The sequence below is a fragment of the Ptychodera flava genome, chromosome 18 (genome assembly GCF_041260155.1).
Source record: "Ptychodera flava strain L36383 chromosome 18, AS_Pfla_20210202, whole genome shotgun sequence".
Classification (NCBI taxonomy): Eukaryota; Metazoa; Hemichordata; class Enteropneusta; family Ptychoderidae; genus Ptychodera; species Ptychodera flava.
Window position 1 is genome coordinate 18,803,449 of NC_091945.1, and position 60,948 is coordinate 18,864,396.

The 60,948-nt window shown below is 39.1% G+C and overlaps 4 protein-coding genes and 2 long non-coding RNA genes across 6 annotated transcripts; 2 read left to right on the plus strand and 4 right to left on the minus strand.

Annotated features, from left to right (window-relative positions):
- Nucleotides 1-10,112: 10,112 nt before the first annotated feature.
- LOC139117068 (uncharacterized) lies at nucleotides 10,113-15,094 on the plus strand. The gene is made up of 2 exons (XR_011548449.1): nucleotides 10,113-10,321; nucleotides 12,452-15,094. It is a non-coding gene; the product is annotated as an uncharacterized lncRNA (long non-coding RNA).
- A 2,861-nt stretch (nucleotides 15,095-17,955) lies between these two features.
- LOC139117069 (uncharacterized) lies at nucleotides 17,956-22,375 on the minus strand. The gene is made up of 4 exons (XR_011548450.1): nucleotides 22,189-22,375; nucleotides 19,764-19,795; nucleotides 18,806-18,959; nucleotides 17,956-18,094 (listed from the first exon to the last, which is right to left on the minus strand). It is a non-coding gene; the product is annotated as an uncharacterized lncRNA (long non-coding RNA).
- Nucleotides 22,376-31,947: 9,572 nt separating this feature from the next.
- On the minus strand, nucleotides 31,948-33,648 carry LOC139117637 (uncharacterized). Its single transcript, XM_070680879.1, has one exon. It carries the CDS (start codon nucleotides 33,646-33,648, stop codon nucleotides 31,948-31,950), a length of 1,701 nt encoding a protein of 566 aa, XP_070536980.1.
- A 118-nt stretch (nucleotides 33,649-33,766) lies between these two features.
- On the minus strand, nucleotides 33,767-34,966 carry LOC139117639 (uncharacterized). The gene has a single exon (XM_070680880.1). It carries the CDS (start codon nucleotides 34,964-34,966, stop codon nucleotides 33,767-33,769), a length of 1,200 nt encoding a protein of 399 aa, XP_070536981.1.
- Nucleotides 34,967-36,181: 1,215 nt separating this feature from the next.
- On the minus strand, nucleotides 36,182-37,306 carry LOC139117640 (uncharacterized). The gene has a single exon (XM_070680881.1). The coding sequence runs from the start codon at nucleotides 37,304-37,306 to the stop codon at nucleotides 36,182-36,184; it is 1,125 nt and encodes a 374-aa protein (XP_070536982.1).
- A 2,815-nt stretch (nucleotides 37,307-40,121) lies between these two features.
- Nucleotides 40,122-59,772, plus strand: LOC139117070 (5'-3' exonuclease PLD3-like). The gene is made up of 9 exons (XM_070679901.1): nucleotides 40,122-40,390; nucleotides 43,846-44,075; nucleotides 45,894-46,074; nucleotides 47,432-47,695; nucleotides 49,548-49,748; nucleotides 50,936-51,075; nucleotides 52,090-52,252; nucleotides 52,718-52,820; nucleotides 58,113-59,772. The coding sequence occupies exons 1-9, from the start codon at nucleotides 40,367-40,369 to the stop codon at nucleotides 58,283-58,285; spliced, it is 1,479 nt and encodes a 492-aa protein (XP_070536002.1). The 5' UTR covers nucleotides 40,122-40,366; the 3' UTR covers nucleotides 58,286-59,772.
- The last annotated feature ends 1,176 nt before the right edge of the window (nucleotides 59,773-60,948 follow it).

The window sequence follows — 60,948 nt, forward strand, 5'->3', positions numbered from 1 at the left end:
CACTAGTAGGATACGCTTACCCGTTCTGGACACCTGGTACCACCACTAACTTTCAGTGGTTCCGGATGGTCCTACTTAAATTTCTAAACATAGAAGTATGATGGGCCTGGTAATTTATTACCTTGAATGGAAATGTTTATTGGACCAATTAAATGTCATATTGCCTGATCAGTGTCTTTTGACAAAAGTGACACCATTATGACAAGGGTAAAAGCATGGCTACTTGTAAAGTGTAAATGAGCTATCAGAACTGGCTGAAAAAGGACACTTGAAAAATGTTGATTATAGGTGTGATGTTCAGAGTTTAATCACCCGACGCTGAGGCATAAATACAAGAAGCAACATATCCAATGTGCTAGTGTCATAGCAAGGACCTCAGAAATAAGCTGATGTAACGAGTATGTGACTACACGCAGTAACAAGTTTGACCTGTTTACTGTATAACATTTTGCCGAATTTTGTCTGCAGTGCTCTACCAGGCAAAGCGCTGGAAGAAGAATATTTTATATTCCATTATACATCTTAGCATAACAGTGAATGAAGTCACAGTCAACTTTTAAATTTTGTGTTCTGGCCCTCAGCTAGATTTTTCTTCTCCATGCAGCCAGTTGACATACTAAGTGACTTTTGTTTGGATCGAAAATTTGAATTTGCATAAAAAAACTATATCCTGTGTTTGATTAAAAATGAAACTTCGTCCTATACGTTATCAATTGTCAACTTACGCTTAACTTTTTCATTTTCAACAGGCCATAGTCCTTTCATTTTTGGTAAAATAAAAATGTTTTGGTGTTTTCTCAGGCCCTGTCATGGTAGACAATTTTCATGTCGTCGCAATTTATTGACATTAAAATATATGTATCTATAGAATAACATCGCCTTTAGTGTAATATAATAGTCACAGCTGATTGGAATATACGCTGCAGATAAGTACAAGGTAAAGCTACTTTGCATTCGGTTGTACACGGGTCAGAATTTGAAAGGAGCGTGTTTATACGCTTGCGTCATTACTCTCGTAAAACTAGGCGTGGCCGATTCCTTCAAATATCTCTGACATATTAATCTGAGTTCTTGCTAGTTTGTTCGAGACAACACAAGCTGCAGTACATATTCAGCTAACGTACAATCACGAAAAGAATGCTAAGTATGAAGTTGTGTACTGTGATGTGAATCTTGGTGCTATCCATGGTGGTTCAAGATATTATGATTGTCCAGGCGCGGCCACAGAAGAGTGTCGTTGATCGTAGCCTTATATCAGGTCAGAATGCAGTCGATGGGCGAGGTATGAAGGAGATGGCGCTAGTCAGCAATGAGAAAGCAAATGCACACGGACCTTTATATCAAAATTCAAAATATTCATTTTGTCCGCCTTGCTGTCCTCCTGTTTGCCATGGAAAAAGAAGCATGGTAGAATGGTTAAAGGGATCTGATTGACAGCATTAACGTGTTCCGTGTGACCGATTTCGCAATAAAAATGTATCATGACTGTTCACCATGCTCGAAACCGATTACATTTGGCGTTCGTATTTTATAAATATCACCATGATGTGAAAATATCCAGGAGTAATGAGCATATCAGATCCAGTTGACAAGCTGTTTTCTGAACTTACCCGTGCTACTTCACTACCTGTTGCAACAACCGAACACCACTTTTTATCATTCCTGCTGTTGATGTGTCGTTGTGGCAAGGATCACTGCTAACTGTCACCTTCTTCCATTAAGGTAGAACGCACCTCGGGGACAGAAATTCGGGCCTTCAAATTTTATCAATTTTCTTCTGACCTACCACTTGTGGGGGCTCATTTTGAAGCTCTTGGTAAAAGAAAAGTTTTCACCGTTTTTCGAAAATCGAAAATTTTATTTTTCCCATAGAGTTAACACAGGGATGGCGGCCATTTTGGATTTCAAATATCGAGAAATCGCATGTTATTTGTCTCTCTAGTACAAAAGTTTGCCGGTGACCCCTGATTTTTATTCTTGCTTTGGTAAGAGACTGGTTGAAAGTTTCACTGAGGAAAGTTTGAGCAAAAGTTTAAGTCTTTTACTTTCGAGGTGCATATTACCTTAAGCCAAGCTGCATGCTTGAAACATGTGATGTCTATATTACTTTATAAATGTCAACGTGATGTGACATAATCAATGACTAACATTCAAAGGATGAACCATTTCATCTGATCTTTTCTGAACTTACCCATGCCAACATATTGCCAACGGTGTCATCTGAGCATCACTTTCCACTCTCCCAGCTATGATGTACGTCAAAAGCAAGGATCAGTATTATTCAAGAACCGTTTGTTACGTGTAACAGAGACTGTAGCCTTACCATTATTCCGTGATAGGCGTAAATTTCAATTATGTTATAATGCCATTATACCTACATTCAGTGAATGAAGACATTATACATAGGCCACTGTCATAATGGCTTAACACAATAAGGTTACAACTTTTGTCTTTGTCGACGTACTATGAGTATCAGTATCATCTTCAACAACTAAGCTTATAGGAATGGTGTACAGCTAGTATTGAGAAAAACTGCCTTTTTTGGAAACCATGATTTTGCTAATGAAAAACATACCTTTGATTCGAAAACCTGCGAGAGAAAGGAAAATAAATGCATCAATGAGAGAACGAAACATATCTTGTCATTTTCTCTTGGTGGACTTGTTTCAGACTACTTTAACTAATCTAGTGCCATATATTCACATCGCTTTGGTTGAAATTGCGTCCGATGTTTGCTACTTTGAATGTTAGTATATAGTACTTTATTGGAGACCGGTGTATCGAGGAGTCGTGGTGATAATTGTAGCAACGTAGCTTGAGCTGCAATTACAATAAAATTAGGCTCATCATGATAGGCCTGGTATGGGTCAAAAAATTGTCTGTGCATGCCTCCGTCAAAATTAGTGGTGCCCCATCCACCTTCCGAAGTTGATGAATCTTTTCGACATCTCTCACCTGGTATTGCAGAAGGGAAAACTATGTTAAAGGAATGGTTTTCAAATATTAATGTTTCTAGACATGATAAACTAATTCCCAGATTTTTAAATTATGTTGCTGATTAGCTGACAATCAAATAACAATATCTGGTGAGGTCTCAGCTCACGAGGGAAAGTCAATATGCGTCCGATGTTGAAGAAAGGAAAGAAACGCAGCCTTGAGCACTGCAAACCAATTAACATTATATTAAATGTCGATAAAGGTATCAAAAGCGACCAGTAGTCATAAAATAGTGAGCCATTTGGAAACCACAATTTGATATGAAATACTTAATTATGGGTTTCGTCAGTGGAGCTCAAAACCATTCGACGTCTTAGGCTGCATACACAAACACCTCTAGAAGGGGAATCCAAAACAAGTTCTCAGATTTTCCAGAGAACCCCTAACAAACTAAAAAGACATTCAAGTACCCCCTTCTGATTTGCTATAGTTTTGAAATTCAGTCAAAATAAAACTGGCCATTTTTTGAAATTTACTGAATTTTCCGGTGTGTATATAGGAGTGTTTTTCTTCCAGGGAAGGATTGTCTCTATACATGAAAACTTTATCTTTACCGGAAAACTTTATATTGTAAAACACAGAACCACCGATCACAAAAAAGATAGACTTTGAAACGGAGTGACTTCCCTCACCTATCAGGAAAAGTGAACAGAATTAACAAAATTGTGTAAAAAGGACATAAGTCGTTCCTTTTGGCCAATTTGTCAGTGCGTTTTGTTTTGTGTATCAACTGTAGTTGTTGTTTTGCTCCGCACAGAATGCTAGAATAAAAAATATTCTGTTTAGCAAAGTTTCTAGCTTATTTCTCGTAACTTTTGTACCTGTGTTTGAAAAACCAGAGTCTTATATGATATACTTAATATGTTTTTCATCAATGGAGCTCATGTCTGACAAACCTATTCGACGTCTTAGATATATTTATTCAGTATGTGGACGATATTATGCCGGAAAGGATTGACAAGGCTTCACATACTTTACTTATTAAAGCCATATATTTTTATGACATAAGTGGCACCACTATTGCCATGGTAAAAGTATGGCTGCTTCGTAAGGTCTCAGTGAGCTGTATGAACTGGCAGTTAAAGGGCACTAGAAAAATGTTGTGTAGTTCAGAGTTTAATCACCTGACACTGAGGCATAAATACGAGATGCAACATCGCGAATGTGCAAATGTGACCATACAAAGGACTTCAGAAATAAGCTGGTTTAACAAGTAATTCATCGAACCAAGTAACAAGGTTGACCTGTATATCACAATTTGCAGAATTTTGTCTACACTGCTCCACAAGGCAAAGTGCTGGGAAAAGATCATTATATAGTATATTGAATAATAGTGAAGGAAGTGACACACAACTTAAAATTTGTGTCCTGGCCCTCAGCTAGATTTTTCTCCTCCATGAAGCCTGTCGAAATACTGAGTGACTTTTGTTTCGAACTTTAATTTAAATTTGCATAAAGAATATGTCCTGTGTTTGGTTAAAAAAATTAAATTTCGTCCTGTACGTTATCAATTATCAACTTGCGCTAAACTTTTTATTACAAACGGGGCCATCGAACTCAAATGTTTGTTTTGTAAAATTTGTGGCGCCATAGCAGATGATTTCCATCGCGTCGAAATTTATTGACATTAAAATATATGTACCTATTGAATAACATTGCCTTTAGTGCAAAATAGATACAGCTGATTGGAATATACGCTGCAGATAAGTACTGTATAAGGTCAAGCTACTTTGCACTCGGTTGTACACGGGTCAGCATTTGAAAGTTTTGTGTTTGATGCGCTTGCGTGATTACTCTCATAAAGCTAAGTGTGGTCGACTCCTTCAAGTTACATTGACGTAACTCTGAGTTCTTGATAGTTTGTTCGAGACAACACAAGCTGCAGTACAGATTCAACTAACGTACAATCACGAAAAGAATGCTAAGTATGAAGTCGTGTACTGTGATGTGCATCTTGGTGGTATCCATGATGGTTCAAGCCTTTGTGATTATCCAGGCGCGGCCACAGAATAGTGTCGTTGATCGTAGCCTTAGATCAGGTCAGAATGCAGTCGATGGGCGAGGTATGAAGGAGATGGAGCTAATCAGCAATGAGAAGGCAAATGCACATGGACCTTATCAAAATTCAAAATATCCATTTTGTCCACCTTGCTGTCTCCTTTTTGCCCTTGAAATTGGAGAATGGTAGAAATGTTAAAGGGATCTGATTGAGAACATAAACGACTTCCGTGTGACCGATTTCGCAATCAAGATGTATAATGACTGTTGACTGTGGCCACTTCGATTAAACCAGGCCCGATACCGATTACTTGTGGCGTTTGTAATGATATAAATGTCAACATTATGTGAAAATATCCAGGAGTAATGAGCATATTAGATCAATATGACCTGCTGTTTTCTGAACGTACCTATGCCACTACACTACCTGCTGTAACAACCGAACGCCACTTTTCATCATTCCTGCTGTTGATGTGGCGTTACGGCAAGGATCACTGCTAACTGTCACCTTCTTCCTTTCAGCCAAGCTGGATTCTTGAAACATGCGATGTCAATCTGTTGTTTTATAACTGTCAACATGATGTGACCAAATCAATGACTAATGTTCATAAGAGAAACAATTTCACCTGATCTTTTCTTAATTTCGCGCTTTGCAACATACTGCCAACTGCGTCTACTGAACATCACTTTCCACTCTCCCTGCTATGATCTACGTCCATAGCAAGGATCAGTAAAGCCTAGATTCTATTCGTACGATTGCCTCCGTACCCCCGGAGTGGGTCGGAGGTAAGGAAGCAAGCGTACGAATATAATCTAGGCTAGGACCAGTATCATTCATGATCTTTTTTGTTACATGTAACAGTAACTGTAGCCTTAGAACTGTGTTGTGATAGGCGTTAATTTCAAATTATGTTATAGTTATATTATACCTATATTCAGTGAATGAAAAATTTAGCCACGGTCATAATGCCTTTGGCTTTGTCGATTTGCTATGAATATCAGTATCACCTTTAATAACTAAAGGAATGGTCTACAGCTAGTAATGACAAAACAGCTTTTTGTTAACCGTCATTCTGAATTGACATAGAGAAAACAGAAAAGTATAAAATTTGTCTTGCTTTTAATATGAGCCGCAGATTTGTTGTACCAATGACACTTAGTAAACTTTGTAAATCAGCTTTTCTATTTTCAAGCAACCAGATATCTCCGATATATATCGCTGGTATATTAAAGCCCATGGGCTATGCACTTAAAAAGCTTCGAATTCTGTGACTGAATGATGCAATTTGTGACTGGTTTGACCACTTATTCTGAAATATTTTTCTTCATGAAACGAAGGAAAATACAAGTAATGTCACGAGCATTTTGGAAGATGTTTAAAGTAAATGTTTGGACGTAAAACATAGCATGCACAAGCAAATAATTCGGTGTAAATGTTTGCGAAACAAAGCAACTGTCCTTGATGATTCTGCGTTTGAACTTTTACACTACTTGGGATATGAAAGTCAGTGTTTTCAATGCCATTTTCGTCAGCTTACGGTTCAAAGACATTGCATGTTCATTTATGGATCGAAACCAATGTAAAATTAACTCAAATTCGGTGTTGAAGAAGCCTTGGGAACGCTCTCTGGAAGGAACTGCAACAGTTTTCAAATATTTAATTTATAGAACTGATAAACTAATCCACAGATAATTTTAACATGCTGTTGCTGATCATCTGACAAGGAATAAATAATTTCTGACGAGGTCTCAGGTTAAGGGGGAGGCGAATATGACTCCGATCCTGACGAAAGGAACGAAATCTAATCTTGCAGATTATACATACAGATACACCTGACATCAATTTGAAGAAAGGAACCGGAAGCTAGCAGATGAAATAAAATTACTTGGAAAACCAGTCTGACGTGCAATACCCAACATGAGGTTCGTCAATGGAGGTCATGATTGACAAATCTAATCGACGACCTGGACAGATTTGTGCACAGGTGCGTGCAGAGTTGGGATCAAAGTGTGAGGCCGAAGCCCGAGTGTCGGTACTAGTGTAACGAAGGGTACAAGGACCCAGGTTCGGCCTTCGACCTCACACTTCGCATCGCGGGGCAAGTTTTGATCGACTGTCCAATCAATGCTGCACGCATTTTGGGATTCATGCACTACATCGATGTCGCGGTGCTTGTGGACACAATATATACTTCGCATGCCATTGGGCTTTTGACAGGGATGCACACAGCAGACTGATTAACACCATGCAGTGTTGTGACATAAGTGGGCACCATTCTGACTTGGGTCAAAGCACAGCTGCCTGTTTCCATGAAAAAACTGACTGTAAAAATATTCAGGCGTGGGTTATGTCAGCAGGATGCAAGTAAAGGTCTAATTCTCGGTGAACTATTGTTCGTGTTTGAAAAGCGACACCTGTTTATGGGTGTATAGTTCAGAGTTTAGTCACCCTACACTGAGGCATAAATACAAGATGTAACACATCCAGGGTGCAAATGTCATTACAAGTATCTCAGGAATAAGCTAGTTTGACCTGTGCGTCACCCCTCAGAGTATAGCAATAACAAGTTTGACCTCGTTTGATACGAGATACTACTTACATTGTATGACATTGTTTGACATGTCGAAAGATACTTAATGAATGGGTGACCATGCATACATTCGACCCCAGTTTTAAAAACGATAAATGAAAATATTGCGAAAAAATCGGAAAATGAATAAATAATGGTCATGACCGGTATCTTTCAACATGTCAAACAAAATTAATGAAAAATGGCCGACTTTGTCCCTTTAAAGGTACAAACGGACAATTAAATAGCAAGCCATGCCCGCAAAACCGGAGAATTAAATAGCAAGCCATGCCCGCAAAACTGTATGTATAGTACTATTTATAACACCCCATATGCTCATTCCGTGTCGCGATTCGCCAGAATACGTCACGTGACGAGAAAATAGATACGTCTAGTCCCCACCGGATCGACAAAAGTGACGTCAGAGGGTATTTTTTGAAAAGCTATTTCGCTAGGGAAATAGTTTTGACCAAATTTGGAAAAGTACCCGGTCACGTGACCGTAGTGTCGTCTGCAGTTTTGCAACAATGGCGGGTGACTCCAGTGCAGGCGGTAGAAGTTGCAACTGAAAAATGACCTGAGGGCAGCGCTGCCCTCAGGGCAGCTCCAACATCTGCACAACATTCAATGACGTCACAACTTGCTTGAAAAATAGTCCCCGTACGCGTGAGCGCGGCAAGTCATGGAAGTGCCGTTGCACGCTGCAGAGAGCATACCTGTAGTCGTACCTTACCCCGCACTGTGTCAGAACGATCTTTAGCTTGCTGGTGTTTTATTTCAAAAGGATGACGCGTAAAGGTAAGTCAAATTTCCCAAGACAAGTTAAAAATACATAATATAGCAACACGTTTGCCATGATCACACGGTCAACTTGCAAATTAACGTAGTATAAATGCAAGGTGGTGTTACTCAGTCTGATCGTGGATAGCTGCAATCATTGTTGCGGCGGTCGCTAGCGGTCGCTACATTAGCTGAGTGCCCTGATGCAAATGGCATCATACAAGCGCCTCCATGTGAGTGCAAACAAACAATTAAAACTTTTCCAACATTGCATGATGTATATTCGCCTACGTCCATAGTAAATATCTACCACTCTGCCCAGAGAGCAGCGATATATCTGCTCTGCCCTCAGGGCAGATATACATTTTCCATCCTCATAGCATTGTGTAGTGTCTAGTATCTACCAATCTGCCCCAAGGGCAGTAATATATCAGAGCTGCCCTCAGGGCAGACATATTTCCTATCCTTACAGCATTGCATAGTCTACCAATCTGCCCTAGGGGCACCAATATTTCAGAGCTGCCCTGAGGGCAAACATATATATTTCCTATCATTACAGCATTGCATAGTGTATATCTACCAATGTGCCCTGAGGGCAGCAATGTATCAGGGCTGCCCTTGGGGCAGACATATAGATTCTCTATGCTGTCTACCTATCTGCCCTGAGGGCAGCAATGTATCAGAGCTGCCCTTGGGGCAGACATATACATTCTCTATGCTGTCTACAATTTGCCCTGAGGGCAGCAATGTATCAGAGCTGCCCTTGGGGCAGACATATACATTCTCTATGCTGTCTACAATTTGCCCTGAGGGCAGCAATATATCAGAGCTGCCCTTTGGGCAGACTTATACATTCTCTATGCAATCTACCAATCTGCCCTGAGGGCAGCAATATATCAGACCTGCCCTGCCCTTTGGGCAGACTTATACATTCTCAATGCTATATCTACCAATCTACCCTAAGGGCAACAATTTATCAGAGCTGCCCTCAGGGCAGACATGTGTACATTCCCTATGCTATCTGCCGATCTGCCCTGAGGGCAACAATTTAGCAGACCTGCCTTCAGGGCAGACATACCTTTCTTATCCTATCTGCCAATCTGCCCTGCAGGCAGCAATATATCAGAGCTGCCCTCAGGGCAAACATACATTTCCTAACCTTACAGCAGTGGATAAGTGTATATCTACCAATCTGCCCTGAGGGCAGCAATATTTCAGAGCTGCCCTCAAGGCAGACATATACTTTCTCCATGCTATCTACCAATTTGCCCTGAGGGCAGCATTATATCAGAGCTGCCCTTGGGGTACACATGTATACATTCCCTATGCTATCTACCAATCTGCCCTGAGGGCAGCAATTTATCACAGCTGCCCTCAGGGCAATCATACATTTCTTATCCTATCTACCAATCTGCTCTAAGGGCAGCAATATATCAGAGCTGCCCTTAAGGCAGACATATACATTCTCTATGCTATCTACCAATTTGCCCTGAGGGCAGCATTATATCAGAGCTGCCCTTGGGGCATACATATATTTCTATTCTTACAGCATTGCACAGTGTATTTACCAATCTGCCATGAGAGCAGCAATATATCAGAGCTGCCCTTAGGGGAAACATACATTTCTCATCCTATCTACCAATCTGCCCTGAGGGCAGCAATATACCGTACATTTATGTTGTACTTCAAAGCATAAAATTCTCCCAAAGATGTTTGAGAAAATGACCTGAAGAAAGTTCAGGTTGTGTTTTTTTATGACAGCAAGTCCAATTTTGCCAGTTTGATCAAAGTGAACATATCGTTTTCATGAACTTTCTATAATGTATATGCTTGACGAAATGAATTGATATTTAAGTTGTTGCTTTGTTTTACAGATTTTTAGGTTCCATGAAGTATCAGTTTTTGAAGGGAATTGCAAATAGGAGAATTGATGATCCCTTGAAATTGATTTCTGCTAAAGTTAAAATCTACTATAGGTAAGCTCAAATATTATGTACATGGATACTATTACCACAGACCATAGACAGTATAGTCTTCCCCCTCTACTGTCTATGCATGCACAGAGCTTAACAAATTGACAAAGTTCTTGTGAAGTTACAGCTATTTGTTTCTCTGTTGTCTTCTTGATTTGTAAATTTTATTTAGAGGAATGAAATCAATATTTCTTAGGAGTGTAACACTTTCTCATCAATATTCTTCATTTTTTCACCCAGTTCCGACTTTTTATCTATAGATCAAAACCCATTTTACATACAGCCATGTATCTTGTTATCTTGTTTAGCCAAACTTTTTAAGTTTAATACCCGGCTTAAGTCAAATGGAAATATAAGCCATGTTAGGTTCTTAATGATAGCATTGTCCACCACAGGTAACAGCCTGGTGGCACAAGTGGCCATGAACATTGGTCGTCACTTAGGTTAAGGGAAAGGTTACCCAGTGATCTGGTGTTCATCAATAAAATAATCTAAGAAAAAGTGGTGATCAGTCTTTTTATTCCCTTGCAATTATTGATAGCGCAGTGGGCCCTTTTAGAATTCTTTGGTTATAGGTAGAAGTGACGTAAGGGCCTAGTAATTACAATAGTCAGCTGCTGGGGAAGCCCTATAAGCCTCAGTGCAGTGGGTATTACAAACTGAAGGCACTAGTGTGTTACATCACTTCCACTTGTAACCAGGGTCTATTAAAAAGACACCATCGCATTATCACTACATTGTGAAAGTGAATAACGAAGACAGATTTCGCTCCAGTTTTTCATAGATTTTGTCTTGATGAACACAGAATTGCTGGGCGTCCTTCCCCTTTGACATCTATGAATTCCATGGGTTTTACATGTGCTCATAAATATGTGTAAGGTTTCCGTACTGTGTGACATCATGACATCACACGTACCACTTGTGAAATGTGTCTCAACTGGTTTTCTACAGCAAAGTTTTCTAAGCAAATTGAGTATAATTTGAAGCCACAGTAATCAGGCATTGCAGGGATACGTTTCCACAATTCTGGTCTGTGTGTATTCAGGGTTTGTGGTATTACAGCATATATGACATGTTCAACAAAAGTTTGATGCTAAAAACGCTTATTTTTTTTCAGATCTGACGCAAAATATTTTGCTCTCAACAGTATCTGTTTTCTGTCACAGTCTCTCTATCACTCGTCAGGAAACAGGTATTGTTAAAGGTGTGATATGATTTGCTGTCACAATTATGCTCTCCTTTTCTTGCAATCTGGTGTTTCTTCGCATCAAAAATTGATGTAGTTAAGTTCACAGTATACTGTAGTTCCATTTTGAATCAAAATAATTCAGTAATGTAGATTTCAAAATGTCTGCAGGAAAATGTGTAATTTGTCTCTGTGAGATGCAAATAGGTTCTTAATAATATGCATGACTATTTGTCTCAACTTTCTGACACAAAAAAGAAGGTGTTCATCACTTGTTTTTCCATATTCTTTGTCACAAAGAAACCAGGCACGTTTCCAGACTGGTGGTAGAGAGACTGTGTTTCAATGCTGAATAATCTATGATTCATTGAACTGCATTGTCCTCATATCTGTCCCAGCTCTTATTTGTCACTGCACATTCACTGAAATTATATGCTTTAATCATGTCACAAACTTGTATTCCTTGAAAAGTTTGCATATGTGCATATAATTCTTAAAAACACTGTACTGCCCCCGCTCCATATTGTTTTCTCTCTGGCTAGATTATTGTGCACTTGAACTTTGCTTGTATCGCAGTATCCATCCTGTCCTTTAGACACTAGAGGGTACAGGACATACTTAGCAACAAAGCAAAGGCTTGTTTGAATACAAGAAATTATGCTGTTAGTTGATCATAGAATCAGATTGTTAATTCTTCATATAATACTTTAAAAAAAGATTCACGTGATGTGTAACTAATGTGTTTGTAGATGATAGTTTTACAAACAAGGCTAGTTATTAATTCCAGGCATTTTCTATTTTTTGACATGAAACCAAATTGCTGAAATTTGCTGACATCATATTAGGTACCAGTGTAGTGTACACAAATCTTGTAAATGTACGATAACAATGCATTCACCAAGAGAGTGGGGCCAAATATTCATCAATGTCTTTGCTTTATTTTTTAGTTACCTTGAGGGATTGCAGCAGGCTGGCAGACTATCTAAAGTTAATAAGAGCGGCGAGGATGGTGCACAAAGAATGCTTGAATTGGGGTTTGACAAGCGTGTGAAGATGACCACTGCAGATGGTATTTGGGATGTGCCATCTGATGAAAAGTGTTTGTGTATACTAGCATTGGCCTGCATAAACACGTACAGTGAGCCCATGTATGCTGCATGTACAGCTGATGAAGTGTGTCAACAATCACCAACATGTAGTGATGAGAAGCCGCTTCAGCTGACTTAAACAGATATGATCAGGGATTTGTTTGATTGGAGTTTGAGTGAGGATTTTGTGGATAGTCCTACATTGAACAGTTTGTTGGAAAAAGCTCACAATGAAGCTTTTTCAACATTTAAAGTGAAAAGTTAGGTTAAGCTCATAAAACTGCTACATCCATATAGGAAAAATATTAACAAGAAAAAAAGAAAGAGAAACTCAGCTGATCATAGCTATAACTTTTCTTGTGGAAATTCTAAAAGACCAGTCAGATGCACATCTCAGGATGGAGACAGAGAATATGAAGTAAAGACAAATAAAAGACAAATTGATCTGTATTGAGATGCGAGAGGATGAAAAACAAACTTTTTATTAGCTCTGCTGTCAGCGATGCAGAGCTTGTCAAATAGGCTGATTGTCTGTCGTCTGTCAACAATTGCCTTCTCCTCTGTAACCGCAAGTCCGATTGCTTTGAAGTTCAATTTGCAGTCCACTTGGGGTGACCTCACTTAAGTTTATTCAAATTGTGGTGAAATTTGCATATGTGTAATTTTTGTCATTTTGAGTCAAAAAATCTTTAAAAATCTTCAAAAGTACAGGTCACATTAGCTTTGATACTTGGTACATAGGTCCCAAGGGATGTTCTACTTCAGGTTTGTTCAAATTGTGCAGAAATATGCAAATTTTTATTTTCAAGGCAATTTTTGTCATTTTTGGTCAAAAAATTTGTTTCACAAAAACCACTTATCTGACAGCTGTGATATTTAGTACACAGGTTCCTACAGATGAACTGAATGTGATATATTGAAATTATGATGAAATCTGCAATTATGTATTTTTTGTGCAATTTTTGTCATTTTTGGTCAAAAAATGTGTTTCTCAAAAATTGCTCATCTAATAGCTTTAGAATTTGGTATAAGGGTTCCTACAGATGAACAAAATGTGATATATTAAAATTATGATGAAATCTAATTTTGTACTTTGTGGGGCAATTTTTGCCATTTTGATCAAAAAAATGCGTTTCTCATAAACTGCCCATTAATAGCTATGATAATTGCTATACAGGTTCAAAGGGGATATTTTAATGTGATATATTGAAATTATGATAAAATCTGCGATTTTGTTTTGTTTTTGGCAATTTGTGCCATATTCGGTAAAAACAATTTGATGCTCAAAGAACTGCTCGTCTGATAGCTTTGGTTGACATGTTCTTATGGATGATCTTAATGTGATATGTTCAAATTATGATGAAATCTTCAATTGTGTATTTTTGCAGCTATTATTGCCAATCATGTCTGGCCACTGAAATGAACTATCAAAGATTCCAGCCTTCTTTATCAACACTTGTGTCAAATATAGTTATTCTCTCAAGGTATATCGGCTGCTAGATTGCTTGTTTTTCTTCCCCTTATTGCCAATTGTTTGGCTTAGAAATGTGCAAAATTAGCAATGTTGGTATTAAAGTGACAGTAGCTGTAACCTTTGATGAGTTCATAATCGAGAATACTACTGGCTAGGGATAAATAGTTGGAGTTTCATTTTTGTGGAACAGGTGTCGCCACATGTACGTTTAATCAGTCCCAGCATGCTGTTTGCTTTTGTAACAGATATATTGATATGCTAGTCCCAAGACATATTGGAAGAAACTTCAACTCCAAGATCACAGATGCTGTCAACTTTTTCTAGGGAAACACCACACGTTGAATAAATATAGGTAATGGGGTATCTTAGGGTATAAAACTCTAAGAATTTTTAAATTCCATTTAGTTTTTGTACAGTGAATAATAATGCTAAAAATAAAAGTCATTTATTCTACAAGACAGGGTAGTCACTTTCACCCCTTTTTGTATAAAAAACTATGAGTTATTTAAAAATTCTGAGACACGGCTGCCATTTTCTTCCAAATTTTTTATGTATTTGAATTAAAACCCAACCATCCCTGTACAGATTTTGTTCACTCTTAGAACAAAAACAATGTTTTATGGTGTTCTCTTGTACTTCAATTTATTTTATTATGATCCAACATGACAATTGGTACGTGACACACTATTTTTGTCCCAAGTACACAAACATGACCGCCACATGACCCTTTTGATGTGATTTTCTCACATTTAACTAATTCACCCCTCTTACCTGTAATGAGGCTGCCAGACAGTAATTTAGACACTGTAATTGAAACACGTTAATCCACCTGGACTGTGTCATCAGCAATGTTTTGTCTTCACTAAATTGACGATTTGTTATGTTTTACAGTATAAAAATAGCCATCTAGTGTTTAATTTGAACTGTATACACTAAATCTGGATATTTTTTAATCATGAAAAAATTCTTAGTAGCAGCTTGGGCTTTAGAGGCCTGTTTTGTCAATAAACAGAATATTGTATTTTTTTAATTTTGGTGAAGTGTGCTTTACTTGAGTGTTTTGGGATGTTTTCAATTTATGACTCTTGAAATTAACAGTGGTCATGGGTCAAATGACTGCCGCTTTTCTGATATTGATCACAGTTTTGATTTTCTGTTGTCAATGTGAGACCACCTAGATTTTCAGTCATTTTGTATTTTGGTTGAATATCATCTTTGAATCAAACACCTGTTCAACAAATTGCTTCATAAGTTAAAGCTTCTTGGTTTTGAAAATATTACAGAAACGCCTATAGAAAGTGTGATAACTAGGAGCATCCAACCGTCTAGAAATTTAAAATATATATTTGCCTGTAACAAATTCTTTTTATACATATAATAAAGCTAAAAGCAATGAGTGTTTAAAAGATGTCACAGCTATATCAGGTAAATTTGTTCTCATAAATTATTATTACACAGGGTACTGCAAAATGTTCAAGTTGACATGAAGAGTTGTCTTTAGTATACAAATTTTGTTAGTTTTTTTGTCCACAGGTATTTTGCTAACGACCACCAAAATTTCAATATGGTGGTCAACATGGACCACTAGACAAAAAAGTTAATTTTGAAAGTTGGCTTACGTGTGCACAATAAAATATTTTACCCATAATTCTTCCTGATTTGTACCATCAAAGGTTGCCATTTTAAAAACTTTTATCAATTTTTATCAAGGAAAAGTACATTTAGGAATTACATTGAGTGTCAAAATCAAAGTCATAGAAATCACAGTATGAATGTAAGCTTACTGCGGGTGTCACACTTTGGATCAGAGGAAACGAGCAGATAACCAACTGAGGTGGCCAATTTCTGTTTACAGTTAAAACGTAAATTTCCTTTGTATTTTCAATAGAAAAAAAAATATCTTTTTGTTTGACTTAACAGGTGCTTCAATTATCAGTTTTACTTCCAACTCTTCCGTATTGCTTGAAAAATTTAAAAGGTTAGGATCGCCTCTCTCAATAATGCCTGCTTTTTAAAATGATCTGTAATGGTAATTGAAAAGAAGTCTCTGCCAGTTTCCAAAATTTGTATCGGTAGTTTAGCTTGACTTGGGAATCTCTGATGGTGCAAATAAGAATGAATCATAGGATATTTGTAGTACTGTGGTGTGTTAAGGTAAGCTAATGGTTTAGCAGTGTGAATGTCTTTGTATACACAATATCTGAAGGAAGGTTGAACGGATTTCAACTAAATTACAAGAACTGATAAGTTTTCAATAGGTGTGGCTTGCATGTTAATAAAGCTATCAAAGTTTCAAACTCACATTTTTAGCTCCGCTGTCAGCGATGCGGAGCTTATCAAATAGGTTGATTTTCCGGCGGCGTCGGCGGCGTCGTCCGTCAACAATTGCCTTCTCCTCTGAAACCGCAAGTCCAATTGCTTTGAAATTCTACATGCAGTTCACTTGGGATGACCTCACTTAAGTTTGTTCAAATTTTGGTGAAATTTGCATATTTGTATTTTTGGGGCATTTTTTGGTGTTTTTGGTAAAAAAATCTTCTTCTCTGAAATCGCTTGTTCGATTGCTTTGAAATTTGATATGCAGTTTACTTAGGGTGACTTCAGTCAGATTTGTTCAAATCGTGGTGAAATTGGCATATTTGTATTTGTAAGGCAATTTTTGTCATTTTTGGTAAAAAAATCTTTAAAAATCTTCTTCAAAATTACCAGTCAGATAGCTTTGATATTTGGTACATATGTCCCTAGGGATGATCTATTTCAGATTTCTTCAAATTGTGCAGAAATATGCAAATTTGCATTTTTAAGGCAATTTTTGCCATTTTTGGTCAAAAAATGTATTTCTCAAAAAGTACTGGTCTGATAGTTTTGGAATTCGGTATACAGGTTTCTATAGGTGAACTAAGTAATATATATTGAATTTCTTACGAAATTTGTAATTTTGTATTTTTGGGGCAATTTTTTCCATTTTTGGTCAAAAAATGTGTATTTCCAAAAGTACTCATCTGATAGCTTTGCAATTTTGTATACACGTTCCTACAGATCACCTTAATGATATTTATTGAAATTATGATGAAATCTGCAATTTTGTATTTTTGGGCAATTTTTTCCATTTTTGGTCAAAAAATGTGTTTCTCAAAAAGTACTGGTCTGAAAGCTTTGAAATTTGGTATACAGGTTTCTACAGATGAGCTAAGTAATATATATTGAATTTCTGATGAAATCTGTAATTTTGTATTTTTGGGGCAATTTTAGCCATTTTTGGTCAAAATATGTTTCTCAAAAAGTACTCGTCTGATAGCTTTGAAATTTGGTATACAGAATTCTATAGATGAACTAAATTTGATCTTTTGAAATTATGATGAAATCTGCAATTTTTATTTTTGGGGGCAATTGTTGCCAAAAACTACTCATCAGATAGCTTTGGTTGACATGTTCTGAGGGATGATCCGCTGTGATATATTCAAAGTATGATGAAATCTTCAATTGTGTATTTTTGCAGTTATTTTTGCCACTTTTTTTCTGGCCACTGCATTTAGCTATCAAAGATTTCCACCTCCTTCATCAACATGTGTCAAAAATAGTTGTTCTCTATAAAACACAGCGGAGCTATATCAGCCGCTAGGTCGCTTGTTAATTGTAGCAATTATGTAGTTGGCTGTTCTAAACCAAACGAGTATATTCAGTTCTTATCTGTTCTAGTTTTCTATGTATTATGATTTTGAATTGAAAGTCCAATTTATGATTTATTTCTGAAGTTACATTTGGGTATATAATCATTTCAAGAAATGATAATAAACCCAAATGTAACTTCTGAAATAAATCATAAATAGAACACTCATATGTGGACATTACTTGGCATGACCACATTATTAAAACAAATACACTGATATTTCAAGTCAATTCATTAACTGTTTTATTAGCATAACAGTACTAAAACATCTGTTTGAGAAGTCTACAAAGCCAGGCAAAATGTTATGATGATCTTGGTCTGATGATGCCATTCAGCCAGTTTTCTCTTTCTTGGAAGTCTGAAAAATAAAAGTGTGGTAACAATTAGTCAGTTTTAACTGTAGTTTTTATGTTTTCAAAAAATGTATTGCTGTGACTATACCAAGCACTGATACACACTTAAAAATGAGAAAAACTTGCTTATTTTCTGATTCACAAGGATATACAAGTGACATACAAATGCTCAAAATACATGATGTACTTTGTATTGGCATGGAACACATTGATCAGGGTGTCATTTGCCATAGAGGTGTAGCGTAATACAGCCTTTGATACCATTTGGCTGAAGTACATCCTCCTTTCCATAAAAAGGAGGGATGCATGGCTCAATTTAATTAACCCTCAACCACTTGTACTGATACTATCTGCTTTTAGCTCTAGGCAAGAACAATTGTTTGATTTTAGATAGCAAACGGTGTTGTGCATCTTTTGATTTACAGAGGTGGATACAAAGCATACAAGGCCAACTACAGACCAATAAGTAAATGAGTGTAGAGATGAGTGGCATTTACTGTGGAATACCATATTTTCACTGGAGTCACGTGACATGGCGGCCATTTTGAATTTTGTAAAATTGTAAACATTGCATATCTCGGAAACCACTGCGCCAATCACATTCCAATTCGATGTATAGGAAGCAGTATACCATGCTCAGTACAGGAATTTACACACAGCAAAACAAACTATTGTACTTATTGTTATAAATACATCATATGTGAACTAACACTTACCAGGACATCGAGACACACCCTCCTTTCACAATCTGCAACTTTGGACAATAATTTTGAGACTGTGACAATCATTGGAGTGGTCTTTCCATGTGTGACCAAATCTGCCTCATGGTATGCTCCCTTTAGCCTTGAAGATAGCTCAGCAAGGGTCTCCCTGTTAAAAATCAAATTTTCGTATTACAAATGGATGATCACAAGGATGGATAGGGTCTCGACTCCTGGCAATTCTGAAGCTACAAGGCAAATGTATGGTTCTCCCCTCCAAACTTTTACCCACTCATATTGTATATTCAAAAGATTTGAAGTATAGAAGTACAGAAACTATCTTTGGAGCTGCTGCTTACAGTGGCACAAATACTGTTTGATATACCGGTATGCTTATTATCAAATTGTCATTGAACTCTGAGCTACATGTAAATTTTTCTAAACTTGATTAATTCATTAGTTTCCTTTGAAACTTCCTATTGCAATAATAAACTTCCTCAAAGGTCATTGACAATACCAACCACAAAATTATAAACATGGAGATACCAAGTATCTACCATTTTATGGTGACATGATGAAAATTTAAAGTTAATTAGATGAAAGTTTATGCTAAGTAATGATTTGTAAAAAGAGCTATAAATTGTAAAATTTGGCTGTATTTATAGTTATTTTGCAAGCACCAGACCACCACCAAAGGTCAAGTATTTAAGTCCATGATCACGTTTGAGTTCCCGCGTAAACACCTCGTGGTTTTGCTGTCCATAATAATTTAATATCAGTAACAGAAGATATGCACACTTCATCACAGCTAATCTGAATTATATATAGGAATGTGTAAAATTTATATTAAAGCAACTGAACAACTGTTTTTTTCAAAAAGCTTTCCCTGCAAGAAATTTTGATATAAGATATGTGTATGTGTCACAGCACAGCTAAGGGAGTGGAATATTCATCAGGCTGGGAAAAAACTTACCTTTCAGGGTCATTTTGCTGTATATAGTTGATCTGGAAAAGATTTACAAACATATCATTCTTAAAAAATGTACGCAATATGATAAATGTAATGACAAACAACAACTCACATTATACACAACTTTATTCTTGTTTTAAGATATTGCTTCCCTCATGGCAGATTGGTAGAAATACACTATGGAATGCTGTAAGGATAGGAAATGTATGTCGAGATCTGCCCTGAGAACTGCCCTCAGGGTAGATGGTACATATACACTATGCAACGCTGTAAGGATAGGAAATATATGGCTGCCCTCTGGGCAGATTGGTAAATAGCTTAGGAATGTATGTCTGCCCTGAGGGCAGCTCTGATATATTGCTGCCCTCAGGGCAGATTAGTGCAATATATATACACATGTCCAAAGCTGAAAGATACGAAATGTATGTCTGCCCTGAGGGCAGCTCTGATATATTGCTGCCCTCAGGGCAGATTGGTAGATAGGATAAGAAATGTATGTCTACCCTTAGGGCAGCTCTAATATACACTGTGCAATGCTGTAAGGTCAGGAAATGTATATCTGCCCTTAGGGCAGCTCATACATATTACTGCCCAAAGGGCAGTTTGGTAGATACACACTATGCAATGCTATAAGGATGGAAAATGTATGTCTGCCCTGAGGACAGCTCTGATATATTGCTGCCCTCAGGGCAGATTAGTGCAATATATATACACATGTCCAAAGCTGAAAGATACGAAATGTATGTCTGCCCTGAGGGCAGCTCTGATATATTGCTGCCCTCAGGGCAGATTGGTAGATAGGATAAGAAATGTATGTCTACCCATAGGGCAGCTCTAATATACACTGTGCAATGCTGTAAGGTCAGGAAATGTATATCTGCCCTGAGGGCAGCTCATACATATTACTGCCCAAAGGGCAGTTTGGTAGATACACACTATGCAATGCTATAAGGATGGAAAATGTATGTCTGCCCTGAGGATAGCTCTGAAACGTTGCCCTCAGGGCAGATTGGTAGAGATACACTAAACAATGCTGTCAGGATAGAAAATACATGTCTGCCCTGAGGGCAGCTATGATATATTGCTGCCCTTGAGGCAGATTGATAGAGAGCATAGGGAATGTATATGTCTGCCCAAAGGGCAGCTCTGGTTATTGCTGCTCTCAGGGCAGATTGGTAGATATACACTTATCAAATGCTGTAAGGATACTGTGCAATGCTGCAAGGATAATAAATACATGTCTGCCCTGAGGGCAGCTCTGATATACTGCTGCCCTCGGAGCAGATTGGTAGATATACACTATGCAATGCTGTAAGGATAGGAAATGTATGTTTGCCCTGAGGGCAGCTCTGAAATATTGCTTCCCTCAGGGCAGATTGATAGATAGCATAGGAAATGTAGGTCTGCCCTACGGGCAGCTCTGAAATATTGCTGCCTGCAGGGCAGATTGCTACATATTACTATGCAATGCTGCAAGGATGAGAAATATATGTCTGCCCTGAGGGCAGCTATGATATATTGCTGCCCTTGGGGCAGATTCATGACATAAGGAATGTATGTCTGCCCTAAGGGCAGTTCTGAAATGTTGCTGCCCTCGGAGCAGATTGGTAGATATACACTATGCAATGCTGTAAGGATAGGAAATGTTTGTCTGCCCTGAGGGCAGCTCTGAAATATTGTTGCCCTCAGCCTCAGGGCACATTGGTAGATATACACATATCCAATGCTGTAAGGATACTGTGCGATGCTGTAAGGATAGGAAATATATGTCTGCCCTGAAGGCAGCTCTGATATATTGCTACCTTCAGGGCAGATTGGTAGATAGCATAGCAAATGTACATGTCTGCCCTGAGGGCAGCTCTGATGATATTGCTGCCCTCAGGGCAGATTGGTAGCTAGACACTTAATGCAATGCTATGAGGATAGAAAATGTATGTCTGCCCTGAGGGCAGCACAAATATATCACTGCTTTCGGGGCATATTGGTAGATATTCACTATGGAGGTCAAAGAATATGCAATTTCTGAAATGTGAAAAGTTTTAATTGTTTGTCTGCACTCACTGGGAGACGCTTGATTATGATGCTATTTCCATCAGGGCACTCTGCGACCAAGCTGCAATGATTAGGCAAATGTACTGTAGCGGCGGTCGCTCGCCAACATGACTTCTTACAAGACCCTACTGCGTACAAAGCGTACCAAGTCGTGTAAAAAGTCATCAAGCCTTGCTAGCGACCGCCGCTTCAAAGATTGCTGCTATCCGCGATCAGGTTTAATGCACCATACTGACCATAGACCATCGACCATAGATGTATTACGAAGTAATACCACCATGCAATATCAACTACGTTTTGCAAGTTGACCGTGTGATGATGGCAAACTTGTTGATATATTATGTATTTTAAACTTGTCTCGGGAAATTTGACTTACCTTCACACTTCAGTCATTTGAAATAACACCAGCACGCTATTTTCAAGATCGTTCTGTCACAGTGCAGGGTCGGGTACGGATACGGGTATGCTCTCTGCAGCGTGCTTGGGTTCTTGCCGCGCTTACGCGGATGGGTACAATTTTCAAATAATTTGTGACGTCATTGATTGTTGTGCACATGTTTACTCGGCTTTGAGCTGCCCTGCGGGCAGCGCTGCCCTCAGGTCATTTTTCAGTTGCAACTTCTACCGCTGCACTGGAAGGTACTGTGCGTCCGGGATAGGTAACGACACATTCTCTAAAACAGATTTTCCAACATTTTCCAACATTCCAACAGCGTAGGAACTTGAACAGCACATCGACGGAAAAGATTAAAGTGCAACTAAGGATGTCGCTAGGTATGCTTAGAATATTTTTTAAAAGAAAGTGGTACCACGTATCACTGAAACCGCTGTGGAGACATCGCCCAGTAAACTTGTCACAATAGATTGTTGCGGTGAAAAATATTAAAACACATTAAAAATTATATAACAATACAACATGAGCATGTGGTGTGTTATAAAACACCTATAGCCTGGTCTTTATTCGGGCTATAGCGCTCGTCTATTACCCCTCGTGGCCGTGTGTTACCAGAAACACATCGCTATACCCCTCGGCCTACGGCCTCGGGGAATAGCGATGAGTTTCTGGTAACACACGGCCCCTCGGGGTAATAGACGGGCGCTATAGCCCTCATGACCAGGCAATAGGTGTTTAATATGACGAGAGTATATGCAAAATGTAAAGTTACCCAGATATTGGAGACGCTGTGGACCAGTGCTTAGGGTAATGGACTAACTATCTGAGGATTGCTACACCGGGTAGAGTAAATGACTCACTGAGGGCGAGTTAAGGACTCTAGAACGGTATTGTGCTCATCCTGTAATTGTGTTAACGCCCATGGGATGATAGACTGATAAAAGAAAAGGTGAAACAATTCTGGAGATGTAGCCCAAAGAATATAATAGATATTCAAATGACCAAATGATTAACAAGCTCTGCTCATGAGACAAGTGTCAAGGCGCCTTCATGTCACAGCAGACCAGATATGAACTGAACATTCTCAGTGATGGTCATACACGACTTGCTTTCAACTGAATGTACATGTACCCCTCTTCCAGTTTTCGCCAAAGAAATTATGAATAAGCAGCAGGTTCTCTGAAAACAAAACAATCTTTCAACGCAGGGTCTTTTGACCTTCATTTATAGTACTGTTACCTGAGTCACATAGACTCTATAGGAAAGGGCTACAACTTCAATGTAAAGTTGAATATTTTTTTGAACTTCATATATTAAATCTGTATACATTCCTATAACTTATTTGAAGTTTGCCGAAGACCTATTTTGTAAATCACTGGTAAAAACATAATGAAAATTTTTCAAAAAGTAAAAAATAGTTTCTGTATAACTTTTGGCATTTTTTCAGTGGCATTATTTTGTGCATCTACTGCAGAGCGGAGAAGGCGTACTTTATGCATTGAGTTCCTCTGCTACTTTTACCTCGAGCCAGCTGGGAGTTTTGTCTACGTCAACATAACTATTCCTTTAGTTCAATGCCATGTTTAGTTTCACAAAAATGCACGAGAAATCTCTCACATTCAAGGTTCCCTCTAAAACTTAGTATACATACATACATACATACACATACATACATACATACATACATACATACATACATACATACATACATACATTTATATATACATGTTATATATATTATATATATATATATATATATATATAATATATAATATATATATGTGTGTGTGTGTGTGTGTGTGTGTGTGTGTGTGTGTGTGTGTGTGTGTGTGTCATATTGTCTCAGGTTGAAAAGAAAACATGAAGGTCAGAGTGGTCAAAGTGGATTCAAGCCAACTGGCTTTATTTCATCACCATCTCGATTAGAGTCTAGTAAAGGGTGTGCAACATATTTTCTAGGGTTAAATCCCTCTCATACCCAATCAATGAGGCCGTGTCAATTATTCTGAAGATAGCGTTATGGATATCTTCGAACCATTTATTCATGAAGGTTTAGTATAACTTTCTAGTGATTTGTCTTCCGCTACCCTGTCAAATTTTTTCCCAGTCTCTTTTGTTGGCAGATACCCTGCCAATTCCCTGCAAGTTTCTGTAAGGATTCCAATGCATATATGCACGACCTACAGTGTTTTTTTGCTTTATTTGCATGAGGGCGTCATTTTTTTGTTTGGGCAAACGTTTATTATTTATTTTGCTCAAAATTGCACATGCAGTCCCAGTGGAGAGTTTATTATACTTGTATAAACACCCCACAATCAGTACATTCCCACGAACTTGTTTTAGTTTGGAAGTAAAATCACAAAAATAATGCTAAACAATAAAGCTATTGGGCCTTTAATGCTGCCTGCTGAGCGAGAGACTGTCCTGGACCGCTAACTGAATGGGAAAAATTACCCACCTGTCCGTTTGCAGCCAGCTAATACGGACAGACTGCCCACCCGCAAAGTGCGTAAACAACTTTGTCAGTTGCCCCAGACGTTCGTTATTTCACTGAATTAAGTTCACATGCGGAATCTCACGGGCCCTGACCAACTTGTAGGAGGATAGAAGTATACACATATAGCCATGCGTACGATAGACACTTTCAGATTTTTATTTTTTCTCAGTTATAGAAGTTCCAAACCCTAACAAAGTATATATATTCTGAAAGCCCTGATATTTGGAAATCCGACCCAGCTCAGTACACAGTCATTATTTGCATAATAGTCACGTGACAAGCGGTTTGCTGAACCTTCCAAAATTCGGTTTTTCCTCCCTATAGCGAACACGCTGCAAGATTTCTGGTTGAAATTATGCATTGACAAGCGTTAGCAATACCCTTCAAATCCACGTCTGCGATTTTTTCTTAGAGTCTCCATGATTCAAGGTATATGGCGCTACAATTACAATTCCTCGAAAAGCACCTTAGTCAAACACCTTCAATAGTGCATAAAAAACCCCCCAAAGGAACACAAAGGAAATCCCAGACACGGATTTGAAGGATATGATCAAACGGCCCGTGTGGTTGGAGGCCGCATAACGCCCGGAACAGCATCGTACGCAGGGCTAGTGTCGCATAATCGTGTAATATTGGATGTTTTGTACATGAAGTATAATATCGTCCAGAGTCCAAGCAAGATAGTCATGCAACGTAAGGCCTCGCCGGCTCATCTCGACATATACCTAGGTATTATGGCGTTGAATGCCTGCCAAAATTAAGCTATGCCATTTGTAATTACGACATGCCTTTCGCAATTACGACATGCCATGATGAGATGCAAAATGCGAATATTTGACATGCAGACTTGACATTCGTAATTACGACATGCCATGATGAGATGCAAAATGCGAATATTTGGACATGCAGACTTGACATTCGTAATTACGACATGCCATGATGAGGTACAAAATGCGAATATTTGGACATGCGGACTTGACATTCATAATTACGACATGCCATGATGAGGTACAAAATGCGAATATTTGGACATGCAGACTTGACATTCATAATTACGAAATGCCATGATGAGGTACAAAATGCGAATATTTGGACATGCAGACTTGACATTCTTACATGAAGAATGCGAGAATTTGCTATGGGGACATTCAATGCGAAGTTGCATTTGATCATGCGCAATGAAGACCCGCGATGCAACATGCGGACATGCCATTATGCGATGCAAAATGCAGACATGCCATTATGCGATGCGAAATGCAGACATGCCATTATGCGATGCAAAATGCAGACATGCCATTATGCGATGCAAAATGCAGACATGCCATTATGCGATGCGAAATGCGGACATGCCATTATGCGATGCAAAATGCAGACATGCCATTATGCGATGCGAAATGCGGACATGCCATTATGCGATGCAGAATGCCGACATGAGGAGTAGAAGCTTTGAATTAGGCTACCTTTTTCTCAGCAAGCTAGGGGGTCACCTTACATCCACAATGCATCTGTCTTTCAACTATCAACTTTTTGAACTTGTTGGTAAGCAATTGCACATGGATTAAACTGATATGACACCAATGTCTTGCAATTACATGTAACACATGCATTTGCACTCTATTTTTTCATGTTTAGTTACATTGTTGCAAACTTAAATGCTGAACTTTTGTTTCATGTCACTGCTGAAGAATGCTGCTAAATTGTGCGGAAAGATTCTGTGTTATATCCCCACGGATACTGTCCAGGGGGACTTATAGTTTTGGTCGTGTGCGTGCGTGCATCCGTTCATGGAGATGTCTCAGAGACGTCTGGAGTGATTTCATTCAAACTTGGTACACGGGTTACTCCTTATGTCAGGCATATGCACATCAAATTGTTTTGCGATCTGACAAAATATGGCCGTGTGACGGTCATTTTATTGAGAAAGCGGGGACTATGTCATTGACAATGACTTTTTGAAAAAGAGCTCTATTTCTAAAGCGACTGCACTAAATTTGATGAAACTTTGTGAAGATGTTTGTCACACAGAGCTCTGATAGCACACAGTCAGTATTGCATCAATTAATTGCTAATTTGCATATTTGATGAACTTTTGTAATTAGGGTGATATGTATAGAAATACTGCAGCAAATTTGATGAAACTTGGTATAGATCTTTAGCACACAGTGTCATATAAGTTTGCAAAGACACTTTGTGGTGTCATTCAAATTAATTGCTATTTTGCATATTTAATGAACTTTCCTAATTAGGGGGCTTTGTCCAGAAATACTGCATCAAATTTGATGAAACATGATACAGATGTTGATCTTCCAGTACTGTAATACTGTGAGAAGTCATTAAGCAGTATCAAGTCAATTGATTGCTATGTTGCATATTTAATGAATTTTCATAATTAGTTGATATGTCTAGAAATGCTGTATCAAATTCGTGTGTTACAGATGTCGATCTGCCAGTAGGGTTATGTCATGCAAATATATGTAGAAGTATCATGCCAATTATTTGCATTCGAGGTGCATAAAAATTTTTAATTAATCACACAGGTGATTCCTAAGAAAGTGAATTTTCAGAATGGAGAAAATTGCCTAAAAATTTAAAACATTTGTAGTTTCATTGCAATTTGAGCAAATCTGGCTCAAATCATCCCTGAGGTTATAGACACTAAATGTCGAGGCTATTTGAGGTTTCGAAATCTCTCTTTATATTTACTATTTTGCAGTTTGTACAGCTCATTTGCATATCTCCAATGCTACACAAAAATAATCTGTCCCAATCCCCTTACATACCTTCACAGCAACTATCAGAGTAATGAACACAGCACTTTTCAACTTTCACGGTTGATGGACAGACAGACAAGCATACCAATATAACTACGACAGATACTGTACCTACAATATGTTACCTTGTCACATATTCACAGAGTAGTAGCTAAAATTCATAGATTTGTAGGCAAAAAGCTAAGGGTAAAGTCCTACTGGTGTTCAAATACAGTGTTCTTTGTTCATGAAACCTCCAAAAAACATGTGCATGTGTGAATGCAAATCCAAGAATGTAATTACTCGGGCCTTGTGATAAGTCTAGTAAATCATACACTTTATACTATCCCTATTCTGAGCATTTTGTGGTAAAGAGCAAACATATATTTGAACCATATCTGATACAAAGAAATTGCAAACATCTACCAATTCACACATGTTGCTAGGTTTTTAGTGATTGACAGTTTATGGCATTACATACTCTGTGCTTCGTATGCTTGCAGAACAAGACTGATGAGGTTTTCCCCTTGAATAAGTTAAGCCTGGTTTAAAATCACTACACATGTCAAACTTATTAAGTCCATATCACTGGGTATAAGTGTGGCCCATACTGCCACCAGAGTTGGGGGTGTATGGGTCCCACCACAAGTTTCTTGTTGTGTTGTTTATTTTGATAGTTTGGAGTATGATATGTATTGCCAATGAAGATTTATACCATCAACCAAAGGGTCTTGGTCTTATAAAACTGGTTTTCTGAAGATTTCTTGTTGAGGTGGTTCTCTTCACTCTGTGACACTGTATCATTAACCCTAGTTTCCTCTATACAGGCTATAACTGCATGCATAGTGTCATGTATTTGTCCTGTGATAATCTCATGCTGTTTCATCATGAGTGTGACTGCCTATTGCACTAAGGAAAGCAAGCAAGTTGTAAGTTGCTAATCTGTGGCTGCTGTCATCAGATTATCACCATTGCTAGTGCGTTTATTGTTGACAAAAGACCAAGATGCCAAAAAATCAGTAGATAAAAGTTTTGTTGGCAATGTACACATCATACTCATATTATATACGACAACTTATATATATAAATTAAAGCTGCAAGCTGCGTTGGCAGGCCCAGGCAGTTGCCATGGTTTCAGATGCTTGCAATGATGATACTATGAGCAAAGTTTTAAATGGTTTTTGGTTTTTCTAAAGATGAATTCTGAACACCATGTCATGGTTATTTAGATTTCGCTGGTAATGGTAGGTGTAACGCAAAACCCAACTGGTTGCCAAACAATGTAACCGATGTAAATGCCTTTGCCAACTTGAAAGTGCTCAAAGTAAGGATGACACAAGGAAACTCAGTTCACTTAGGACAAAGATTTTTAAAGATTAAATTTGGATTTCAATATCAGTGCAGCAAACAAAGTCTGGGAAAGAGAGACTAACCACTTACTATATCTAAAGAAAGACAATACCACACTTTGTACAATTTTATGATAAGTACACACAAGCCAAATTTACTGCATGTAAAGTGTGTGATTTTTAACTGTCATAATTTTGATACCATGACACAGCACTCAATTTTAAAATATACAAGAAATACTTGACATTTAACCTCTATTGCAGTGTTCTGCCAAGCTTTTGCATCAGTGGGGTCTGAGGGCCCATGGAAGCTCAAAAAGTGGGTCGCTGTTGAAAAAAGGGGGTCATTCTCAAGACAGTTATACACTTTATTACGTGCCATACCCGTGTTGTTGTTTCGAAGTTCGAACTCGCAGATTCCATGAGTGCTGCGATTTTATGGTTCTACCTGCAGTCTACAAGGCGAGTAAGAGTACTCGTTCGGAATTCATGTTGTATCAGGTCATCGTATTTCGTTTATTATTATGCTTTATGCATACTTTGCAAGTCATTTGGTTGTTTTTGGCATCGTTGTGGAGCCAGCTGAAATCACGTAACCATTTTTCATGAAGACGTCGAACATGCCTGTGTGACAATTTCAAAACTTGCGTATGATTTTACGCAACTGAGTTTTTATTCGCTTAAGGGACCGTCTCAGATTGTCGCAGAAGTTCAAGAAACGAAATTTCTTCGTTTAGATCTTAACCCCCTCCCCCTCCCCCTAAACGAAACTTCAAAAGTGCGAAATGTTCATGTCTACCTGAGAGTACATGTTGCATTTTGCTACAGCTACTAAAGACGTATGCCCCTTGCCACATTACAATTAAAGTAATCGATCAGATTTGAGTGCTAACAGGGCATTTTACCGCATAAAAATTTCATTTTATTTTACTTTCCCTTTTTGCATCTCTTGTGCTGTTCTTTGTCTTTGTGAACACGCAATTTGTACTTGGTAGGGGCGGTAAATAAGCGAGAAACTTTGACAAGGGGGCCAAGGCATGTTCAATCATATTACAACGACTATGACCAGGTGCATTACAAATGAGAATAAAGACATCTAGTGGTTAGAGCAGACGCTCATAAATTATAATAGCACATTTTAAAAAATGATACTTTTGTCTTTGTATAATTTGATGAATGAAAGGTTTTAGGATACAATGTTATTATTGGTAAATTGTGTTTGTGGCACAAACGGGATGGAAACAGTTACAAATTGTTGGCAAGAGTGTGCAGTTTTTCTTTAATTTAAAATAAACACACGAAAACTTGTGATCACAAAATAAAAAGTGCGAAAGTGAAGTTCACTAATTGAACGGAGGTCAAACCCCCTCCCCCCTAAACGAATGAATTTCGCTTTTTGAACTTCTGTGACAATCTGAGACGGTCCCTAAAATGTATTCAAAATGCGTACGGCTAAGGAATCAGTATCTGAAGTGAGTTGGGCAGTCTTTTCTGTAGAACTTGGAGGGTTTCCTGTAATGCGCATGCTCTATTAATAAAAAACAACAACCTGGGGAGCTTCAAGGTGTAGCCGAACGCTTGCCATGCCGTGATGCAAGTCCCGTATATGATCGTTGAGCAGCCCAATGAGTTCATGTTCAAAGAAAGACCTTCTGACTGTGAAGTTAGTGTTTTCAAAGGGCAACAAAAAGCAGATACTGTTCAAAGTCCAGCGGGACCTCTCAAGAATGCAACCCGAGAGATTCTAAATGGTCATCCGTAAACACTTTCCAAATAACATGCGACGTAACGACCAACTGTATTGTGTTACCAACAAGTTCAACGTAGACTCGATCGATTCTCGAATTTTTTGCATCTGTGCCATTGTCTGTACAGAACTGATTGACGTGACGTTTTGTGATGATGAAATACAATGTTGCATAAAATGCTGCGGTCTGCTAAAATCTAAAATGTTGCAATATCATGATAAATGTCACTTGCAAGCAGGTGCATATGTTCTAATTTTGTCCTGCATTGAACCACATTCAGGCAATACAATGCAATACACGCAGTGCGGCAAGTACGTAGTGTCATGGGGCGGCATTTCTCAATGCGTATTAGTTTACACAGTCATGATTTTTTTGCGTATTTCAGAACAATTTTGCGTAAAATGCGCAGGATTTTGCGTTAACGGAAACACTGGCCTGCCTCAATGAAGGCTGAGTTTCCGATGCATGGCTGCTCAATGTTTTGAGACTGCTCTGTTTCTGACTGATGCGTTTCCGTGTTTCCGATGTGGATGGCAGCGGCGTGCATTGGTTTTCAGTTTTGAGGATGTAAACAGCTGAGACACGATGTCATGTTCGATCGTATTGTCTTCACTCGTCCGGTTGTTGGATTTGCCTTTTTAGGGCGGAATTGGTCCAAAGAAACTAAGAATTGTTCTGCCTCGGTGTTTTGATTTATTCACGGAAGCAATTTTCCTTTCCAGAGAGTACTGTGAGGCATTGAATTTAACAGAGACGCTGAGTGGCTGACTTGAATCTAGTCAACCGAGTTCGCGATTATGCAAATAAAAAATCACTGAAGGTTGCTATGGAAGCAACACGTCTCATGTTCTCACGAGCAGCATGCACGCATGAGCAGCGTGGAATGTATACTTCCGCGTTTGGCCTTTCGCGTATAGTACGTAAATAAGTGCATTTTTTTACCGAAAGTTTAGTGGGACTGATGATGGCGCGCTGCGCCTTGTGTGGTTGATTAGGTTCGTGAGATGGATAGAGAGGGAAGACGTAAACCTGGTTGAACTTGAACGTGAGCTTTATTGACTGGTTTCAGTGCAAGTACAACGAGGCGCTGCAAGACAACGCACGTCTGCACGCCATGAACACTAGAAAGTTCTAAAATCTAATAACTCTTAGTCACGTGACCGGAGGTGAATACTAACGTAATGATTGACAGATAGTTTGATACTTTTACTGTGCTCAGAGTTCGTTCCCGACATTTACTCCGGCCCGCGAAATATCAGTTTACTTAACTCAACAAATATGAAATTCAATGAACTATTGAAACATGAAAAGTTGCAAGCATAACTATTTCTTTGCACGAGAACTGTCCGTCAAAGTTCTGATAAAGTTAACACATGAAACTCAATACGACGTTATTGTCATCGTTCATCCGTGGCAATTACTCTATTCCACTCCTTGATTCGTCTCATAGCCTCCTTTGTTGCTCGTCTGGATGAGCGTCGGATGTGATTAGTTGTAGCGCAATCATCTGTTGATGGGCTGGTTCCGTTGACATCGCCAGTGTTTATTTCAAGGGGATGTAATTTGGTGATAGGTCGGTTGCTAGGTCCATTTGCCGTTTTAATTTCAGCTGAGCGAACTAACCCGTCGTTGCCAGCGTTCAGTTTCTGTACAATGGCTAGTTTCCATTGCGCACGTTTCTTCAGACTGTCGTGTATGAGTACGACGTCTCCGACTTTAATTTCATTCGTAGTGGAGCCCCTCACGCAATTAAAGTCTCTTTCCTTCAGTGCAGTCAAGTATTCGTTGCTCCAACGAGCGTGAAATTGCTCTAAAAGTCTTGAAAGACGATGAGATCTCTTCTCCAAGACGGTTTGCGACATGTAGTTTGGATCGCGTAGTTCGTCGACGTTGATGTCGTCGTACGGTAAAGTGGTAATTGTTCGGCCGACGATGAGTTGCGACGGAGTTAGAGGTAGGGGTTCGTTGCAGTCGCCGTACACGTAAGTCAGTGGCCGATCGTTAATTACTGCTTCGATCTCTGTGAGTAGTGTTCTCAGCTCATCTTCGTATATGAAAGCTCGTCGCAGTACTTTCTTCAGGCATAATTTTGTAATGCCAATCAACCGTTCCCAGAACCCCCCGAACCAGGGGGCTCGCTTCGGTATGAAGTCCCATTGGACGAGGTGGTTCGCGAGAAATCCCCTTACAGACGGAGAGTTCATGATTTCGTGAATTTCCTTCGCTGCTGCATGATATGTTGATGCGTTGTCACTCAACATGCGATGTGGTAATGAGCGTCGAGCAGCGAAGCGACGAAATGCTCGTACAAATGCACCAGTACTCATGTTTTCCACCAATTCTAAGTGTACAACACGTGTCGTAGCGCAGGTGAATAAACAAACATAGCGTTTGGTTTCCTTGCTGACTTCTGATTTAACGTAGAGTTCCCCTGTAAAATCGACACCTGTTACGGTAAATGCTGGGTGATCGGTAACTCTCATCTTGGGTAGTGGTGGTCTTATAGGTGCCTGATATGATTGTCCGATTACGAATTTGCAAGTGACGCAATGACGTGTGACTGATTTCACAACAATGCGAATACTTGGTATCCAATAGTATTGGCGTAGTGTTGTGACTGTTCCTTGTAAGCCGATGTGCTTGGAACGACGATGATGATACAACACGATGAGGCGCGTGAAGTGATGGTACTTCAGTATCAATGCAGGAAATTTTGCTGTTTCCGTCAGCGGCGAGTTGTGAAGACGACCTCCACAGCGGACAATGTGATCTTCGTCTAGAAAGAGTTTCAACTGTTTGACGAGTTGTCCGTGTTTTCTCTCGTTTGATTTGAGCAGTCTGAGTTCATCTGCGTAGCACTCTGATTGGACGCCGATGATCCAAAGTTTCTCTGCGGCTTTGATCTCTCTAGCGGTTATTTCACCGGTTACCCGATTGTTAGGATTCCGCAGATTTCCGACAAAACGTAGAACTAATGCTGTTATCCTACGCAGTCGAGTTAGGGAACTGTAACGATTAACATCAATAATCTTGGTAATTCCCGTGTGCGTTTTGTCTGCGTTCGCGTGGTTTGTAGTAGGGTTTGCCTTTACTACCATAGCGGTTTCCTGTTCGTTCGCGTCTGTGTCTGTGATTAGCCTTGATACTGGCCAGTCACCGGTTTTCAACCAGTACGGTCCGTTCCACCATAGCTGTGATTCCTTTAGTTGCTTTGAGTTAATACCCGGGTGAGGACGTCGGCTGGGTTGTCCCGCGTCGGGCAGTATTTGAAAGTAGCATTCGGTATTGTTGTGCGAATTCGTTCACTCGGTTTCTGATGAAGCGTGGTAGTGTTTTGTCACTTCTAAGCCAGTGTAGCACGATTTGACTGTCTAGCCATAGAACAGATTTAGTTATGTTGATTCTGCTAGCCAGTGCAGTGTGTACAAACTTGGTCAGTCTTGCTCCGATTACAGCTGCCATCAATTCCAGTTTGGGCAGAGTAATTTCTTTGATCGGAGCAACCCTGTTTTTCGCCATTACGAGTGATGATTTCGAATCATGGACCAGATATGTAGCGCAACCATATCCTTTCATACTGGCATCTGCGAAACAGTGGAGTTCGTAGTCGTTATTGTCCGAATTGCAATCTGGAAAATATCGTCTAGCCAACACAGTGTCAGTCACATGATCAAGGTCGTTTCTAATTTCTCGCCAATTAGTAACGATTTCTTGTGGGAGAGACTCATCCCAGTCTAGATTTGATTTCCAGATTTCTTGGATAAGCATCTTCGCTCTGATGTGGACAGGTGATACGTATCCTAGTGGGTCGTACAATGAAGCGACGCGTTTGACGACCTCGCGTTTTGTGTGTAACTCTGAAGTATCACAGTCACTCTGATCTGTAAGCTTTGTATCCTTGTCCTTATAGCCAATTTCGTCAGTAACCGTATTCCATTTCATGCCGACAAGGTTTGTGGCCATTTCTGGATGGAACGTTCCTTTGCGTTCAGCGATTGTCCGTAGTGTCGCATCGTTCGTTGATATCGCACGTAAGTTGAAACCGCCTTGTTCCATTATATCGTTCACTTCGATGAGATAACTAGTCGCATCACCGTTGATACTGCTCAAAACATTATCGACGTAAATATCTTCCTTGATGGCGTTTGCAGTGTCCGAATCGAATGTGTCCAAATGAGTTCTGATGACAGCATTCAGAATGAACGGTGAACAGGTAGCACCAAATAAGACTGACTTGAACTGATACGTAATGAGATCGCTTTCTGGGTCTGCGGGATCAGACAGCCATAAAAACTTTGTATACTGTCTGTCAGCGGCATCAAGTCCCACGTGCAGAAATGCCTTTTCTATGTCGCTACTTATGGCCGTTCTGTTCAATCGAAAACGAAGCAAGATGCTGACGAGATCATTTAGCATATGTGGTCCCGCCTCCATACACTGATTCAAGCTCGGTGATTGGCGGTCAGCCTGACAACTACAATCGTAGACTACGCGTATGGGTGTTGTCAGGGAATCCTTCTTTACAGCGTGATGCGGAATGTAATGTCCGACAGTGACGTCGTCGATCGGTACCCGTTCTATGAAGCCTCGCTTCTCTTGTTCGTTGATGATCCGATTGTAAGTGTCCCGAATGTCCGTTCTAAGCGGCGAATCATATTACGAGTGCGTTTGGCGGCAATCTCGTAATTGGTTGGGAGAGGAGCATGGTCCTGTTTCCATGGCAACTTCGCAGAGTATCGATCACCTTCTCTGGTGATACAACTGTCCCGATAAGTTTCGAATGTCAGTTCATTTTTGACGCTTTGTGGATCGTCCGTAATACCGAGTGTTCTAATGTCCAGAAACGTTGCAACGATTGTTGTTCATCCGATGAATCCAAAAGTAGAAATGTAGAATCTGATCTGCGACCATGCACGCGTCCGGGTACTGGACCTGAGAGCAGATAGCCTAACTTTGATGATACCGCTGTGGGTGGACCTCGTATTATCTTGTCGCCAACAAAATCCCAGTAGAAATCTGCCCCGATGAGTATGTCTACGACGAATGATGGGCAGTCCGAAAGCGGGTGAGCGAGTTTCAGTCCGCGTAAATGAGTTAACTCGCCGAGTTTCCTTGACAGCTGATTCTGTAGCGGTGCAGCGATCTTTGGTACGACCAAAGCTTTCATTGGAATGGTTTCTCCGTTTTCCGCGATGACGCTTAGTTTAGTAACTTTGAAAGTTCTCGACCGAGGTGATTTGTCGCCGAATACAGCTAAATTTATTGTCTCTGCAGACGTAGTAACTGCGCCGATTTTGTCCGCGAGATCTTGTGTGACAAATGAGCGTGTTGCCCCTTCATCAAACAAAATTGTCGCTGTAGTCTGTACGCGTGGTTTTGATGGATGCCGTACGTCTGCGATAGCTGTTTTCAACATCACTGAACCAAACTGATAGTCAGTGCCAGTTCCTGCAAATTGTACACGATCAGTCGATTTCGTTTCAACGGGTGTGTGGCATATCGACGTATGATGCTTCTTACCACACTTTCTACAGCGCGACTTGGATTTGCAAACTTTGACTACATGGTTGCCGAGGCAATTAAAGCACAATCTCTTCTGTGTAACAATTTGCTTGCGCTTATCAATGTCTGTTATGACGTCACAGTTGTTGGGATAATGACTTCCATTGCAGAGCGCACATTTCGGTTTTTCGCGGGGTTTTTTCCCTTGAGCATGAAAAGCTGCAGTGATGCAATGTCACGAGATTTGTAGGTTTCTGAACCCATGAATAAATCAGACTGTGAGCCGTCTTCCAATGCTTCGACTTCCTTGAGTATAGCGTTTCGTAAGTCCGACAAATTCCACTCATCCTCGTGGTCGCGCGAAATTTGTGTACGTGTTTCGCCCGGTAGTTTCCGCATGATGATCGGAACAAGCAAGTCCCCGTATGAATCTTCGCTCTTACCAAGAGCCTTGAGACCGCGCACGTGCGTCTCCAATGTATCGTAGAAATTTCGCATACTGGAAATTTCTCTACTCGGTGCCTGTAAGTCCCAAAGAGCTGACATGTGTGCGTAGATAATCTTATGATTTTGCCCATACCGTTTAATCAGAATATCAAGTGCGTTTTCGTAGTTTGCGTCTGTCATTGAGAGTCCTTCGATCGACTTCAACGCTTCTTCGCGTAGCTGTGCTTTGAGATACTGGAACTTTTGTACTCCAGTCAAGTTTGGATCGTTGCCGACTGCTGACTTGAACGAATCGTGAAATGTTATCCATTTGAGTACGTCACCTTCGAAAGTAGGTAGTTGTAGCTTTGGTAGCTGAGTTGTTTTTCCTCGCTGGGTCACTGGGGTAGCTGACGAAGACTCAGAAGTAGATAACCGTTTCAGTGTATTTTCCCTTTTCAAAATTTGTACGCGAGTATCGTGCAGGTAGTCGTCTGCCTCTATGATGAGGTTTATGAGTTCGTCTTGTCTTGCCGATGTAAGTATGTTTTCATCCAATCGCTGCAGGTAGTCAACCTTCATGTGTAGACTGTTGATAATTCCTTGTAAATCCAACAGTTTGTCCTTTTTCGTTTCCTCAGAGATGCTAGATTCGACGTCACGAATCGCAGAGTCTGCCATCCCAAGTAGTTTCACAGTTTGTCTTCTGTGAGCGTCCCTGAACGTTTGTGACGATGCTCGTGAGGTGGGCCCTGGGTCTCCTGATGCTGCTGCTGCAGTTTTGCCCTCGTTCTGTAACTTGGGTGCTTCTTCCCGTCCAGTCGCCATGTCTATCCTATCCTAATCCAATTCAATCCTGGTCTCGGCACCAAAGTTTATGTGGTTGATTAGGTTCGTGAGATGGATAGAGAGGGAAGACGTAAACCTGGTTGAACTTGAACGTGAGCTTTATTGACTGGTTTCAGTGCAAGTACAACGAGGCGCTGCAAGACAACGCACGTCTGCACGCCATGAACACTAGAAAGTTCTAAAATCTAATAACTCTTAGTCACGTGACCGGAGGTGAATACTAACGTAATGATTGACAGATAGTTTGATACTTTTACTGTGCTCAGAGTTCGTTCCCGACACCTTGCGGACCCGATGATTGATTTTTTTGGGGTCTTAAATTTATTTTTGCGGCAATGGCGCAAGGCCGCGGCTCGGCAGAACACTATTGCACTGGTCAGAATTTTTTCACCCATTGGAACAGTACAGTATGACTTCATGTAGTCATGTTTGTTATTTGCTACACAATGATACATGAAAGACTATGTTTATAGATCTACACTGAGGTAGAGTCACAAATGCCATCTGTTCTCATACTTGTATGAGTATTGTGAAAATTGAATGAAGTTTAAGCGATTGTTAATAAATGCATATATATTTATTGTTATTGTAAATTGTGTGGTACTGTTCTTCCAAGTCTTAATAACTGTGGCTATCCACCCTTTGTAAAATATATAGCAAAAATACTATGCATGGATCAGACAGAGTGCTGTCACTTGCACATCAATTAATACTTTATTCGCTGTGTACACAACAGGTACAATCAATGTCTCATTAGAGATGGTCCCAAACATTGCTCCTTGTTCAAATTTGCCAGGCGCTTTTTTCACATCAAAATTCATAGACTGCATACTGGTCATGTTAATTCACTTAATGAACTACACAAAATTTTCATCGCTTGAATACAGTAAGCTACCTTTACAAACAACAGTGACCATCACTGTTAATATCAGCCACAAACAACAGGAGGATAATATGCAAGTTGTTCACATCTAAGGGCAGCACGTATCATGCTTCAGTTTTCCTGCAAACACACACATATGCCATCAAATGTCACGTGCAGCCCTCAAAACATTTTGATTACACTTTTGGTACTTGATCCTCAGTAATGCTGAACGAGGGCCGTCCTCGGGAATTTGCTGGTTTCAATATTATGGTACTCAGGCTTCAAAACCATCATTCACAGAGCTAGCCAGAACATCAATGGCGCCAATGACAAGCTGAACAGGGCTGACAACATCGTCGTCGATTATTCCAAAAGCATTCGAGTTAGAAAGAAGACAATGGACATTCACATATTTTCTTTGGAAGAAATCGTGAAACTGATCATCCATACGTTATGAATTGAGATCGAGAAGTAGAGATTGAATGCTCCTACTACCTCCATGCTCGAGCGTACATGGCGATTTATAAAATCAGAGTTCACCGGATTGCTTGATTTTGACATTTGGCATATATGTATACTCTGAGTAACTGGTGTCCTTGCTAGCTTACCACAGAAGGGCACACAAGCACTTCTCTGATGCTCGTTCGTAATACCATAGACCCTTCATGGAGCTCAAGAGACCGTAGGATCGTACACTATAAATCCAAAACTCTTATTCGAGGCCGACCATGTTTGCGAATACACCGGTGCATTGTGGATATGAGATGACCCCCTAGTTTGCTGGAAAAGGTAGCCTAATTCAAGCTTCTACTCCTCATGTCGGCATTCTGCATCGCATAATGGCATGTCCGCATTTCGCATCGCATAATGGCATGTCTGCATTTCGCATCGCATAATGGCATGTCTGCATTTTGCATCGCATAATGGCATGTCTGCATTTCGCATCGCATAATGGCATGTCTGCATTTCGCATCGCATAATGGCATGTCTGCATTTCGCATCGCCTAATGGCATGTCTGCATTTCGCATCGCGTAATGGCATGTCTGCATTTCGCATCGCATAATGGCATGTCTGCATTTTGCATCGCATAATGGCATATTTTCGCATCTCATCATGGCATGTCGTAATTGCGAAAGCATGTCGTAATTACAAATGTCATAGCTTAATTTTGGCAGGCATTCAACGCCATATAGGTATGATTGGGCGATTTTTGGTATGTTGGCTTAATGGGTTGGATCAGCATGAGCGAGTGCGTGTGTTCAATAATGCGATGTGGTCACGGAACCGAAAACGACAAAAAAATGTACAATCGTATGTTGCGACTGATCGATAAGAGAACGTCACACTCTCTTTAGCTCTTTGTGTTATTGCCATGTTCACCCCAAAACAACACAAAACAAGATGTATCATGGAGGTAGCTACTACCTCCATGGATGTATAGAGCTGCCATCGCTTTTCTAGTCGGCACTGTAACACACTATCTCGCAGTTTCTAAGGTATTCTTTAAATTCAACCAATTAAGCGAAATTTGCCTTTTACTTCATTACAACAACATTCGTTGGGACGGATACGGCAAGTATATTTAATAGTTTTCACTTCTTGAAAATTACCTATTATTTTACCGGTCCTATTTAAACGAAACAATGATATCCAAGTGGAGGACATTTTGTGCCATGTATTTTATTTGATGAAGTATGTTGTATCTGTGGAGAGTTAAATGGTGTATATACGCAATGTCCATCGGTTTTGTCGCATATTTACATGGTGGCAAATACGTACTTGATTGGTGCTGACGCTTAAATTTGTTACTTTTACGTTCAAACGCGCAAACCTATCAGTCTGTAGTCGTACGTTTCGGTACGCCCTCTAGATGACTTCTTTTGTTTTTCGTCTGAATCATGTGAGTATCACAAGCAATAAGCGGCAACTTCCTTTCCGTGTTCTGGTGACCGGGTCTCAGGGTCGACTGACTCAGCAGGCAAGGTGATGTGTTTCTCGTTGTGAAATTCTGAGTCAGTGTTAAGCTCCCCTGACTCTTTGTGTATGAGTATAGCCACCCTATCCACCGACAGAACTTGAATTTTTGCTAATTTTGATTGACGACTTCGACGGAAATCTTGCGTCGCGAGTGACAGCAGAGCTCGAGGCTATACGGGGTCACGAGAACCAAGGAATGATGTCAGCAGCGGACGGGCAGGTATGCATGACTCTGAGATTTCCACTATCATACGCGAATTTCAGTAAAATAATCAGAAATCTTTGTATTTGAACAGCTGGTTGAACTTGTTGAAGTTGTAACTGTTATAGGCGGGAATTTAGAATACGGCAAACCACAGCACTGCATGATCACTACACTAAACATAACAGTGTCGCATGTACTGTGCAGTGATACAGTCCAATGTGCTTGAACGAGTTCGGTTGAGTCAACACTGACGGCACAATGACGGCATTGTTACTGTTCAGTACACGGCCATGGTTGACGACTTTCGCCAGTGCTTCCTAGCAGCACGGTTGAGGATCCATGACCATGGTAGGCTACATAGGGTCAAATTTTACAATGCCATAATAACGTAGACCAAAATAGGTTACAGTGTTTTGGTCCTTGACCTGCAAAGGTCAAAGGCTGTCAAATACGTACTGTGTGTGCCTAAAATCACTTAAATAACTGCAAATTAAAATTAGTTAATGGGGTCATGATAGGCATCGTATTGCATTTAATACAGATATAGAAAGCCACGTCCACACAATAATAACATGTTCATATGTAAACGACTCGTTTTTAACATACTTTCGTAAAAACTTGAATGGTTTATCACTGTTCTTCCAATAGCGCTGTTCACGGTTACAGGTTTGTTACTAAATATAGCTGTACGCGCGCGACATCGGACACGCAGCTTGAAATGCGGACAAATTTTATCAATGTTGCATGCGTGGCTGTTTTTGCAGCTTGTACTCTGAGTAGTGAATATGTTTTTTAGTATTCATTGTTACACTAGCAGTCGCCTACTAAGATGTGTTTTCGTCGTTCTTGCATGCGTAATTTTCAAAAGCGTAATCTAAAAATGCGGACAAATATTTATTTTTGCATATTAATGAGAGAACAGTGACGTAAACTGTGAACAGCCCTATTGGCCATGCAATGGGACAGTCTGTCGGTCAATGGATCTCCAGATTTCTGCTCAGGAGGAAATATGCACTGACCTTGGAGTCAGTTTAGATTGTTTCATTACCACATGCCCACAAACAGTGAATATGCTGACATTTGCAAAAATTTCAGCAAATGACAAATCTGATAGCAGTGAGTTGAGAAATTATGCATGTTTCTCCTTCATACATAACAAGTACGGGTACATCTATCTTAATTTCTCCTATTCACAACGAAAAACTGTCTGAATTAAATGTTGACTGATAAAGGTGACACACTGTGGGGAGCATTTTCTGGCTCCCCTCTATGCTACTACCTATACATACTATGTTGAACCATGGTTGAACAATAAGCTGTTTGTACAACATAAAAATCTCCTTTCAAACCAGCGAATAGTACACTGTTGATAATTTGTTTTCAGGTCTACATCAAACGGCGTGTTGAAAATACCCAGAACTCATCTTGTCACATGTGTCATCATGGATTGTATATGTGTGTCATGCATAATTGTCAGTGTTGATAATCAAGTTCATGTAGGTCTAGACTTGCCAACAATAACAATTTACACACACTGACACACTGAACTGATGAGCTAAATACTGGGGGTATTTCAAAAATATGCTTTAGGAAGTAGACCAAAAGACTGCTGTTGATGCGTGGAACAAAAATATTTGTCAAGAATTGCAGTAAAGTAATGTTGCATCCTAGACTTTGTTTTTGAGACAAGTGATGATCTGTGTATAGGGATATAAAGAATTGAACAGGATAAACAACTTAAAGGGGCAGGTCTCAATCTCTGGTTCCGGCATATAGTCCTTCTTAACATTTGGTATTGACATAACGCGAGCCCTTTGTTTTCTATTGAAACTTTTATCAAGTTGAATGAATGGGTTACCATGCATATATTCAACCTCAGTTTTAGACATGATCAATGAAACCATCATGAAAATGAATTAGTGGTCATGACCATTAATTCATTTTGGGGATGGTTTCACTTATTGTGTCTAAAACCGGGGTTGAATATATTCATGGTCACCCATTCATTCAGTATCTTTTGACATGTCAAACAATATAAGTAGTATCTCGCATCAAACAAAATTCATGAAAAATGGCCAACTTTGTCCCTTTAATTGTGCTCATCTTGTCATAATCTTGAATGCGCCACAACCTACTGCTGATACTATTGTTTTGCATCTGGGAAAGCGTGGGAATTGCAGTAACTTAATTTTACATTTCAACATCAGCAACAACATAGAAATGACTATTGAGACTGTTATTTTGATTGTCCATCAGGCATATACGTACATATACACTTTCACTTTCTGTCATTTTATACGCCCTCGCTTCAAAGTTTAGCCTAAACTTGGTTTTGCAAGTCTCAACAAACTTTAATATGCCCCTGCTTGATACCCTGGTACCATATTGTCCAATCACACAAATTTTTGAGATGCAGAACAGACTTGGCCAGGTCACAGCAGGAATTTATTCCCAATGAAGTTGGTTTATTTCTAATGATTGATACTGTATTGTGATTCATGCATAAGTATGGCTGTGTGCATGTCACTGTTCATAATGTCAAACTATGTGTACCTCATAGCAAAACACTGGTATAATACCAGACGCTGAATACATTCCTGGGCACTGATGCTCAAGTGTCTATTGTGTAACGCCGCAATGCAATCTATGATGTCATGTAAATGAGCCTTTGTTTTTTTCCCTTATCAAATCATGTGACTGACACTTTGATAAACTTTTAGCTCTTTCACTTTTGCATTGTCAACTTCAGGACAGGCCCATTGTTTCCCACCATGGACTGTATAAAGGTTAAAGGTGAAAAAAACTGGTAGATTTTTGTAACTATTCTCCATTAAGGTAGAACGCGCCTCTGGACAGACATAACATTCAGACTCTCAAACTTTTACAATTATTTTCTGATTCACCACTTGTAGGGGCTCATTTTAAAGCTCTTGCTGTAAGAAAAAATTTCTCCATCTTAGTTTTTCGAAATCTCAAATTTGTATTTTTCCCTGTAGAGTTAAAACAGGGATGGCAGCCATTTTGAATTTCAAATATCAGTAAATCTTGAGTAATTTGTTTCTCTAGTATCAAAATTTGCATGGTGACCCTAGATTTTGATTTCTGATTTTCACAGAGAATGATTGAAATTTTCAGTTAGGAAAATTGAGCAAAAGGTTAAAAGTCTTTTTCTTTCAAGGTGTTATAAAGTTAAGAAACTGCCAGGTCTGTATCATGTCTTTATTAAAGATGCGTAAACGAGGGTAATGGTTTTAGAGCCTCGTATAAGCCATGACAAGAGTTCCCAGTTGGGATTCACAATGCCAAGTACGCAAGACGATTCCAAGTAACATGACCAGTGGCAAACAAATTTACCAGTATGTTTCCTATAACAAAATTAGTCTGTATTGTTCATAAATAATTGAATATCATTTATGATCTGCTTGCATTGTGATGAGCATATTTCCGTTTTGATGCCTCAATTAATGTAGAAAAGCTCTCCGGAAACGGACCCAAAGAAACCACTCCTAATCAACAAGGGAAGCAGCCAAGATGATGGCGTGGAGGCCGTTCATCCTCAGCACTCCTGTCGTAGTCTCATTCCGATGTTCGCATTGATCATTTTCATCATCGCTGCAGTCGTTGGTGTGTCATTATTGGTGTACCTACAGCGGAGAGAGCATCAACCCCCGCCAGCGCCACCATGTGACGATCCATGCCTGTGAGTGTAAAACGGTTATTCTGCTCATATGTCATTTCATGATCTGCCTCAATATTTTCATCTTCCTAAACCCATACAACACTTATACGGTATTGCCCTGAGGGATTGTCCATACATAAGTCTAAACGGTGAAATTTTTCATTTAGAGGATGGGGATTTGACCTCTGTTCAATTAGTGAATTTCACTTTTACACTTATTTTGGCAACTGCATTTTGTATCTGTTCTGTATACACAAGCACCGGTACATTGATATTTAAACCACAGGGTACCGTGAGCAATATTCGTTTAGAAGTTATGAATATGATCAATAAAAGTCATGTATTCAAGTAAACTTTTTCCATTATACAACCATTACCCATGTCTCAAGTGTGCCTTTACCCTAGCTATATCTGTAGTATTTCAAAGAAAACAGTCCATATCTGTTAATTGCCCTCCCTAATCCCCTTCATTAATTTGTTCTGCCGATCAACAATGTAGGGGCTTATCGCCCTGACCAAATAACTCATTAGCAGCTCATAAGGTAGTAGACTTTCTACGTTTAACAGATATGGACTGTTTTCATTGAAATACTATACAGAGATAGCTAGGGTACAGTAATAGGCACACACTAGACACGTGTAAGGGTTGTATAATGAAAAATGTTTACTTTAATACATGACATTTATTGATCATATTCATAACTTCTAAACGAATATTGCTCACAGTACCCTGTGTTTAAACTGAAAATTGCACACTACCACACTGTACCAAAGAATTTTACAAATTTTGTAACATGAACTGTTTTAGTAGCTTGTTTCTTGGTCAAAAACAAACCCTTTATCGGTAAAAATGTTGTCACCTAAATTCCCGTTCAAATTGTGTAGTTAAGATAACAATGTTATCAATTCAAGCCGTAAACGCCTCAAAATTGAAAGATTTAAACTGTTGCTCAAAGTTTCCTCAGTGAAACTTCTAACTGTGGTCCTACCAAATCAAAATAAACTCAAGATACAATCAAATCAAGGTAAAGTCAAGATAAAGGTCAGGGGTCACTGTGCAAAGTATGGTACTACCGTAGATAAACAAATTACCTAATGTTTACTGATGTTTGACATTCAAAATGGCCGCAATCCCTGTGGTAACTCTGAAGAAGAATAAAATTTTCAATTTTCGAAACGCTCTTAAAGACTGAAAATTCTTTCTCACTCTAGGAGGCATAAAATGAGCCCACACAAGCACATAGACCAGAAAAGTACTGTTGAGGGTCTAAATTCTGTCTATGAGGCGTATTCTACCTGAAAGTCATGGAGCAGAAAACTCTGCTTGGTTTAGAGGGAGGGACAAAGTTGGCCATTTTTCATGAATTTTGTTTGATACGAGATACTACTTATATTTTTTGACACGTTGAAAGATAATGAATGAATGGGTGACCATGCATATATTCGACCCAGTTTCAGACACGATACGTGAAACCATCGCGAAAATGAATTTTAATAGTTATGATCATTAATTCATTTTGTGATAGTTTTATTTAATTTGTCTAAAACCAGGGTCGAATATATGCATGGTCACCCATTCATTAGTATCTTTCAACATGTCAAAGACTATATGTAGTATCTCGTATCAAACGAAATTCATGAAAAATGGCCAACTTTGTCCCTTTAACATACCACAGACAAGGAGCTGATAACTTGACGATACTATGTCACTTGTACAGAAATATTATTGAAAACTATATTGCAAACAGGTCCACACTCGCTATTCATATCAATGGGTGTTGGGCCAAACCATGCCGGTGAAAGGGTTTTATGTTACTATTTTGCTCTTTGTATTTGCAGCATCACATTGGTGGAAAGCATACCAGAAAACCTGACATATGAAAAACATTTTACGAAGCATATGTCAATATACGAAGGATGGATGAATTTGTTGAGCATAGCTGAACAAGACATTGACATAGCTGCTTACTATTGGACGCTGAGAGGTGTAGACGGTCAGTCAGATCCCTCTGATTGGCAGGTGAGTGCAACCATTAACTTCATTAGCCCTCTCACCCTACATGCCAACAGTGGAGTGTACCCAAACATCGGAGAACAATGGGTTTGAACCACATTGGGATAGCGGTGGATGGAGAACTTTGCTCAACAAACTGAAAACTTTTATTTATAAGCGTCATGATTGTGCTTGTGTCAGTCGTACATGAGCAAAATCACCAGATCATAAATTTGTCAGGTATTTTTGACGTTAAAAGAGGACTCACATTTTCCTCTCACTGGCACTTACAAGCAGCCAGTATTCACAGTTTCTAGGCTTGGTACAATGTGCAGTTGTTTTCAGTGTAAAAACAGAAAGTAACACATCACTATGAATTTGTATGTAACTGTCACTCGTTATGTTGATCCATCAATAGACCTGGATTTGGTAGAATAAAGAACATTATGTGTACTTGTCCTTGTTCTAGTTTTAAAGGATTGTTTAAGTTTTGCATACATAGCTTATGAGAAAGGTTTATTATCGGAATCTTTAGAATTTCAAACACTGAAAGACTTAAGCCCTTTAAAATGTGAGATTGAAAGAATGGCATGATGAAATTCTGGTGCCAGGCTATTCATGGCTTGTGTACCTTTCAATGATTTACATGTACCATGTACATGTACATGTGTGACATGCTATTCCTGATCAAGTCTTCAAGGATGACATTTGAGAGGGTCCAGACAGAGAAGTATGATCAGCATTTATCTTGGTATCTGCAATTTTCATGATTCAAGAAAAAATGGTTTCTGTATATCATTAACGTTTTGCTGCAAGCCGACTTAATGCCAATATTTTGATTGAATCCACAAATTAAGTGAATACAAGTAGTCTGAAAAACACAGTGATTTTGATGTGTAAGTCTGAAAAAATAGTGATCTTTACATTATAGAAGGCCCTGTTCAAATGAAAGATGCTGTACAAGGTACCTGTACAATGTACAGGTAACAGTGACATCGAATAAATTTACCGTTCACATTTTGACTGTCAGGTATCTGGCATGTAAGTCACTTAGAAGTATGATGAGTTGTGTGTATGGTATACAACTGAAAGCAAATAAATACTAGACATCATACTTGTAGGTTTCTTCTGTTTGTTATATCTCAGTTTAATGTTGGTTACCATGAAAATAGTCACTTGTAACATGGCTATGGGTGATGTTGCATATTTCATAAAAATAATATACTTATCACATTTCATAATATATGGTACACGCAGTTTGGTGTGCATTGTGATATCTTTGTTTCTTGTACTTTTCATATACATGCAACGATGCCTGAACTTTGTTTGTGTTACATGACTTCAACTATTAAAACGATCAACTCCTAAATTTCATTTTTGGTAGGGTGAAGATATCTATGCAGGATTGCTTGCTGCAGGTACGACAAGAGGTATCAAAATCCGAATAGCGCAGTCTCAACCCAGCAAGTCTGAGCCCTCCAATGACACTATTGACTTGGCTAAGGCTGGGGCGGCCGAAGTTCGAAGTTTGAATTTCCCGCGGTTCATGCCAACACATGCCGGAATTCTTCACACTAAAATGTGGGTTGTGGATGGCAAGCATTTCTATGTAGGGAGTGCTAATCTAGACTGGAGATCTTTGACTCAGGTATGGTAGGATTTACTGGCCGTTAACCCATCCTCCCCTATTTCTAAGTTCAGAGGTCCAACTTTGGCAACAGTAAACAATAGAGTTGAAGTAATATTTTGTGTTGAAAGGGACAGAGCAATGTGGTATACATGAAACTGTTTACCAGATTTTAAATTACTTCAATTCATGTTTCTCACCAGACTGTCTGACTCACCACAACACACAATGGGGCTAAACTAAAATATATTTGTGAATACCTTTGTTTAACATATATGGTAATTATTATATTTTACTTTTCAAGGTAAAACTTGTTTTGAAATAGTGTAAGAGCACAACCTTGTTTGGAGAGTATAATTTTCATAGTGTGATTACACATGTATGGTACTGGTTCTTCAATTTTCCAAGTCAGCATGTCTGGATCTTATGAACTGTGATAATTGACAGGTCCACCAGTATCAGTATGGCCAGAATAAAGCTATGTATGCTGGTATGCTTCAATATTTGAATCGATTCATGATGTTAAAAGGAGAGTGCGTTTGTTCGCAATAAAAAAAGGGAAGGCCCATTACGGGGATGATATCAAACACCTAATTTCGCTGTGAACTTCTACAAAACAGGGTTTCTTTGGTGTGAAAATATTTTGGTGAATCAACTAATTTGTTAGCAAAGTTAAATTGATATCAAATCAAGTTTACAAGACCACTGCATCAATAGTTCTTAGGGTTTAAATCTTTCACCCCAGCCTCCTGTAGACAGATTCAAACACATCATTGGAAATGGTTTGATTAAAATAATATTGGTTGATGCAGGTTTCCAACCGACATTTGTTTTTGACGATCTAATGCATGTGTATAGCCCTATGCATGCACTTGAAGTTTCTCAAGGTGGAAGACATCTACTGAGGACAAGAGTCAAGATAATTGACATTGACAGTGTTTTGTATTAATTACTGGTAATCTAGGGAGTCACTAGGGTTTGGGATGGGTAGCCCCCGAAATACAATACATACATGTACATGTATGTATGAAATGTGCTGTTATCACTAGTACAGGAATTTGCAAGAAATTTTGCAAGAAAGGGACACTTTCTCACTTTTTGTGAGAAGTAAGTCAGAATACATACTTTTTGCAATCAATTGGTGAGAATTTAATTTTCTCACAATAAGCTGGCGAGAACCATGTTTTCTCACTCAGCATCTGCAAGAAACTGAATTCTGGCAATCAATCTGCGAGAAATTAGTTTTCTTGCTCTGCATCTGCGAGAATTCAATTTCTTGGCAGATGCAGAGTGAGAAAGCACAGTTCTCGCAGCTTGATTGCAAGAAAGTACGTATTCTCGCTTACTTCTCGCAATAAAGCGAGAAAGTGTCCTTCTCACAAATTTCTTGCAAATTTCTGTACTAATGTATTGTTTACATTTGAGTTCTATTCCTAGACCAGAATTCACTGGTGAACAATAACAATCGCCTGGTGAGTTGACAATCTGAATACTGTGTACATTTATATAAAATAATCGCAATCATACCAATCCATAATCCAATAACACTAGGTCAAAATTTGTAAGACAATAGTTGTAAACATAGACACAAAACAGCACAGAACAGACAGTAAATAGACGGTACACAAACAAAGTCAAATTCATGAAAGAAAGATATATGGACCTCTGGCCAAAAGACCAAGAAGTGATGTCAGGTGTTTCGAAAATAGTAAGCGCATCCTGCCCCACATGTGGCACCCGCCATATATGCATCTCAACATGCTATGGGGAGTAGAGCAAGAAACTGTTGTTGACATTAAAAACAAAAATGATCCATAATTCCAGCTACTGGCTCTTTAAGAGAGAGCTAACTGTGTTTTGTTCATCACTACAGGTGAAAGAAGTAGGAGCCATCATTTACAACTGCAGCTGCTTAGCCAAAGATATGACCAAGATATTTGAGACCTACTGGTACATGGGAAACCCAAAGTCTGAGTTGCCTGAAGAATGGCCATCTTCATATGACACAGGGTATAATATATCCAGCCCCATGCAACTGAAGTTTAATGATACAGACTCTAGAACATTCTTAGCTGTAAGTTCACTGTCTTCGGCCCATGTTGATAATTTGACCTTTGTCCGCGGTTTTAGGTATTACGGGAAATGGGTAATTAACACATGTCTAGGGCAAATTTATCAACTTCATCTCTATTTCAATTATTGTGCACAAACTCACATTGACTTTATATGCCCAGCTTATACCAACCATTATCATCATCATCATTGTCATCATCATCAGCGTTGCAATTACTTGCCATACGAGTGCCGTAATGATTTTCTATATGATTCTAGCCATGTCCCTTACAAACTGAATATGATAGTGACTTGGAATTGCAATAAAATTCCACTCACTGCCAAGGGGAATACAGCCTATTAAGTTTTAAAGTTTAATGAGAGCGCTATAAGTGATTATTGAACCAACAGTTCAAATTGCTTCAAAGATATTCTATTCACCAGAGACAGCATCAAGCCCAGTGTCCATATGGATAGCTGCAATATCACTGTCTCAGTTTTGAAATTACTCTGAATATAATCATAATTGTTCTTGATGATAAATGTATAATATAGGTACATCTACCATCGAGAACAATAGAATTTTGAGTGCTACAAAGCCGTACAGGATGCCCGTTCCAGAACATTTACCCTTTCCAGGCACCCCAGCCCCTGCAGCTGTATCTGCACGTTCACTGTTGAACGCTTCAAGGGACCCATTTGACGAGTGCCAGTGCACTGTACCACATGTGATGCACTGCATGGCTATCGCGTCCAAGATAGTGTTCCATACTTGCATAGTACTGGTACATCTGAAGAAAAATTGTTGACAATGCACGAAAATGGTCAATACTCCGACAATTGATGCCCCAGTTACAAATGTTTGATGTACAAATGTATAATAATAAGGTTATCATGAAAGCACCACAAAGGATGTCAGTGCATTGCCCTCTGCTTCAGGTCAGGCTATACATTGTAGGCTGTTCCAATGTCCTCATGCATCCTTTGCAGTATTTTCATATTAACCTCACAGTATTAAGTGCTCTCAGATTTTCTTACCTAGAAGAGGAGTTTTGATACACAATATTTGTATTTCCGAGAAAGAAACTCTTTGAGTTTCCCATTTTTAATGAAAATTAACAGAAAGTGATTGTGTTTCATGCATTTAAATGCATCTCACTTTGGAACATCTCCAATGATACCAATATTTGTATCGTCTTCTTGTTTTAGAATTCACCGCCAGAACTCTGCCCCGAAGGACGCAGTTCTGACATAGACACTATACTTCATGTTATTGACTCAGCTGAAAAGTTTGTCAGTATCGCAGTTATGGATTACATTCCAGCCATTGAGTACCAATATCCGCAGAGGTAAGTCACAATTCAAATTAGTAAGTAATTTGTGTTATTGTTTATAATGCTCTGCTTTCAGCATGGAGCACTGTAATGTCCCTAGAGGACATCTTTATCCTTTATGTGTTTATATATATATATATATATAATATATATATATATATATATATATATTAATATATATATATATATATATATATATATATATATTATATATATATATATATATAATATATATTATATATATGGCAAAAATTGATAACAATTATAAACAGGGACTTAGGCATTACTCAGAGTTTCACGCTACATGTGTTCTCTGTAGTGATCATTATATATATATATATATATATATATATATATATATATATATATATATATATATATATATATATATATATATATATATATATATATATATATATATAATTCAGACACACACAGACACACACACATATACACACACCCACACACACAGACACACACACACATGGTAAAAATTGATAACACGTAGAAACCACATAGAAAACACAGCAGCAAATCATTTCTACAGCTGAAATTTGCACAATACAACTGATTTGCACTGAAGTTATCATCTTGGATTTGTCTCATCATTCTGTTTTATTTTGTCAGTGTTTAATATGCTGTTACCCTCCAGCTGTTGCCCTCCAGCTATCACTCATATATTACCCCCATCATCTTCATAATCAGTCAATATGACAGTGCAAGGGGATATAATTGACATTTTACTTGAAATCACCCATCTTCGGAAAATGACTCAGAATGTACTTGCTTTATTGGCTAAAATTCAAAGCAACATCTTTGTGTAAAACCATTGTCAAATATTTCTTTCATCTTTAGGCTGAAATCACTGCATAATTATGTTTCTCTTTGCATCAGCCAAATACTGAAATTTGTGGCTACGACCTTATCACAGTGGCGTGATGAATACTTCAATATGTGATACATGTACCTAAAAACTCAACAAGCACAGGTCATATGTACCAATAGGTAACTTGCTTCATTTCCTCACAGTTATTGGTCAGTCATTGATGACAAACTGCGGAGGGTAGCTTACGACAAAGGCATCCATGTCAAGATTCTGGCCAGTAATTGGACTCACACGGAGCCTGAGATGTTAAATTTCCTGCGTTCTATAGCCGAACTAGATAGGGCAGTCAAAGGTCGTATTGAAGTGGTGAGTAATATCACACTTAGAAGTTAGCATTCCTTTGTTTCGTTTGGTTGGGTATTCATTTCTGGAAGGTGTTCTTTCGTGTGTCGTGAAGTATTGATACTTTCATACAATCATGTACACTTATATAGCTAACACCTTTTTTGATAATTATATGATGATGGGTAACATGCCTCAATATCAAAATTTCATAATGTCCAAAAAATAAAATGTTGTTACGTTTAAGATGTTTTCAGAGGGGCTGCAGTAGAGGGTCCTAGTCACTTCCACATACCAGTGGTTAGAATTGTAAAAGAGTATTCTAAAGATAACTGCATACATGTCCAGTCAGAAAATTGTTACAGTTAGGACAAGAGCATTTTGTAATCAAACTTTAGGGGCTGCCTTAATAAAACTCTAATGATCCACTAGTTGCTTCAGTCTTTATCTTGTACTGTAAATTCAACACGCCTGTTCTTCTCATTTCAGAAACTTTTTACCGTGCCAGCATATACGGAGGCACAGAAGTTACTGGAGTATGCCAGAGTCAATCACAACAAATACATGGTGACAGACAATGCAGCGTATGTTGGTAAGATCTCTCTCCATCAACTGTCACATCTACTCATTAGACCTGTCGCCCCTCTTAATGCATGGTTTGATCCACCCTCTACCATAGAGGAGCTATGTAAGCGGTCTGAAATCACCAAAGTGCGCCTGCAAACTGCGCCGGCGCATTTCAAACTGCGCCCCCATTTTGCGCCGGTATATTGCGCCGCCAAAACTGCGCCCTTTACTCTGCGCCATTGCGAAGTTTCAATGTCAAGCACGGTATTAATAGTCTATTTTGGTTTAGTCGGGCGATTTCAAAGAACTATTCATGTTTTTCGTGGGGAATATGGTGAAATGTGTCACTTAAATGCGGAGGATGGGAGTAATTTTTTCCGACACGTATGTGAAGTATGTAATAACATCACCCGAGAGGGAAGGTAACTCGCCAGTCGAGTGTCATTTGCATCGTAAATCGACCTTTGAATCTGTTTGTAGTTTCTACCCGAACCTTGTCGGTAAATACTTTCACAGTTAAAAAAGACGCTAAATTTTACTCTCAAACTATTTCGATGGCCAAATATTTCTGCCATTATACGTTTCGTAGGGTAACTTTATACTCAGTATATGGCGAGAGTGTCCTAGCTGTCTCAGTGTCTGAATAGGCGGTGCAGCCGTAAACCGGACACTCCATACTCATTCCCTTGTTTGATCGGAACCTCTTGGACCGTAACACTTGCGCTAGTCTAATTCTACGACCTTTGAATCGTCCAATAATTGCTACTTCCAACTCATGACGACCCCAAACGATAAGGAATGCGACTGATTCTGAAACTCTCAGTTCATAGAAGAGTCAAATGCGATCACGTTTGCGACTGAACTTTAGACTCCCATTTCGCTTTGTGATGTACATTTGCGAGTGAATTTGAGACCGGGTCTGAGACTCTTATTTAACGTGCAAACAGCAAATGCGACCGTTCTTACGACTGACTTCCTGACGTAAGGTATAAGGATACCGGAAATCGACAAGTGCGAGGCTAAAGTTAGGAGAGCGTATGCGATAGTGAGGGCTTGAAGTATACATGCTCACTTTGAAAGTGCGAGCGATAGTGAGAATGTGAAGTGAACTCGGTCTGTACATAGTTAGTGCTTGTCAGCATTTATTTCATCACTTTGGTCGAATGAAAACTTACGATCAAAGTCATTGCTAAAACAGCGATACGATCTCCATGGAAGTACAGTGCTGTGTATCATGAGCGAACCGCTGAGTGAATGGAAATTATTGCAACACACTAATTTCCAAACATCAAGAAGTTGATATATTCGTCTAAATAAAAATATGAATGAGACATTCATCTTTACATAATGGAGAATAGAATATTATATCTGACTACGAAGAACTTTATTTACCAGGTTTTAAAAATCGGCGAGAGACTGATCGGCTGGGACGTACGATTCACAGACTGATTCAAAGTGGTGGTAACAGTGGAAGGGGACGCAATGAACACTCATCCCGACGAGTATTTATATAGTTATGTCAAAAACGGGAGTCACGACCATGATTAGGATTATTCAGAGTCAATTAACCTTGAAACTGACCAAACGATAGCACACAATTACATACAATCTAGGTCTAGCGTCCTCTGATACTACGGCGGGTTTCCGAGTCCCTGTCGCGGTTCGGAAAACGACCTGCTGACAACTGATGACAAAACGCGCTCATACTTTTGATCATAGACCCTGGAGCGATGTTTTGGATGATTTCTAGCTTCCTTACCCTATAAAAAACTTGAAACTAAAATGAAAGATGAAAAAAGATCCGTGAACGGACGAGAGATTTCCTGTAGAAACTTCAGATATTTACTGAGGCGGATCATCTATTGTTTTACATCAATGGGCGGATCATGGAAGTGAAATTTACCTCAATGGATGGACCAATCAGAGCACCGATAATATGGCATTTCCCGTTTGATTTCCAAAACATCATCGTGGAGTTTCTAACAGAAAGGAAAAAAATTGAAACGACAACTGATATCATGTCATTTACATGTAAATACAGGCTTTTAATTGTTCATTCATTTTTAGTTATTATCGTCGTGCCGTTTTAGAACATTTTTGAGGACCTAAACGACATCATGTGTTGGTCCATTGCCATGGAATCCGATGTCAACGAAAGGCGGTGACTTTTTTGTCAAAGTTGAATAAAAATTTCCTTTCTGGTTGTGTTAGTCAATTAATCGAAATTTTTTTTCCAAATTGATCATAAACCCTCGATTCTCCCGTCTATGATTCGATATTCACTGACTCATTCTTTCTCTTCTTTGTCGATCGATGATTTGTTGAATAAAACAAAACTAAACTTTTCGGACATCATATTTTTTTCTTGTGTACACTTGTCGGTTTAATGTGCAACCATACGCTGATCGCCCATATTCTCCATAAAGCTAGTCATAACAATTCTGCGACAAATCCGTGGTGTTTCTCCTCGTGAACGTCCTTGAACCCGTAGCCGCGACCATTGTTTTTTGATGTGTTCCGTGCTTGATGATTGGTAGAATTAATGTATCAAAATTTGAAGAACATGTGATGGAAACCTGTGATTGTTAGACAATTGATGGTGTCTAGGGGCGAGACGGAAGGCAACGATCCAAGGACCACGCTAGGGAGAATCATGCATTGCATGCTTTCTAACAATAAGCCGCGTGTTTCCATATCTATATACCATACGAAATCCGGCTTTGACCAATGTTCCTGTCCTGTTTCGGAGGATAACTTTCGAGCTGCATAAGCGATGTTGAGGTTCAGATATCCGAATATCTTTCGTGTTCGAAAGGCTTATTGATTTACAGAGAATACAACTTTTGTATAATTGGTTTACGTGTACATAACCCAGCACACGGGGCAAAGCCAAATACTTACCAATACCAGGTTGGAAAATTTCAGCGAGTCACTCTCATCAGAGGTCGAGGAAAACAAATACGTCGGTATCGTTGCTCCGCCATGTTTATTGTTGTTTGTACGACTAGTTTGAAAGTCATAGACTTTCTTAACGGTGAAATTCATATTGCCATTCAATATTTTACACACGAAGTCACCTGTCACCTTCATTCGGAAGCAAAAACGTTTACACAGAATGTTTTTATAGTGATAACTATAGCTCCAGGCCGTGACACGTCTCTAGTTGTGAAGAAAGTTCGTAAATCAAAATCGACATCAACATTTAGCGGTGATCCTGAACCGTTAAATAAAGTCGGCAAAATAAAACATCAAATGGCTAAACTTTTGGGGGAGAGAGAGAGAGAGGGAGAGAGAGAGGGAGGGGGAGGGGTTTATGCAGTCGCGAACTGATCATGGTCTTTAGGATGGATAAGTGCAGGGTCGGTTTACACATTTGCGCTGCACAGATATCGAAAATGTACAGATACTTTCCCGAAATTTGACTTATTTTATAACATGAGTAGAACAAAACCAAAAATATTGACGTTACTCTTCGGATGTTTGACTTGCAAGTTTGCTAAAGTTAGATTACATGTATACTTACAGAAAATGGTCGCCGTAGTCTTCTGTTCAAAAGATATATGTTCTTCAACACCACGTTTCTTATGATCGGTGATGTCACATTTATTATTTTTATAAATATAAAGTAATGCACCGATTTCAAACCGTAATTATTTTTTCTTGTCGAATTGAGAGAGTTTTTAGTAGTTCCGTAGACGAAACGATCGGAAACAGCAGAGTATCTTGGCAATGGCACGACATCTACGCTATATAGTTTAGCTGCAATAATTGTACAGTTGCAGCCAGAGCCCAGGGTAAGCCTAATTCGGAACGTAATAACGCCAGTTGCAGCGGCGTCGTGGATTGACTGTACCTTTGTCATTTCTGTTGAAGTACACCTGTTATTGCTACAAGCATTATGGGCTTCATGAAACAACGTGTTTCTCTATACATGTATACTGGTCTCGCCGTTATATTCAGTGTCGTATAATCTGTTGTTTGCATGTCACACATTGGCCTGTGTACAACCTCCTGTGCACACTAATCTTGACCGTAATTTACAAAGACATAAACATTCGATCCCGTCCGTGAATGTCAAAGGTGAACGGGATTAACTTGATCCCGGGTATCAAGTCCCTGTCCTTTAATGGAGATGCCAAATTCACAAATTTTGACTGCTGCTGAAGCCATATCCTTTCACGATACCGCCAATGAGTGTAATCCGTCCCATACAACATAACATGGTCTCGTACCTCCGAGACTGGATTCTGAAAACATGTCAAAAATCTTGCTGGTAAAGATATATTTTCACATCTTAGGCCCTATTGAAAGAAAATTTACTGCAAGCTAACTACCTCCATGTGTCCACGTACGTATATGTGCATAGTCCCAAAACAACTACTATTAAGCTTAAGTTGCAAATTCACGTAATTTTTCGAGCTGCATTTTTAGGGCACGGATATTAATATCTACAGTCTACACTGCTAAAGCGTCCTGCTACGCAAGTACAGTGCGACTACTCGATGTTGTGACACTCGGGGGAAGTGTTTTGGCGCAGAGTAAGGGCGCAGTTTGGGCGGCGCAATATACCGGCGCAAAATGGGGGCACAGTTTGAAATGCGCTGGCGCAGATTGTCGACGCACTTCGGTGATTTCAGACCGCTTACATACCTGCATAGTGAGTGAGGGCGCTCATTCTAATTAAGGGTAAAGTGGGATCTCTTTCGGGCAATGGCATGTTTCCAGGGTCTGCACAGGGTCTCCAGGGTTTCCAGGGTCTCCTCGAAAGTCCTCTAAAGTTCTTGAATGTTAAAGCCTCCTGGAAAGTCCTTGAAAAGTCCTTGGGAATAAAATCGAGTCCCGGAAAAGCCTGGAAATTGATAAGCAACCCATGATATTTGAAAATCATGAAATGATCTGGTGTGATATTGTATAAATGATGGTACATGTATATCGTAAAAGTGATAACTGGAAAATGGTACATTTGACCTTAAAAGTCCTTGAAATTGCTGAAAAAGTCCTTGAAAGTCATTCAATTTGAAGAGACTTTAAATGTATTGATCCTGTTCCAACAAAGTCTATACATGTATGTAGTACATATATGTCTTAGTAAAGTTATCAAGCATCTGACATAACAATTGTCTGGTTGGTTAATGAAGTTTAATGTGAGATAAGATGTGATGTCTTTGAGTTTGACTGTCCTTGTCTAGTCTTTTAGTCTTTGATTTCTGCATATGCCTATCAGATTTGGAATAGTTCTCTTAGCTTGAAGTAGATCACAACAGCTATGTACATTGTATAAAGTTGACATACTCAACTTGAAAGTTCTCAATTTCAGGAACCTCCAATTGGTCAGGGGATTACTTTGTTAGCACTGGTGGAATTGGATTTGTGGTCAACCAAACAAATCCTGACGACCACAGCAACGATGGCAGCCCGACCTTTCAGCAGCAGCTCCAGTCTGTCTTTGAGAGGGATTGGAATTCTGAACACTCAGAACCAATCAGTTAAGTTTCACAGTAGAGTTTGCTGGCAGGAATCACGCATTTGAAAACAAATCTGTGTCATGCAGCGATGTCCTTTTAGCCCATTCACAACTATCCTTACCTGCTGTGACCAAATATCTCCAATTATGGGTGGAAAATTAGTTTGTGCTGTATTTCTGAAAATTTACAGAAGTACAATAGGGATTCAGAATTTAGTGAGTAACTGTAGTCTACCAGTAGCCTGGATTAACAGTGGTAATCTTCATGATCTGTTTACACATATCAGTAGCAGTAAATATGAACAAATCTGATTGAGGTCACCCCTTGGAACCCACACACCAAACTTGAAAGCTACCATGGCAGTGTTTCAAGAAAATACGACTGTCTTCTTCCGGCAAAGGACAAGACATTTGATGTGGCTTATTAGTATTCATCCATCGTACAAGCTGCCATTGTTGAATTGTTTCATGCTAACTTCATGTACATTAAATATCAGTCAAATTGTTTTAATTTAAATACTTGTCGTAAGGCTATTTGACTTAAGTCTTTCCATACTTGTACAATTCTACTAAACTGTTAGATTTTCAGGCTGAGATTCATATTTTTATTATGCAGCAGTTTCTAACAAAGATATGTAAATGTTTTACATATTCAGTATTCGTTGAGTGGGAAAAGAGGTCGGAGTTCTCTCTTCCTATTTGTGTCTGTATTTTATTATTTTATTTCATACTTTAGAAAGGGGATGGGCCATGTTTGTCCAGTGTCTTGGAAGCTGTTCAGCAAATTGGTTGGCTGAAACTCATTGTTTCGAAACTCATTGTTTCCATTAAATTATTTCCAAACAGCCAACCAGCTACTCAGTAGCCAAGTTTCAGACTCCTTAAGTTGCTATAAATAAAGACAATCTACCAATCACATATGACCTTCCAAGATGCACACAGCCTGTAATCAGGATGAGGTTGTAGCAGTGTGTCCATTAGACTGAAAGATCTGTTTTCTCGAGGATGCTCCCCCACCGCTCCCCTCCTCATAATTGATTGGCATATTTTAGAAACAGCTGTAGGCGTGACTAAATTTCTTTCATCTCGCTGCCGCATGATACAAACCGCGTTCAGTCGTGAGAGGAGGGGAGTGGTGGAGCATCCTCGAGCGACGGATCTTTCAGTCTAAGAGGGGGAGTGTAGAGAGCACCATTGAGCGATGGATCTTCCACTTCCAGTCTATGTGTCTATCTGTACATGTGCTTTTAAGTCTCTTTTGTTCCGGTGTATTTTTTAAACAGGCTGTCATAATTTGATGTTTTATTTTCAAGTTTTATATGGTATATCTGATATATTTGTCATTTGCATTTGTCTTGGTGTCGTGAATGTTGTTCACGTGGTTGTCAGATAGTGAGAAAGTATAAACCAGCTTTGGAGCTTGTCACTGTGCCTTAGGTAATACAGCTGTTATAATCTGCTGATGTGCGGCATATTGTGTATGTCTGTACGTCTGTACGTCTGTCTGTCCTGTCCCTACAGGCATTGTACACTGTCTGTTGAATTCTATGAAATTCTACTGTAAGACCCCAAAATGACGGAAAATCAAGTAATTTCTCAGAAATTTATTTGGCTTTCTCTACTTCTGAGAACCTTTCCATCAATTTTCTAGAATAATTTAAAAGAAGTTTAGATCTTACCAGGTGAAATTCAAGAGAAAATTCATGTTGAATCTCAGGAGGAGAATACTTTTCATTTTACCAGTTTTAAGTTGCTTTAGATGTATCCTAAATTTTCGATCACCCTGGCAAAAAGAATGAACACCTTCATGTGCTAACTCTTTTACTTACAATTTAGAGCAAAACAGACATAGAGCAGGCGCGAGATGTAGGTCCTCTGGAAAGCTGAATGTAGGAGTGAAAATACATTTTTTTCTGCACAGGTATATGCTTTCTGTATTTATTATATTAATCTGGAATGTCTTCCTGAGTGAAACATTTACTCATCCTGCACTGTACGTGTATATGCAATTGTTGATAGTTTTTAGTGTTTTTTGTTCATTTGAGCAGTTCCATATCTTGATCTGGAATTTCAGGAATGCATTTTTGTACATTGAATTCAAAATATGGAAGCTCTGCCATCCTTATAATACCTGTTCCCATTTTTAGCTCACATTTGGTGTACCAATGTGAGGTTATCGTATAAGCTGAATCAGTTCATTTGCATCTGATTTGCATGTCTGTATGTCTATATATTTGTGGGTATGTGCGGATGTAGGTCCGTCACACACAAGGCTCCATACCGCCAAAGCTACCATCTCAGTATTTGGTGTACAGGTAGATGCAGGGGTTGAGGTGTGAATTTGTTCAAATGAACACATCAGTGTCAAAATGTGTAAATGAGGTAAGAAAAAGTGAAATCCTGCAAATGTGCAGGAGGCATGCCAGTGAGAAACAGGCCAACTCCACTGATCTTGACTCATTTCCTGTCATTGTTTATGAACTGTTACATATTAACAGACCAGCTGCAACCATAGACAGTAGATGGGGGAAGACCGTTTATACTAAACTAAGAGGGGCTTGTTTCTGCTATGCATGTTGCTAAAGTTGACCTCCAGTACCTAAAGTTAGACCTTAATTAATTACTTTTGTCATTCTTGTTTTTCTGGTTTAAATATTTCTTGTTGTTTTTCTGGTTGTACTGTGCAGAA

Coding starts and splice junctions, on each gene's coding strand:
- LOC139117637 (XM_070680879.1), bottom strand. CDS start 33,648: ATGGTAGTAAAGGCAAACCCTACTACAAACCACGCGAACGCAGACAAA.
- LOC139117639 (XM_070680880.1), bottom strand. CDS start 34,966: ATGCTAAATGATCTCGTCAGCATCTTGCTTCGTTTTCGATTGAACAGA.
- LOC139117640 (XM_070680881.1), bottom strand. CDS start 37,306: ATGGCGACTGGACGGGAAGAAGCACCCAAGTTACAGAACGAGGGCAAA.
- LOC139117070 (XM_070679901.1), top strand. CDS start 40,367: ATGATGTCAGCAGCGGACGGGCAG. Junction 46,075..47,431: donor CAGATCCCTCTGATTGGCAG/GTGAGTGCAACC, acceptor CATTTTTGGTAG/GGTGAAGATATCTATGCAGG. Junction 51,076..52,089: donor GAGTACCAATATCCGCAGAG/GTAAGTCACAAT, acceptor ATTTCCTCACAG/TTATTGGTCAGTCATTGATG.